Source organism: Primulina tabacum, chromosome 3 (assembly GCF_025594145.1).
Source record: "Primulina tabacum isolate GXHZ01 chromosome 3, ASM2559414v2, whole genome shotgun sequence".
In the NCBI taxonomy this organism is placed as follows: Eukaryota; Viridiplantae; Streptophyta; class Magnoliopsida; order Lamiales; family Gesneriaceae; genus Primulina; species Primulina tabacum.
In genome coordinates this window covers 24,057,791-24,129,879 of record NC_134552.1, presented here as the reverse complement: position 1 = coordinate 24,129,879, position 72,089 = coordinate 24,057,791, and the positions used below count along the sequence as shown (strand labels likewise).

The 72,089-nt window shown below is 36.6% G+C and overlaps 1 protein-coding gene across 1 annotated transcript in view; it reads right to left on the bottom strand.

The window, feature by feature from the left end:
* Positions 1 to 71,367: 71,367 nt before the first annotated feature.
* LOC142538606 (uncharacterized) overlaps positions 71,368 to 72,089 on the bottom strand; it is a 13,009-nt gene continuing 12,287 nt past the window's right edge. The window contains exon 6 of the mRNA XM_075643918.1: positions 71,368 to 71,375. Coding sequence (XP_075500033.1) covers positions 71,368 to 71,375 — 8 coding nt within the window. The remainder of the gene's footprint in view (positions 71,376 to 72,089) is intronic.

Sequence of the window (72,089 nt, the reverse complement as noted above, 5' to 3'; positions counted from 1 at the left end):
AGTTTAACTGATTGATATTGACCAACAAGATTCCGAGAATCAGTTTGTCACCAAACTGAACTCAAAAATTCGATAAGACCAATATTAATTGAGAGTGTTTATTCAACCCCCCCTTCTAAACACTCTTGACACGTCAATCGATCCTATCAAGTGGTATCAGAGCGGTTGAATCTTGTTCTTGAATTCTTCTGATCTATAAATCTGCTAGCATGACTTCATTCAATAAAATTCCTATGTTCTCAAGAGAGGATTTCGATGACCGGAAAATCAGAATGCAGGCTCACTTAGCTGCACAAGATGATGACATGTGGTATGTCATAACAGATGGACCCATGAAGATTCTAAAAGCAAATACAACAATTGCCATAACTGAAGGGGCACCACAGAGAATTCAAAAGCCCAGAGAAGAGTGGACAACTGAGGACAAAAGAAAAGCCAATCTTGACAATGTGGCCAAAGATACTCTATACAAAACACTGGACAAAGCAACATTCAACAAAATAAAGATGTGCAAAACAACAAAAGAAATTTGGGAAAAGTTGATTCAGTTATATGAAGGAAATGACCAAACAAAAGAAAATAAACTCTCTGTTGCTGTTCAGAAATTTGACAATATCAAAATGAAGGTTGGAGAATCAATGAATGAGTATGATGAAAGGGTGAGCAGTATTGTAAATGAATTAAATGCACTCGAAAAGGTGTATACTAACAAAGAGGTTTCACTAAAAGTGATGAGAGGTTTTCCAAAGGAATGGGATGTCAAAACTATGGCTATGAGAGAATCTAAAGACTTGAACCAGACCGAACTTCATGAACTATTTGCTGATTTAAAGGCTTATGAATTTGAATTGCAGAGCAGAGAAGGAGAACCATTTACTCCTACAGCTACAACTGCTCTAGCAGCTGTAAGAACTGAATCAACCAATTCAGTCGAGAAATCTGCCGATCAATTAAGCAATGATGCTATGTCATTATTCATCAAAAAGTTTGGGAGGTTCATGAGAAAGAACCAAGGAAACTTTCAGAAGCAATACCAGAGAAACAATTCCAAAGAAGAAATAAATGCTTGCTACAATTGTGGCAAAACAGGTCATTATATTGCTGACTGTCCTAAACCTAAAAAGGACAGTCAAGGATCAACTGACAGAAGAAAGAAATCACATGAGCATAAGAGAAGATCCAGAGATGATAAGAAAACCTACAAAAAGAAACATGAGGTTCTATTAGCTGAAGAGAACAAATCAAAATGGGCAGAAACTGATAGTGACGAATCAGAACCAGAAAGCTCATATAGCTCAATTGATGAAGAGGAAGTCAAATGTCTAATGGCCAATGATACAGAAGCAGAATCTACAAGTCAACAGGTATTTGATTTTAGTTCAACTGATTTTACACGAGAAGAACTCATTTTAACATTGCATGAAATGGTAAATGAGTACCAGAAACTTGCATCATCATTTGAGGAAATAAAGTCAAAGCAAAATGATCCCATGGACAATAAAACCAAAACTGATGAATCAGTTGATGGGTTGAGTCTAAAAAGGGAAATTGCTGAGTTAAAAGCAGAGAGAAAGAAAGATCAGTCAATGACCCAGAAATTGATCCTTGAAAATTCAAAACAGACTGAACTCATTCAATCTTGGAATAAGTCGTCTACTGCACTGAATGAGATGCAGAATTCACAAAAATCAGTTTCTGATAAAACTGGTTTAGGGTTCAGTAATCAAGGAGAAACGTTTTCAAATGATACTCAACCAAAGCTGACAATGAACAAAGGGAAGTACATTCACTTTGTCAAATCAGCAGTGGTACAAGAGCAAATTGAGCCCAGTAAACTGATTGAACAACCTACTGAGAAGTTGAACAAGGCTAGAAGATATGGGATTGGCTATAGCCAAAAGCTTTCAACTGATTCACAAAGCGGGTCATCAAAAAGATTTCACAAAAACTATTCGAATGGCTATGTAAATTACTATAACTGCAAGCCAGTTCAGAAGAGATACAGATTGAACAATCAGTTGAATAAGACTAAAACACATACTGTATCAATTGTACACTACTCACCAAGCACACAAAAGCCGAGAAAAACCATTTGGAATACAGCTACTGGAAAGTCAGTTAGACTAATCCAAGTATGGGTTCCAAAGGGACTAATAAGTTTTGGACCCAAATAGATATGGGTACCAAATCATATTATGTGTGTGCTTGCAGGTAACAGGTACAGATAAAAATTCAATATGGTATTTGGACAGCGGTTGCTCACGACATATGACAGGAGATGCAAGTATGCTATCTCAACTGACCAAATATAGTGGTCCAAACATCAGTTTCGGAGATAATTCCAAAGGTAAAACCTGGGTAAGGGTAAGCTTATCCATGGTAACTTTACTATTAAAGATGTTTTATTAGTAGAGAATCTGAAGTATAACTTGATTAGCATCAGTCAGTTATCCGACAATGGATTCTCGGTACAATTTGATAAAAACTCATGCTCAGTTAAAACATCAACTGATGAAATCATACTAACTGGCAAACGATGTGGAAACACATATAAAGTCAGTTGGAATGAACAGCCTCATGTACCAGTCTGCTTTATTGCTTCAAAATCATCTCAAAACTGGTTGTGGCATAAAATGTTAAATCATTTAAACTTTAAATCCATTGCCTATCTGAGTAAACATGAACTTGTAACTGGTTTGCCCAAAATAAATTTTTCAAAAGAAAAACTTTGCTCAGCATGTCAGTATGGAAAACAAGTACGATCTTCTTTCAAAAACAAGGGCTGTAAGTCTTCATCCCGATGCTTAGAACTATTGCACATGGATCTCTTCGGTCCAATACCAGTCATGAGCTTAGGGGGAATGAAATACACCTTGGTGGTCGTAGATGATTTTTCAAGATTTACTTGGGTTATCTTTCTAAAATCCAAAGACCATACGGCTGCACCACTGATTAAACTCTTTAAAAGACTTTTAAATGAAAAATCAGTTGGGATTAATCGAATCAGATTTGATCGAGGAACTAAATTCATCAATCAAACACTTTCAAGCTTTCTAGAAAATGCTGGAATCAAGCATGAGCTCTCAGCAGCAAGAACTACTCAGCAAAACGGTGTAGCTGAGAGAAGAAATCGAACCCTTAAAGAAGCTGCTAGAACAATGCTTGCTGATTCTGGTATTTCTCAAAGATTTTGGGCAGAGGCAGTAAACACTGCATGTTATACTCAGAACAGATCAATGATTAATAAGAATCATATGAAAACACCATAAGAGATCTGGCATGGAAGAAAAAGTATAATCACTTATTTCAAAATATTCGGCTGTAGATGTTTTATTCATGATAATAGTAAAAATTACTTAAAAGCATTCGATGCCAAATCTGCAGAAGGAATATTCCTTGGATATTCATTAGTTAGTATAGCTTATAGAGTCTTTAATAAGAAAACTTTAAATGTTGAAGAATCTGCGCATATTGATTTTGATGAAACTGCACTAACTGATAAGCCAACTGATCAAGTTGAGCTAGCTGATCGATTTTCAGATATCAGTTTGGAAGATGATGACAAAGATGAAAATCATAATAATCAAAACATCCTTCAAACACCAGAACCAGAGATATTGGATCAATTAAATGAGCAGGAAGTCAATGCTGACAATTAGTTATTATAAGAAAATGACGTTGGAGAAGCTGAAGCGTCTCAAGTTAATCAATGCGTCTTTCACATTTACCAAGTACTTTAAGTTATCAGTTGTTCATTGTCAACTGACACCGGTTTGAATTCTATTGATAGTTGTTTAAATAGTCCCAGTTCATGATCAACTTATGACAGTTAGTCTCTCATCAGTTCATTTGTTTACATATCACAGCTGATGAAATATATCATTTGCAGAAAAACAGAGTTAAAACCAGATAAATATTTCATTACTTATAAATGTTGGTCTAGATTACATCATCATACTTCTCCTCCACAACAATTATCCAAAATTTCAGCCAAATAGATAGAGAAGAAGGAGCAGTCATGAGAAAGCTGTGAGAATGAGCTATGCGCCTCAGGATCTTCAATTCCTTGCGGAGCATCAGCTGATACATGTGACCGTCCTTGAAGACGTCCACCCACACAGCAATATTCAAGTGCTTTCGCACTTGATTCAGTTCTGCCACCAATTCAGGAGTGGTGGCCTCCCCAGAGTTGTATAAGAGCTCAAGCTCCTGCAATCGCTCCCAGTAATGCAGACTTTCATAGAAGACTTCGTCTTCTATCTCAGTCTTCCTGGCCTGCACATAAAAGGGAGAAAGACTTGAGTCACCCGTATCAGACATTTTTTATCTTGAATATTTTGGATGATATGTCTAAAACTAATTGAGCCATTTCTATTTATAGCAGAATATCAAGAAAGCTGAAGAGTCGTCAACGTTTCAGCAAAACCAATAACCTCTCTGACTCTTAAAATTATTTTGTAGCATTACTTTAATTATTATATGCACCAATTTAGGGGGAATGTCAGTTTTTAAGACGTTAACTGAGAAGACAATCGTTTGTGAATTCTCAACTGACTTGAATCAGTTTCCCAACTGATCGTTCAGCTTGAAAATTTTACAAATCTTCTCACATAAGTTAACCAATTAAAAACTTATTATATTCCAAATCAAATGAGGTGACTAAATTTTTATGACGTGGCATATTTTAAAATCGCTCATTATTATATACACACGATTACAGCACACGTGCACACATTTTTATTCAAAATTTTTCCCGGGCTGACACGTGTCCAGATTTGAACAGTCACGAACAAAAGCATTTTGCCCGCTTCACTTCAGTTCTATTCTTCACAATTACAATCAGTTTGTAAGAGTATACAAATTTCAGAACTTATTCTCTTCAATTTGCAGATCACTACACTTTCCGAAATGGCAAACCAGATCCCAGCCCATATCTTGAATGCGATGGTCATCGATTTTAACTCGGTTCTATCGATTCAAGAAGCAGACGTTAAGAATGTATTTCTAAAGCTTGAGTCGGCAGGTCTCAGGATGTTCTTGGGACAATCTTCTCAGAAGATATACCTCAAGGAGGTCAATGAATTCTATCGGAAGGGATTTATCACTGCTAATGACACTATCTCTGTGACTATCAATGATCAGTTGCTACTCCTTTCTGAAGAAGCTTTCGGAGAAATCTTCTCTTTGCCAACTGATGGTTATGTCAGCTTTTCTGAAGTAAAAACTCATGACATTGGAGAAATGCAGTCTCGACTATCTGCTGATGGACGAAAAATCAAGGTTTCCGATCCAAAGAAGGAACTGAAACCAGAAATTCTGTTGTTAGCTGATATTGTGGCAAAGGAAATATTAGCAAAAACCGGTTCTTATGCTGCTCTTACACTCGAAAAATTCCAGGTAATGACCATAATCATGGGTGAAAAGAAAGCAAATTGGAGATATATTCTTTTTAACATCTTGAAGAATATGCTCAAGTCATCCAAACAGTCATGTGGCTTCGCCATCCAAATCAGTTATCTGTTAAAACTGAAGGGTTTGGTAGCTGAAAATGCTGAAACATCATCAAAATTCAAGGTATTTACTGCCAAAAACACCTTGCCATCAAAAACCAAAATAGAGGTTGAGCCATCACCAGTCAAGAAGGTCAAAACAGCAAAAAGGAAACTGATTCTCAGTGAATCAGATTCAGAGAAAACTCCTTCCCCTAAGCTTGTCAAGAGACCAAGGACTCAAAGAACCAAACCAATAACCACAGTGGAAGTCATTCCACCTGAGAAAATTATTCAATCAGCTGCTCAACAGCCCATTCAGGCTATCCCTTTACAAGTAGTCTCACCTGATGATTCAGTTACCAAAGCAAAGACACCAGCTAAGGTAAGAGCTCCCTTGACTCTTGTAAATCGCCCTACCATCCTGCCTAGAGCCAGATCTAAAGGTGTAATATTAAGGGAACCAGTGCACTCCACACATTCTGGAATGGATCTTCCTCACATTCTCTCAACTGACAAAGGAAAAGGCAAGCTGGTTGAAGAACCCCGGCCATCCAATGTCATTCAAACACACATTGACCTAGTTTGGGAACAGGTCAATGCATTTGCCACATCACAATTAAAATCTTTTGATTGTTGGAAAAGTTTCAGAACAGAAATCTTTGCCAAAGAACTGAAGCATAGATCTCAACTGAAAACGTTCATCAAGCTAGAAGTAATTGTGATGAAAGTAGTCAAAGCTGCTACAATTCCACAGGCATTAGAAAGGCAGAAATATTTCTTTAATCAGATTCGCGTCAAAAAGCTAACAAGAATGGTAGCAAAGCTGAAGTCCAACTACAATCCCACAAGTCCAACTACATACAATGATAGAGCTGTGTTCACTCAACTGGACACAGATCTTAGTAGTCTGCAGAGTGAAATCAGATTTTGGGAAGAAGATCAGGAACTAGTTCTTCATGACAAACCCCCCAACTCAAATATTGAAAAAGATTTATCCTCCTCTCCACAAAAAGAACCATCTCCACAACAGGCAACTGAAAAGCCAGTTCAGGGAATACCTCAATCCTCTCAGACAGAACATCAGCTATATTCTGAAGCAGAACTATCCTTGGCAAACATTGATGAAATCATTCAAGCTGTTACCTTGGAAGCTCAGCTAGAGGAAATACAATATGACTCAATTACCCATTCAGCTGAACAACCAGAGCAAGACATTAAGATATCATCTGAAGCACTAGCTGAGTCACTTATTTCTGAAAAATTTATATCTGCTCAAACTGAAGATCAAACTGAAGTGCCAAACCAAACTTCAGAAAAAGAAATAACTGAATCGGAAAAAGCTCAAACTGAAGCACCAGTTCAGCCAGAAACTTCTGCTGAACAAGATATTCAAACTGATGAACAAGCAAAACCCTCAGAACAAGAAACTGCTGAACATGTAGAAGGTCAGTTGCTCACTGAATCAAAGGAGCAAGAACAAATTTCAGTTAATTCTCCACAGGAGGCCCCTATGTATGAACCATCCATCTCCATCATTCAGCCAGACAGTCCATTTCTTGATCAAAACCAACGTTCATCATCTCAAATTCAAGAAAACATTCCAGCTCAGCCTATGGCTCCTATGGCTGGAATTATGGAAACTAATCAAGCATTAGTTCTTTTTGGACAAACATCGAAGCATTCAGAAACTCCCAGCCAGCGACCTCCAATTCAATCCACAGAAATGGATGTTGTTCTTGAAGAAATCCAGAACATACAGTACAATATGCAGCAGATGCTTGCTGAAATCAAGAAAATTCAATTCGAACAACTGTCTCATACTGTCAAATTAGATTCTTCGACTGAATTTGACTCGGCGAAACTAAACGCTCTTCAAGCCAACATGGACTCTCTTAGCAGAACTGTGCATGAAATAAAGAAGGGGCTAGTTAACTCACTCTTTACAACTCAGGATGTAATCAGTTAGAGAGTTGAGCGACTGGAAACCTCTGTTTCAAATAAAATAGAATTGCTACAGACCTCCCTCACAACTGTTGCCACAAGTATCTCATCAGATGTAAAAATTCTTTCCATTGACGTTCGAAAGTTATCAGACAAAATGGAGTTGTTTGACAAAAAGGGGAAGAATAGCAGCTGAAGAAGAATTAATCAGATTATTAGAATCAACTGATATAATATTCTCAGGTTTTATGTTATCTACAAGGAATCCAGTTATTTTATGATTCAGTTGCGTAATCTATTATCTACAAAGAGCTCAGTTATTCGATCTTAAATCTCTTGGTTTTGTCAAACACCATAAAGGGGGAAATTGTTGGAAACTAGATTCTGGAGTTTGACAAAATATGAATCAATTGAATAACAAAATATGAATCAACTGATACGCGCAAGCAAATTCGGCAACTGAACTTATCAACTGAAATCAGCTGATACAATGATACAGAGTAAACTGATCAGTTGGAACTGATCAGTTAAAACATTCAGCCGAATGCCTCAAAGTCTCTCAACTGAAGATGTCTCGGGAAAGAACAAAGAATACATAACAGATTACAAGAGCACCGCACAACAACCAAGACTACTTAAAACAACGCATTCCGGACAAAGCAATTAAAACGCGAATTACAATAAATGAAGCAAACAATATCGAAGGAATAATCAAGTGGAAACCAACGGATACAAAGATTCAAATTTATCTCAAGATTACCGTTGGAAAAAAAGAGTATAAATATGGCAGAAGAAAAAGAAGAAGTGACGATACATCATTCAAAACTTGCTATTACTCTGTCAAAATCTCAGCTCACTCTTACTTGATTTATTCGTAGCAATCAAGGCTACAAGTTGAGCAAACTAGCACTCTGTAATATTTGTTAATTCAATAGAGCTAAGATCAGTTACGCACATAGATCATTTTGTAATACTAAGAGTTTCAATTTAGGCAGTGGGTAAGTCCTAACTGAAGTGGGTCTGTACAAGTGTTGTATTGGATCAAAGTCTTTTAGTGGAAATCCTATCCTTGTGATAGAAGGGGTGACGTAGGAGTAATTGAATTCTCCGAACATCCAGAAACAATCCTTGTGTATTTTATTTCAGTTCTGTATTCTATTTGTTAGTCAGTTACCTTCCGCAACTACCTCAGTTTAACTGATTGATATTGACCAATAAGATTCCGAGAATCAGTTTGTCACCAAACTGAACTCAAAAATTCGATAAGACCAATATTAATTGAGAGTGTTTATTCAACCCCCCCTTCTAAACACTCTTGACACGTCAATCGATCCTATCAATAATAATTAGATACAAGAATATAATAATATTAAGTTTAGATAAATATTAACTTTTTCATTTAATTTAAAACAATTCAATGGATAAATATGAAATCAGCTATATATAACTGAACTCTCCCCAATTCAGAAACCATCCGAGAGAGAGAAGGAAACGAAAGAAGGGAGAAGAAGGTAAGGGAAGAAGAGGAAGAAAAAAATAGAAGAAAATCCATAAACCTTTCCGAAAAATTCCAATAAATCACCAACAATTCACCTTATATCGTAAAGCAATATAGCATTGGAGGTGACGAAAAAGGATCGATCAAAAACAAGAAAATCAAACCAAGATATTCCGAGAAACGGAAACAGAATCCCGTTCCAAGCAAGGTAATCTACGCTCATATTTCTTATAGCTACACACCAAACTAGAGATTGAATTGAACACAAAAGTTGTACCTCTTGTTGCATAGATAAGGTACATAACGTTCGTCATCCCAAAATATTGCCGGAACTAACATTTTCGGATTGCCGGAGTACCTTAGTTCTCCATAAGACGATATTTAAATCTGGTATTGATCGGCTAGGAATTTGAAAATAATTTCAACATAAAAATTAAAGATCTTGCAAAGTTACATATGCTGGAAAAACCTGACCGCGCGTGGCCGCTGGAAGGCCAGTCACACGTGAGGTACACGCGCCGCCGCATCGGCGTTTTTCCGGTGGCCGAACCTTCCTGGTGATATTTCCGACTTTTTGGCAAACTTTCGTAATGTTTAGATATATCTTATAATTAATATGAATTTTGCAAACTTAAATAAAAATCAACCGGGTTAAACTTTGAAAAAAATATAATATGGAAATGATCAGCTATTTATTTAAAACTCTAACATATAAATATAATTCATAATATATTTTTAGGACTTGCTTCAACAAATTTGGATTACTAATCAAGCCTAAACTATAAGTTATCAGGTGAGAAATTACTATTCATTCTTCTATTAAAACCTTTGGCATTTGGCCTGGAAATTTCAATAGCATTTATTTAATGTTCAATTCATTTCGATTACTGATATATTTTCTTGCATATTTGTGAATGGATTGATATACCATTAGTGAATGGAGTCATGGACAATGGATTTCGGTCCGGAAATTGAGTCCACTGGACAACTTGGCTTCGGCCCAGAATGTGAGTCCAATGAACAACAGGTCAAATGTCCCGGGTATATGGTTCATCTGAACAACGTGCACCGAATATTTCGGTTCGGAGAATGGTTCACTCGGCTATTAAAAGGATCTTATAAGTGCTCAATTAGAGCCACCAATGTTAATTTATGAAATAATTGCATTTATCTCTTATTCGCAGTAATTTCATAGCATTCATAACATCTAATTTAATATGCTTATTACTTTATGCATAATTATGTTGAAGCGCTATTTTAACTTATTTAAAAGATACGTATTAATTTAAACTCACTAAGTCTTCAAAGACTTAACCCTCTGTTTCTCTTCGTCTATTTTAATTTCCAGACACAGGAACCCCAGAATTGGAACAGGAGGAAAATAACTGAAGCTGAAATAAGAGCATTTGAAAGTCGTGATGATCTGTTTATAAATAAATGTTAAACTTCCGCTGTAAAATAATTGTACATATTTGAAATAAGAATGTAAATATTTGTGTATAATCTTTTAATGATAGTAGAAAATATTTAAATTTTTATCTACAATATTTTTTAATAATAAAGGTAAAAATAAAGATAGCAGTTCATTAAATAAATATTGTAGAAAATGTGGCACTCAAAAAGGGAATAATTATGAATTCCTAAACCGGGCGTCACACAGCAGACTCGTTTTTTTAGATCAAAAAATCGTTTAAACATCACAGTTTGAGAAGTGACACAAAAATGATCTTAACTCACTCATTTCTTGTCCAAAAATCACGAATTTACTGTCAAATCAAAGGTATCAAAAAGTAACTTTTCCAGAAAAGCGGCCACAAAAGTACAGTACACGAAATGACAGCAACATCTGGTTTTGAGATCTAAAAACTTTCAATAATCATTCCAAACGTTTTTGCTCAAAATTTTGCATAACAAACATGGATTTTTACACACAATAAACACCAAAAAATATACTATGACAAGATCGATGCAAAAACGAAAGAATATACATGACTTTGATGATTTTAAACTCACAACACGATGATACCGAAGCGAATAGATGCGAGGATCGATCCAGGACGACTTGTGGCACGTTTTCTTGAAGAAAAATGGGCGAGGGATTGCTGGAAAATTTTAGGGGAAGGGAAAGAGTTTTGGCTGCTGAAAGAACACCTAAAACCCTAGCTATCTCCTTCAAAAATGAAGGCAAGGTGTTGTGTGAATTGTGTGTGCTGATGGTGTGTGTAAAAATGTGTAAGTGTGTGTGAGTGTGTCTAACATGTGTGTGTGTGATTAATCAGGGGTAATTAGGGGCTAATTGGGTTAACAAAATAAATAATAACCAATTACATGCTGTATGCTTTATATTTTTAAAACAGTTTTTCACATGCTGGATGCTTTATATTTTTAAAACAGTAATGGTTCATGTTGGTTTTACTTTTCATAATTTTAACTGTAGTTATTGTATTCAGCAGTGGATGATGTTACAAAATTCATTTTTCAAATTTTATTGAATTACGTAGGCATGGTTTCGGCCATTTCATTTTTAAAAAAATTTCAATAGAATTTTAAAATGAGCAGACGTCGCAGTTGGTATCAGAGCAAGGGTCATGTACAGGGTTGTGCCACCGCCAACTTCTGCAGCTTAGTCTTCAAGCCTCAAGACTGTAAGTTTGCATGATTTTAAATGTTTTGAAAGTTTTAATGCTATCACGTGCATGTTAATTTTTGATAAATTTATATAAGGAAATATGAATCAAAAGCTACGACGACCTTTAGTTGTATAAAAACGTATAATTTGGGATTTTAAGTATTTATGGAAATGTAAGATTGGTTATGAGAATTGTTTTGGGTTTAATAAGCTTAAAATTATTAAACTTTATGTTACGAGAAACCTATAAAATGGAATTAGGAACGCCAAGAACTTATGGGTAATTGTGAAATTTTCGAAATTAAGTACAATTTGGATGATTTTCGAGGAAATTAAGAATCAATTTTGAAATTTATAATAAATTTTGGGACTAATTTAGCAATAAGTGAGAATTGAATGGTTTAAAGGATTAGAATTTTTGATGATTTAGGCTTGAAGGGATATTTAGAACCTTGAAACATTTGAGTTATAATGTTATAAGGAATGGTATTCGAGGGCATTGTAGGATGAATCAATATTGGTCTGGAAAATCTAAGTGTTAATGGAATAATGCTGTGGAAAATTAAAAATTTAGAGTGATAACGATTAAAGATAAAGTTGATCAATTAGTTAAGTTATAAGAGTAGACAATAAGTTAACTTATTTTTGGAAGCTTAAGGTTTGATGTAGTATAAGTTTTAATCATGATCTTAAGAGTAAAAATTATACCTGTGTTAGGGTTAAAATCTTTCTAGAAAGTTGGGCATGACTGATGGTTAGGTTACTTGATACACACATGTAATAAATGAGGTAGACACCTTGTCTTGAGGAACTTTTGGAAAATCATTAAAAAACTTGGGAATAAGTGAATGTGTGTGTTGGAATTATGTTATCTAATACTGTTTAGGTTGCGTAAGCTTGAATTTCATGTTTTTGGGATGGGTGTTCATACGAAAATATTGCATGAAATAAAAACAAAAGGAAATTAGTTGTGTTTAACAAATGTTGCCAATGAACGAATACTATCGAGTGGAAATCTAAAATCTTGATATAGAGATTCTAGAATTCTGTGGATTTTAAGTGAAGTTGAATTATTAGACTAAGTTTATCGCTAACAGGGGTTCATTTATTAAGTTTTATACACTAGTATTAATTATGCATTAAAGATACGTAAGAATGCGACATTCGTTTCAATAAGAAAAGTCTAAAGATCTTAAGCCTCAACTAGATTGTAATTGGTAAGAAAATAGTTTAAGCATTTAATTATTGCTAGAATGGTTTTATTTTTTAGGTAGAAAGTCGATATTGTATATTTGGGTTTTATGGATTAACGTTACTCGAGTTTTAAGATTTGCAAAAATTTAATATTTAGGATGTACTTATAAATATTTAAGTTATGTAAGTTTGGTGCTATAAGATAAATATTTGATTTAAGGATCTTAGGCTAATATTATTATAGAGTTGAGTTAATGACTAACTTTTAAGTGTATTACCAGGGATATATAGAAGTCGATCAATAAATTTTGTTGCTGAGGTTTCTTAAGTCGAATTGCATAAATGATAATGTAATAGGTTGATGAACATTATGGGTATTGTATAAACAAAGTAAAGTGCGATAAGTTTGAACATCCACCTCTAGTATGAAGAATTGCGAGAAAGGTCTAATTCATGGTCATATTAGAATAGAACTAAGTCGTCGTAGGCCGTTTTAAGTTGGGATTTCGCAAATGAGAATTTCAGTAGGAATTTTAATTAGGATTGAGTAGACGTAAGGACAGTTTAACACTTATTTTATCAGAGTAGCGCAGCGGAAGCGTGGATTATTGGGATACTAGAATTAAGAGTAAATTTTTGATTATCGAGGATAAGAAAATTTCGCGGTTGAAATGCAATTTAAGGGGGATAGATTGTAATGTCCCGGAAATTTGAAGATCCACGTAAACTACATGCATGCAAGTTCTTAAATTTCTTTGTATTTTATTAAATTGTTTTAATGCATTAAATGCATGTTTATTTCATGAATTTTTTTTAATTCAGGTTTTATTTAAAGTTTAAAGCATTCGGATTTTAAGTTGCATTTTGCGCTCGAACGAGGAACGGAGACCAGGGATGAAACGTCCACTACTCGTTTTGCGGAAAAAGTACTAGAATTTTTTTTCTGTCCTCTCATTAATCAACCGAATGTAGAAATATATATATATACATATACTTTAAAATACCTTGCACCATTTTAAAAATAAAAAATTCAACCATACTTTAAATACAAAGGAAATAGTTTTAAAACATAAAATCGTCATACATTTGCAAATCCTAACTTAGAAATAAAGTTAAAACTAACAACATCTCAAAAACCACTCAAAAGCATAATAAAAGTCGTAAATATCCTTAACATAAACTTTTAAATCAAAAGTGCGGAAAAACTATCATTGGTCTTCGGGTTATATGCACCTTCAGTCAAGTCATATCAACCATCTAGACCTCCACTACCATCAACATCATACTCACCTGAATCGATTATACCTAGTGAGTGTAAAGACTCAACACACCATATTATTAATATCAAATAATATGTATACAACTCACATGCAACAGTGAAAATACTTTTACTTAAAATAACAATTCATAATCATGCATAAACTCAAACATTTACATATCATCATAAACATATTCATATTCATCATAAATGTTTACATCGTTAATTGTGACTTTCATATTCGTATTAGGGGTCGATAGATCCATCTACATGTAACCACAGTACTGGGCAGCGGGGACATTAGCGACACTCTCACCCGTCAACTGAGCCTTGGCCTTACGTATTCACATATCATCATATTCATATTAGTGACAATTACTTCACTTCCTTCAACATTTCATATTTCATCATTTTATAAAATTCATGCATATAATAATTGTTTTTCTTTTAAACCAATCATGCAAAATATCTTTTAAATTAACGTTTCATCATAAAATTCAATGAACATTTAAAATAATCATTTTAACATATAAAACAACATTCAGGACACTGCCATGATGTTTAATATTTTATAGGTGTCAAATGACCGTTTTACCACTGGACGTAAAATTTCAGGATTTTGACTTTTTCTTATTTTTGTTGACCCTAGGCCATCCCAAATAGCTATTTAAGTTTAAATAAATTTTATGATATTTTTATTTAACTTAAATTCGAGGCTTTTTATTTATTCTTTAGTTATTCATTCACGGAGCGTTTAATTCTCGAATTAATCCAAACTTTTATATAAAATTTTAAAATTTAAAACATAAACTTTTTATTACCTATTCTACCCTTCCCATGGATCACACCCGTGGACCAACGGTTTCAGTCCTAACCATGAAACCCTAAAAATCGCACCATAAACCAAACCCTTGAGCCCTCTCCCTTTTCCCTCGAGTCGCACCTGAGCCACCCCGATCCAGCCCCTTCCCGGAACACTCATGCACCCTATTGACCAGCCATGACCCCATGACCTAACACCTAGCCCGCTGCAATCCCTTGCCCGAAGACAAGGAGCTGCGCGAGGCTCTCATCCATGCGCCCAAGACTCCTAAACCCATTAGGACTCATAGCCCAGGCCACCACCCGAGCCCTCACCATCTGGGCCAACCTTGGACTCTCTGTGACCTAGCCTAGACCAGCCCTAACCACCCTGTCCGAGCCATAACCCATCGAGCACAGCTGCACCCTCGCGCTAAGGCTCGAGAGAAGTCCTAGCTTGCTAGGACTCCATCCCAGCTGCTATGCTCAAGTCCTAACAACCGAACCCCTTTTCCTCAAGTAATGCGAAAATCTTTCCAGCTGGTTTCCTAGCGTGTGCAGCCTATCACCGTGTATCCTAGGACCCCTAAAATTGTGTATAAACAACCCATATTGATCCTTAATCATGGCAGCCCCTTCACGCAACATAACTCAATCTTTTGGAACAAAAATCACACAATAATCCCATGGTTATTCATAAAAACGAAATAAATTAAAAAGAAAACATGTTTTTCACGCAAACAATAATAAATACATATTAGTGTGTGATAGATGAGAAAAAAGAAGAATTATGGCGTGTCTTTGCGTATATTACGCTCGAAAATATTTTGACGAAGCGAAGAACGACGATGAAAACCCTTGTCTGAATTTTCCTCAATAAAACCGATGCTTCCATTTCAAAAACCGTGTGTGCCATTTTTTGTTTGAAGGGAAGAGAAGGGTCGGGAAAATCCCCTACTCTAGGCATAATTAAAATGATCTCAGGAGACTCCACTGATTGTGACTTTAATCGGGCTCGGAAAGCATGGAGTCGATGAGAAAGTTTAGGGGTGGACAAGGCTACGAGGGAAGATGAACCGGTCATCAGTTTTGGTCCCTAGGATTTACGAGGAGTCAGTTTACCTCATAATGATGATTTGGTCATCCAGACCAAAATTTCTAATTATGATGCAAGGTGGGAGTTTGTTGATTTAGGCAGCTTAGTCAATGTTTTATTTCAAGAGCCCTAGAACAGATGGAATTGAAGGATTATAGTCTGGAGCCATCTGAGACTACTATTTTTGGTTTCGTTTGTCACATAGTATACCCCATGGGGGAGATTGTCCTTGTGAGGCCCGGGGCCGAAGAGGGCGGGGGGTGATCGCTGGTGTAATGAGGTAGCACGGACAATGAGCGGCTCCTGGCAGGCTTCTAGGTGGAGGGAACATGAATGAACCGATCCCACACCGGAATGAGAGGGATTCCGAGACTGTTCCATGTAATGGACTGTATAGTTGAAGAGGGCTTAAAATATTTGATTGGTACTACTCATATCACGAAGGTGCATCTTCTTTTCGGTAGCTCATCACATAAGAACTCCAAAGTTAAGCGTGCTTGACTTGGGGCAATTTTGGGATGGGTGACCTCCTGGGAAGTTTCTCAAGATGCGTGTGAGTGAGGACATAAGCAAGCTGGAAAGACTCGTCTTGGTACAGTGAGGACAGTCGTCGAATCTGGTGCGTTACAGTTGGTATCAGAGCCGACCTCTCTTAGTACGGTGTGGTTCAGGGACGAACCAAGCGGAAGCTGGTGGGCATGTGAGGCCCGGGGCCGACGAGGGCGGGGGGTGATTCGCCGGTGTAATGAGGTAGCACGGACAATGAGCGGCTCCTGGCAGGCTTCTAGGTGGAGGGAACATGAATGAACCGATCCCACACCGGAATGAGAGGGATTCCGAGACTGTTCAATGTAATGGACTGTACAGTTGAAGAGGGCTTAAAAGATTTGATTGGTACTACTCATATCACGAAGGTGCATCTTTTTTTCGGTAGCTCATCACATAAGAACTCCAAAGTTAAGCGTGCTTGACTAAGGGCAATTTTGGGATGGGTGACCTCCTGGGATGTTTCCCAAGGTGCGTGTGAGTGAGGACATAAGCACGCTGGAAAGACTCGGCTTGGTACAGTGAGGATAGTCGTCGAATCTGGGACGTTACAGTCCTACCCTTAACAATCGGGACAGGAGACCTCACGAAAACAACTATGACCACCTTCATTGTGGTTCTGTGCCCTCAGGGTTGTTGTCTCAACTTTGAAAGGGGATTGATTAAGGTTCCTGAATGCGCAAAGAAGTTTCAAAATTATTTTCTAGCAAGAAAATCGAGCACCCTAAACTATAGTGTGTACCAAATACAATAAAAACACAAAATGACATTCATATAGTGTTTTAGAAAATTAACTATCAATATTAAAAGATTGATGATGGCTCCAGCTAAATTGTAAACAATTTAGCTCTTCAATGGCAAGACAAATCTTCAAGCTTCCAATGAGCACTCCTTATTCAAAAATTAAGCCCACCACCAACAAGAAAAATCTACCTTACACTTGCACTCGAAAATGTAAGGCATTTTTCTTTGAGAAGACTAAGCTTTCCTCAACAAATTGAAGAAGCAAAATTGAAGGAAAAGTGATAAAGTGCATGAGCATGCCATGCATTGTTTAATGAAAAATTTGCCTCCAACCCTTCACCTCCCTTGCATGCTTTTTACTTGGGCTTGTAACAATTACAAAGCCCATGGACTTTTATTTAAATGTCTCAAACGCATTTGAGACCATTTAAAGTTTACTTGATTTTACTCAAGCCCACTAGTTTAATAATTATTTCTAATTGGGCTCTACAAAGCCCAATGTTGTTTAATTAATTCAACGCTTGAATTAATTTAATTATTTGGACTCTACTAGGTCCACTAGTGTTTAATTAATTCAAAACTTGAATTAATTTAATTTAGTCCATAATAATGTTTATGAAAATTACAATTTTCAAATACATTATTTGTTTGAGCCGTCTTTTAATTTAGGAACACTTCCTCAAATTAAAATTCACAGTCCACTTATAGAAGTCATACTTCTAATTTTCTTTTAGGCCGTTCAACATATTGAACTATTTTACTTCTCAACGGGATCTAAAAGTTAGCACTTGTATGGCACTCAATGGTTCATTCATACAACTAGCCGTGGGTTCACATCAATGTGATTCGAGATTAAACATGTCCTTATATGAGCATACCCCAATTGCTCCATTCTTAATTATCAACTCCTTGATAATAAGAACGTCAGAACTCAAGTCTGATTGTACCCAACCAATAATGTTAAAGGCCTAGCAGCATCGCTTACATGATTCCCTAGGTATCAAATGATTGTGCCTGCAAGAACCATTCAATTATTGTTAGCGTACAGTACGATCCCTTCATCTCATATATCCCGAGCGATTCGACAACTATTGGTATATCTAGAGCAGTCAAAGAATCGATACTATGTGTCATGTCGTAGTTGCATCGATAATGTAATCTATGAAACCCCTTATATAATTACCACCATACTCTGATCAGAGATTTCATGCTACATATACATAAGATCACGTAGGATATCCATACCCAAAGGTAAGCGATGAATCCCCGACTACAATGCATCGACTCCTATATGTTTCAACAAAACACCCAATCTTGCTACCTGATGGCCCCATGAGAGTCGGAAAACAAGTGAAAGTGCAATGCTAGCATATATAATCTCAATGTTGTCCCGAGTCATAAGGACTAATGGTGTACAACCATAAACTAGGATGTTTCCACTCGATAAGTGAGAACCACTTGGAAAGTCTTTTATGGAGGGTTGTTCAGTGCACTCTACAAGGAGCACCTATCTGCATGTTCAGACATCACAATGTCCCCTACCAATGAAACTTGGTACTCACATTGCAGATACTAGTCTCGAACTCGAGCGGCTTATATCCTTCTTAGCTGCGGCTGAATCGACTAGGAACTGTTTAGAATATACAATATTGCAAATATGAGTTTAATGGTACTCTTCATATGAGCATCTCATATTATTTCTACTATTTGTATATTTAAGGACTTTATCTATGCAACTAGTATGGGTATAGAGATAAAGATGTGCCAAAACAATAATTTCAAATATTATTAAAATAAAGATTGTTTATACATAGAGTTTCAACATGAACCCTCGGCCAACACTTGGCTCGACGGGCACCTAATCTAACAAACTTACCATAAAAATATCAAGTTCTCCGTTAAAAACCAAGTAGGAGAGGTACGGGGAGATCAATCATATTCTCGCAAGTGTTATGCTGAAACTATTCGAGTGGAGAAGAAAAGAGCAAGAAAGAGTGGGGTATGAGGAGAAAGTTGGCAGAGAGGGAGAATTACACTTGATTGAGGAGATGCTAGAAGTAGTGGAGGAAGAGCAAGAGAAAGTAAATCGGTTCCTGGTCATCTTGCGAAAATCACTAAAATGGTCAAGGATTTGGAACACTCTATAAGGGCCAAGCTGGTAGTCTGTTTACAGCAAAATGCCGACATCTTTGTTTGGTCCCCTTCTGAGCTTATTAGTATGCCATCCCATGTTACTGAGCATAAAATGAACACCTTTTTGGGTTCCCCACTTGTGATACAAAAGAAAAGACACTTTGGGACAGAGAAATACATGGTGTAAGATTAGCAAGTGCAAGAGTTGTTGAAAGATGGGCAAGTCCGGGAAGTTCAATTTCCCACTTGGCTATCAAATGTGGTCTTGGTCTAAAAAGCCACTGGCATGTGGAGAATGTGTGTAGATTTCAGGGACCTGAATAAATATTGCCTTTAGTACTGCCCGTTGCCCCAAAATGATCAATTGGTGGACTCCACTTCAAGGTATGAGTTGTTGTATTTCATGGATGCTTATCAGGGATACCACCAAATTCCCTTGTCTTGGAACTATAAAAAAAGGCCAGTTTCATAACCACATGTGGTACTTTTTGTTATACATTTATGCCATTCGGTTTGAAGAATACATGAGCGACTTATCAGCGGTTGATGTATAAGATCTTTGAGAAGCAGGCTGGGAGAAAAATCAAAGTATACATGGATGATATCCTTGTCAAGGACAAGGAAAAATATTGTTTCATCCTAGATCTCAAGGAAACCTTCTCAACCCTCAGAAAGTATGGGATGAAGTCCTTGTCCTCTAAGTGTACATTCGGTGTCAAAAGTTGTAAATTTCTTGGTTTTATGCTCACCGAGAGGGGGATCGAAGTTAACCCGGAGAAAGTTCAAGCCATCTTAGAAATGACTTCCCTAAAGTCCATCAAAGAAGTGCAAAATAATGTAGGTGGGATTGCTGCTCTCTACCGCTTCATATTAAGGTGGGTACATCACAATTATCTATTTTCTCAAGCACTAAGAAAAGCTCAAAGATTTTGGATGGGATGATAAGCCTGAACAAGCCTTCCAAAACATAACAATCGCCTAGCCAGGCTGGCCATCTTGGTAAAACCTGAGGTAGGAGAAAAAATTTGGATTTATTTATCTGCCACCGAACATGCTATTGGTTTGGTCCTCATCCGAGAAGAGGGTATTGATCAGAAGCCTACTTACTATGTAAGCCAGGCCCTCAGAGGACCCCAGCTATATACTGAGCTCGAGAAGATAACCTTGGCTCTGGTCATTACTGCGAGGAAATTCAAACCCTAATTTCTGTCTCATCCTATTATTGTCCTCATAAACAGCTTGCTGGGGAAAATAATGACCAATCAATATATATCAGGGAGATTTATAAAATGAACAATAAAATTCGGGGAATATGATATTACATATCATTTAAGGACTGCAATCAACGCTTAAGCCCTATCAAACTTTCTGACAAAGATGACTCAGCTCGGATAAGAAGTATGGAGAAAATTTTTGGATGGTGCAGCTAGCAAGGAAAGGAGTGGGACTGTAGTTGTTCTCATTTTCGCAAGTGGGGAGAAAATAAAATTTGCGGTGAGATTAGATTTATGGGCTTCAAATAATGAAGCCGAGTATGAATTTATTATAATTGTAGAGAAACCAGCTCTGGAAGCAGGGGTCACTCGAGTCATCAACTAAAAAGATTCACAGTTGGTTACTCAAAAAGTTAAGGTTCTTATGAATTTCGAGAAAAGAAACTAGTGAGGTACTAGCGAGTTATTCAAGAGTTATCAAAAAATTTTACTGATTTGAGTGTGAGCTGATCTCGAGGGAAGAAAATACAGAGGTCGATTCACTTGCCAAAACACATGATAGGTGAGCGAACGAGGTGTTTTTCATCACACCAAGTTAGTATCTCTGATAGAGATTGAGCCAATGGCCCTCCAAGAAAACACATGAATAACACCTTTGCTCAAGTATATTTTTAAAATTCAGCTACACGAGGACCCGAGATAGGCTCATAAAATTAAGAGACAATCTCCTATTTTCAGTGTCACTAATGAGGCATTGAATCGATGGTCGTTTTAGGGCCAATGTTTAAATACTTGATTTGGGAAGAGGCCTTGTATGTTGTAACGTCCAAAATGTCAACCCACGTAAACCACATCTATGAAAATGATTTAAAATGCTAAATTGTTTTATTTAATTTATTTTAAATTCTTACTTGATGTATATTACATTATTGAAGGTCTGATTGCATGATTAAATGATTAGATTGAATGATTTAATGAGAATTGAAGATTTTATCCGAATATTCGATAATAGGCTGAGAAAAGGATACCGGGGAAAGCCAAGATAAAATATTTTCAATAAATAATTTCATGGCTTAATAATATGATTAAATTTTCCTAAAAATAGTAGAGTCCAAATTATTTTATGAGACGAGCACGATTTTATTCTGGAAGCCGGTTTAGGGCAAACGAGGGACTTTTAAAGGAACAAAAGTATTATTTTTGAAAACTAATTTTTTATAAACTAATATTCTTCAATTAAATAGGTGTTATTGAGCCTAATTTACCTAAAATTTTTAGTCGCAAATGCTCCTTAACTCAAAGGCCCAAAACCAAAGCCTATTAACATGCAAATTTTAAATCTATAAAACAGAAACCTAGGGTCTTCCTAAGCCTCACATCAGCCGAAATTCACACACAACGCACACCATATTTTCAAGATTACGAGGAGGAAAAGCAGGGAGTCCTAGTTGCCCGTTCGTCTTTCTTCGCACCCCACGCCAACGATCGTATATTTGAGCATTTTAAAAAGCAAAGACACGCTTCTAAACTTCTTTGACGCAACATTCAAATCATCTTATGTTGTTTTAACTATTTTTGTATGAAAAATATTCAAGCATGAACCATGTAACGGTAGAACAAATATTTTCAATTTTTGATGATTCTAGGCTTGTTTGAAAAACATTATGGTTCCTAAGGACACACTTCCAATAGGTGGTGTTTATGGGACGAGAAAAGAGTCGTTAATGGACGATATGTGGGCTGAAACTGAGCTTGGAAAGCGAAGCAACCAACCTAGGGTTTTCTAGGGCTTCTTGTTGGGGGGAGGCTACAACTTGAAAGAACTCACCCGGGCTTGGTCAGGGGCCTAGACTGGACGTGACCCAATGCCAGGAAGAGACCTAGCTTTGCTGGACTCAGCGACTACAGCGAAGGGAGAGTACACACACAAAAGGACTCTCACCCGTTCATGCGGCAGGTGGATTATTCAAGGGGGTGTGTGGCTCAGGTGGTGGTGGTATAGGCTGGTACAGTAGGGTCTAGGGATGGTGGCATGGGGTCAAGGCTCAAGCTGCTGCAGCTTGGTCCATTGTGGCTCGATGAAAGAGGGCCGCCACTAGGGGTTGTTGACCAGGGACTTCTCGAGTGGGCTGGGGCTGGTGCGTTGGTCCAGTGGTTGTCCAGGTGGGGTCTAGAAGGGCTAGGGTCAGGTCTGGTCAAGGTTGGCTCGATGGTGGCTCGTGGTTTGGGTTAGGTTGAGAGTCCTAGAGAGCTTATGATTCGAACATGGCTTGGTGAAGAGAGCGGCTCGAACCGTGGGTCCACGAGGGTCGATTCTTTGTTTTCGAGGGTAATATACGTAGGAAAAGTCTACGTTTAATGTTTGAGAAGAAAATATTGAGTTTTAAATTAATTCGGGATTCAAACGCTTCACGGTTTAGCAATTAAGGAATTAAATAAAAAAAACCCGAGTTTACGTCAAATAAAAAAATTAGAAGTCAAATTTAAGCTTAAATAATTATTTAGGATATTCCTGAGTCAATAAAAGTGAGAAAAAAAATCAAAATCGAGGATTTTTGTGTCCAGGGGCAAACGGTCAATTTACACCTGGGTATTACAAAAAGGTTTGGTAGTGTCCCGAAAAATCATGACGCGTGCTAAATGATATTTTAAAATGTTTACGATGAAAAAATGAGATTTTATGATTTATGATAAAACATTGCAATTTATACTGTTAAATGATATTTTACGAATTTGGAAAAGACTCGAAATTTTATGATTAAAAAGAAAAGAAAAATATTTTGAAGGATGTGAATTGACTGTGATAAAAAGGATATGATATATGATTATTGAGAATATCGCGAGGGAGAAGGCCTAGAGGGAGCCTATTTAACGGAGAAGGCCGCAGAGGGAGCCCAACGATCGTGTTTCCATTTACGTCGGTGCCTAGTGCCTGTCCCCATCCGCAATGGTGAGATAATACTGATCAATCGACCCCATGATACAGTGCTCAGTTGTCAGGTTAGAGTGTCGTTGATGTCCCCGTCGCCCAGTACTGTGGTTACACGTAGATGAATCTATGGACCTTCAGCTGATACGAAAGTCACAATTAACGATCTGAATTCAACGAAAAGAGAAAGCGTATACGTATATGATGGAAAGAAAATTGTTAATAATGAAAGGAAAATGTTTGAGTTTATGCATGTTCATGAAATGTTATTTTAAGTAAAAATATTTTGATTGTTGCATGTGATTGTGTATATATTACTTGTTATCAAGATTATGTTTTGCTGAGTCAATAGACTCACTATGTGTGATCGATACAGGTGAGCATGATGGTGATGTGGTTGAGGGACATGATTGTTGATCTTGCTGGACTGAAAGTGCACATAACCCGAGGACCAGCGCTAGTTTTTCCGCATTTATGATTTAAAGTTTACGTTAAATATTTTAATATTTTTATGATGCTTTTTAAGTGGTTTTGGAGTGGTGTTAAAGTTAGCTCTATTTCTAAATATTGTTAAGTTAGGTTTGGTAACGATTGATGATTTTATGTTTCGAATTATTTTCCTTTGGGTTTTCAAATATAGTTGGTTGTTTTATTTTTAAAACGGTGAAAATTTATTTTAATATATATATGTATATTTATTAGTGCATTTAGATGAAATTATTAGATAGAAAAGAAAAAAATTCTTGTATTTTTAAGAAAAACGAGTAGTGGACGTTTCAGTTGGTATCAATGTAGTTGTGCCACCGTCAGTGCCGTGAAGCTCATTCGTCAAGACTCAATTTGTAAGTTTAATTGCTTTACATAATTTTTATGATGATACCTGCATGATTACATGAATTATATATTTACGTTACATGTCTTATAGATTTTTGAGACTATATGTTTTATATGCATAAAGTTGCTCAAAAATGGATTAGTATATGCTGCATGATTAGAAAACCTAGATTTAAATGCATATTGGTTACGTTTAGAATTTGGAAAAAGTTCAGATATAATGTCTCCTAGACGTGCACATAGTATGGATAGACAATCTGAGAATGTTGAGGATCATCAGGGGAATGCACCCCCACCTCCTAATGGGGATGATGCTATTTGTGCACTAGAGGGCATGGCACGATTCTTTGAGCAGCAATTTCAGCATGCTCCGAGGCCACAATATGATGTATACAATCAGTTTCGGAGGCTCGGTCCGAAGGAATTTTATGGCACCACTTACCCATTTGCTGCTGAGGGTAGGATTTGATCACTTGAGGTGCACTTTCGCTATCTGAATATGCGAGATGCTGACTGCGTGAGGTGTTCTACTTATATGTTTAGAGATGATGCTTCTCTTTGGTGGAAAGGAGCAGCACATGGTATTAATATCACCACACTTACTTGGGAGCAATTCAAGAATATTTTCTATGAGAAATACTTTACTGCTGACGTCCAAGGATGCTTGAAGAGAGAATTCATGACTCTTCGTCAGGGAGACACTACTGTGGCTGAGTTTGTTAGGAGGTTTGATAGGGGTTGTCACTTTGTGCTCCTCATTTCTCGGGAAGCTGCTGAGAAATTTAGGCACTTTTTGAATGGTCTACGACCTACTATACACTGTGATGTGATGATGATGCGACCCATGGATTATGCAGCTGCCATTGTTTATGCTTTCCAAGCCGAGCAAGCATTGAAATTTATCGATTTTGAGATGCAATGCAAAATGCCGCAACACAAGCAGAATTCCCTGTTAGAGTAGGTGCCCGGCAAGCCAACTTGTGGCTCGAGCTTTATTGACTCTAATGTAAAACAATCTTTATTTTAATAATATTTTATGATTTTATTCGAATATGGCATTATACTTTATCTGTATACCCATGCAAGCTGCATAGATAAAGTCCTTGAATATAAAATAGGTACCATGAGGTCTGCGTCGCAACGTAAGATCATGAAACTCATTAGGAAGCGTACCGTATATTCTAAACAGGTTTCTATTCGATTCAGCCACCTAAAATGAGGATAAAGGTCGCTGGAGCTCCAGACTAGCGTCTGTGACGTAAACACCATTTTTCACTGGTAAGGGCATAGAGATGTCCATTCACACAGATTTGAGATCATATGATGATGCACTGGATAACCCTCCCACAGACTGTCCAAGTGGTTCTCACTTATCGAGTGAAATAGTCCGCGGTTATGGTTGTACACCATTAGTCCTTTGACCCGGGACAATGTTGAGGCTATACAGACTAGCATGCACTTTGATCCATTTACCGACTCCATCGAGAATCATCAGGTGGCAAGGTTGGGTGTAGTTTCGAATACGTAGGAGCAAATGAATTGTAGTCGGGGATTCACCGTTCGCATACGGGTGAAGATATCCTATGTGATTTGATGAGTTAATAGTGCAAGAAGTTTCTGGCCAGAGCAAGAAATGTGCTTTAGGGAAATGTGTTTTCCTAGTTGCATATACCATGCCACTCTTAGTATTCAAAGATAAATCACATCAATATTCAATTCAAATGCAACTCTCGATATACCTATGGTAGCAGATTCGATCGAGATATATGTGTTGAAGGACCATACTGTACGCTAACCATGACTAAAGGTTTTTGCAGGCAATATCAGTGATACCTAGAGGATCATGGGGCGATGCTACTAGACGCTCTTACCAAGATTCGATGGGTGCAATCAGAAATGAGTTCTGACAATCTTGATCAAGGAGTTGATGAAAAGAATGGGGTTAACTAGGGTAAACCTGAATAAGAATAAATGTAATTTTGAATCACATGGAGATGTGAACCCACAGCTAGCTGTATCCCTGAACCATCGAGAGTCACACAAGTATTGGATTCTGTGTTTCCGTTGAGATAGTCAAATTTCAAGGAGTTGTAATTTGGCGACTATTGTTTGATGGAGATCAAACAGGAAGCTTATAAAGGAGTTTATGAGTTGATTCCATAGGATGGAAGAAATGGAAGTTAGCATGATTGCTAAACAAGGAAGGAGAGTGGAACTGCCTGTTTTTGTGCAGGAGTTCACTAAAACTGGCAGCTGCCAAATATGGTAACTACCATATATGGTAATTTCTAAATTTGGTGAGTGAAAATTTTGATATTCGAAATTTTTGATTTTCTTTATATGAACAAGATTTGTATCCTTGGTAAATCGACGCTTTCGGATCGTCGATCGGGGTTATAATGAGTTCAGAATAATTTTTTTAGTGAATTTGGAATTTACTAATTAAATGATTGCGCTACTAGTGGTGATTACTAAAATGCACAAATTCCCTTAAATATTCTAGAGGAGTCTAGAATTTTAAATTAACCAATGAGCTAGTTTATGAATTAAATAAATGTTATTTAATTTAATATACATGTATATATTTTGTATGATGATATAAAATATGTGTAAATGATGTTATTATATCATGTATTGTTAAAGGTTAATAAATATATTATATATTAATTATATGGGAGTTTAAACATAATGAAATTATTAGAGTCCTTGTGAGAGAGAGACTCCTAATTAGATTAGGAGTCATACTCTATAAATACACCATTAGGGCTCATTACTGGATGATGAATTATTCTTCACACAAAACACAAGAAAATCCCTTCCTTTTCTCCCTTGAAAATCACGGCCAACACAGAGAAAATAGTGGGAAGGAATTTTGGCAAATTGATTTGTTTAATTGTTGGTTAAAATCCATAATTAATTGATAATTATTGGTTAATAATCAATTAGCACAAAATCTTGATTAAGAATCATGAGAGCCACGGCCATCTCACAAATTTTGGTGAAGAAATTTCGGCCCTTTGGTATCCTTCCACCGCCGCACTGCCGTCGCTGCACCGTCTCCGGGTTTTTAGAAATTCAGAGGCTACAGTCTCAACACACAAATCGTTTGTGATTTCTAGTGCAATCCAAGCAAGGAACAAAGTTTCTGATCGTGGACCTAATTAGGCGATCAAATTTGAAGAGCCGTTCGTAAGGATTTACAAGAAGGGCTATATCCGCCTTTACATGGGAATAGTTTGGAGTCCAGCGTTAATAACGCAAAAAGGTATAATCCTAAACGCCCTATGAATGTTTTTTAACACACGACGCCCAAGAACAAAAATTTTTAACTTCCGTTGCGTCTTGGGTGTGAGAATACGATGCATTAACATTCTCAGCCAAATAACAAGCCATATATGGGACCTCCTAGACCTCAAGGACTACAAAAGCCACAAGGCCAAGTGAAGAAGTCGGGACCACCAAAGCAACCACAACTTGGGGCACCAAAATATGAGGATAGGCCAATATGCAAGGAATATAATCGTTTACAGTATGGCAAGTGCATGTGGGGGACCTACAAGTGCTTCATATGCAAGGAAGGACATAAAGCTGCTGATTGCCCGAAGAAGAAAGCACCAACAGTAGGAAGAGCTTATGTTATGCATGCCGAGGAAGTTGAGGAAGAGCCAGACATGACCCTAATCACTCTTAACCTAGTTATTTAACATTTTTATATTGCCTTTAGTGCATGAAATTTTAAATTGGTTATTAGAATTGATTTGAGATTAAGAATAACCTAGTGGAAAAATAAGGTGCATGCTCTACCTTAGTTGGAATTAAGACATGACAATGGAAACCATAGAAAGTGGACTTGAATTATGAGCTTTATTTATTTAAGTAAGACAATTGTTTCTAAATGAAAGTTTTAGGGCTTAAAATTTAGAAAAATCAAAGCTTTGGGCATGATTGGATATTTTCGAAAATTTGAGGGAATAAAAGGAAATTTCTGAAATTTTAAGGACCGAAAATGATTTTTCCGAAAATAAAGGGAACAAAAATGCAAATTCCAAAATCTAAGGGGCCAAAATAGGAATTTTCAAAATACTTGGGGACTAAAATGTAAATTTCGAAAAAAAATGAAGGGTTAAAATGAAATTATTCGAAAATATAAGGGGGGAAATTGTGAATTTTCCTAGAAATAATAGGGTCCAATCACTAATCTTCATAAAAATTTTGAGAAAATAATGATAGAAATCTGTTAAGCTTCAACATAAATTGATTTAAAATATTTTTCGTCGCAGGAAGGATATTCATTCTAGGTGTAGCTACCTTTGCATTGCTAGATTCGGGAGATACACACTCATTCATATTCGAGACTTTCGTCAAGCGACTGAATATTATACCTGAGAATATGAGATTGGGTTTCAAAATTTCTATTCCTTCCGGGGATCAAATGGTCACTACGAGCATTGTGAAGAATCTGGAGCTTCGGTTACAGAGAGATGTAGTTCGGGCAGATCTCATTGTACTCCCTATGCCTGAATTCGACATTATACTTGGCATGGATTAATTATCAGTGAATGGAGTTTCGATAGATTTTTGGCAGAGGACAATGTCTATTCGACCGCCTACTGGGAAATCTTTTGTCTTTGAGGCGACAAGGAACAAGCAAATGCCGCACATTATCTTTTGTATGTGCGCGAGGAAATATATGAGACGAGGATGCAAAGATTTTCAAGCATGCATCACTACACAACATGCCCCTATCAGTCAGAAGCTAGAGGATATTGATATCATCATATACTTTCCTAGTGTGTTTCCTGAGGACTTTTCGGGCATTTCACCTGATCGTGAGGTGAAATTTTCTATTGAGTTGATGCCGGGAACTATACCCATTTCTAAGGCACCTTATTTTCTAGCACCTGCCGAAATGAAAGAACTAAAAGATCCAAATCAAGAAATGCTAGACAAGGGTCTTTTTCGCCGTAGTTGTTCTCCGTGGGGCGCACCGTTATTGCTTCTGAAGAAGAAGAATGGTAGTATGTGACTCTGCATTGATTATATAGAGCTGAATAGAGTCACTATCAAGAATAAATATCCTCTACAAAGAATTGGAGATTTATTTGATCAATTACAAGGAGAATCGGTATACTCAAAGATAGATCTTCGTTTTGGATACCATGAGTTGAAAGTGAAGGAGTCCGATGTTCATAAGACTGCTTTTAGGACTCTTTATGGGCATTATGACTTTATGGTCATACTACTTGGGTTTACTAATGCGCCAGCAATCTTCATGGATCTCCTGTATCGCGTATTTCAGTCGTATCTGGATAAATTTGTTATAGTCTTCATCGATGATATTTTTATACATTCGAAGACTAAAGAGGAGCATAGTCAACACTTGAGGACAACACTGCAAGTATTGCAAGATAAGAAATTATATGCAAAGTATAGTAAATGAGAGTTTTGGCATGAGAGTGTGGCGTTCTTAGGCCACATTATTTCTAGAGATGGGGTGGAGGTTGATCCAAGCCAAGTGGAAGCAATGAAAGAATGGCCTATACCAAAGAGCATTACTGAAATCCGTAGTTTCTTGGGACTAGTCGGCTATTATCGAAAGTTTATTCTAGAACTCTCATCTGTAGAGGTAACAATGACCACCTTGACAAAGAAGAATGCAAAGTTATATGGGGATCTGAATGCCAAGGGAGTTGTCATAAGTTAAAGCAACCTTTGATTTCAGTGCCAGTCTTATCAATGTCGTCGGGACAAGGAGAGTATGTTCTTTAGACCGACGCTTCGAAACTTGGTTTGGGTGCAATTCTGATGCAAGACGACCGAGTTATAGCCTATGCGTCTAGACAGTTGAAAGTCCACGAGAAAAATTACCCCACTACTGATCTTGAGATTGCAACATTGGTATTTGCATTGAAGATTTGGAGACATTATTTGTATGGGGAGAAGTGCAAGATTTTCACCGACCATAAAAATTTGAAATACTTTTTCACAGAAAAAGAGTTGAATATGAGGCAACGAAAATGGCTAGAGTTGGTAAAAGACTATGACTGTGACATTATCTGCCATCCGAGAAAAGTTAATGTAGTAGCAGATGTATTGAGTAGGAAGACTTCACTTATTACTCCATTATCACTTTAGAAACCTCTGCAGTTCGAGATACAACTATTTGAGCTACAATGTATGCTAGGGGCGAGTCCCCTAATCTTGCCACCATGACAGTAGAATCGACTTTTAGAGATAGAATCCGCGAGGGACAGTTTTCTGATGAGCAATTACAAAAGTGGATAGTGAGAGATGAAGCCAAGGGCTGGAAGCTGTATTCTGAGGTGGATGGTATAGTACGATATCGAGATCGACTTTGGGTTCTTAGTGGTGACTCTTTGAGGGTGGTCATTATGAAGGAAACCCATGACACACCGTATTTCATTCATCCTGGAAGCACGAAGATGTACAATGATCTTCAATTATTGTATTGGTGGCCGGGCATGAAGCGAGATATCCTACATTTTGTGTCCGACTGTTTTACATGTCAACAAGTTAAAGCCGAGCATCAGAGGCCAGCAGGAAAACTTAAGAAATTTCTTATTCCCTAATGGAAATGGGGAATATCACCATGGATTTTGTTGTGGGATTACCAAGGACTATCAAGGGGTTTAATGCTATATGAGTGATAGTTGACCGTCTTAAGAAACCAGCGCATTTTCTACCTATCAAGACGATATTAACTATGACACATTATGCCGAATTGTATATTCAAGAGATAGTTCGTCTGCATAAGGTTATCGTATCTATTGTTTCTTACAGAGATCCAAGATTTACATAATCTTTTTTCTGGAAGAGTCTGCATGTAGCGATGAGGATTAAATTATTATTTAGTACAACATTCCATCCTCAAACCGACGGTCAGTCCGAGAGAGTGATTCAAATATTGGAGGATCTACTTCGAGCTTGTGTCATTTATTTTCAAGGAAGTTTGGAACCGAAGTTGTCACTAGTGGAGTTTACCTATAATAATAGCTATCAATCATCTATAGGTGAAACGTCTGCTTAATCGTTTTCATAAAAAGTACTAGAAATTTTTTTTTTAAAAGCTCTCAAGATTTCGGCCATTACATATACATATCTAAATACTTTGAAAACACCTTGCACCATTTTAAAATAAAACATGCAACTAATAATTGAAAATCCAAAGGAAGTAGTCAAAACTTGAAATCGTTAATCGTTTTACCAAACCTAAAAAGCAATAAATGTTGAAAAGTGTAGCCCATACTAAACCTCTCAAAACCTCTGAAGATTAATGAAATTCATAAACTTTAAATGCGGAAAATAGAAACGCTGGTCCTCGGGTTATGAGCACCTCCAGTGCAGTCAAATCAGGCATCCAAGCCTTCCTCAACATTATGATCATACACACCTGCATCAATCACACCTAGTGAGTCTAAATACTCAACACATCATATTCTTGATAACTAGTAACACTTAATACAGTTCCCATGCAACAGTAAAAATTACTTGTGCTTAAAATAAAATTTTTCATAATAATGTATAAACTTTAATTTAAACATTTTCAAACCACAAACATGTCCATATCGTATTCAACGTATACATATTCCAGTTCATATTCGTGTTTTGTTGAATTCAGATCGTTGATTGTGACTTTCGTGTTCGTATACGTGTTGGGCGATGGATCCATCTACATGTAACCACAGTAATGAGCGGCGGTGACAACAGTGACGCTCTCACCGATCAACTGGGCCTTGGCCTTATGTATTAACATATAATCGTATTCGTGTTCATATCCGTATCCAAGGAAATACGATCGTCGGGCTCCCACTAGGACCATAACCCTCACGATATCTCCAACATATCATCGTATTAGTCACAATCCCTTCACGTCCTTCAATATTTTGTTTTTCTATCACTTAATAAAAATATGCTTAATAATATCATTTTATTTTGAAACCAAGCATGCAACATATACTTTAAATGTCTAATTTACACCGTAAAAATTAATGAACATTTAAAAATCATAAATTAACATATAAAAATTCATAAACATGTGAAATAATCATATTGACATATAAAACAACAATTAGAGCACTACCATGACGTTTACTAATTTTCAGGTGTAAAAAGACCGTTCTACCCCTACACGTACAATTTTTCATTTTTTGACATTTTCTTAATTCCATTGTCTCAAACATGTCCCAAAGAATTATTTAAGCTTAAATTAAAATTGCCATAATTTTATTTAGCTTAAAATCTAGGCTTTTTATTTAATTCGTAATTAGTCGTTTTGAAGACGTTTTAATCCCGAAAAATCCCAAACTTTAATATAAAATTCCTAATTTCAAAAATTAGTCTCTTTATATTATTTTAGCCCTTGTGAACCATGACTCGACCCCCGTGAGCCGTTTTTCAATTATTTTTCACATGAAAACCCTAACTTGACCTATATGTTTTGATCCCGAGCCATGGTTCGATTTTCACGAACCACGCCCGAGCCATGCTCAACCAAACACTGACCATCACCCTTAGGCACACTACTGGACCCTAGGCAACCAAGGAAACCAACCCTAACTCAAAAACGAAGCCCCAATTACAGCTATGAGCATGGCCGAGAACTCCCTTAGGTGTAGGACTCTTCATGCTTTCTTAGGACTTAGCCAACCGGCCTAGCCCCTGAACCAACATATTGTGCACTCACCTATGACCCTGAGGATGCACCATAGCCCAGCCCTTGAACCCCATGCCGAGCCCTTGACACCCTGCACCCCTGCGTAACCTGCGCGCGACTTGGATGGCTCTCGGGTAGGAAACCTTCTTGGCAAGGACTCCTCCCAGCCCACTTACTCGAGCCCTAGCTTGGCTAGGACCCTTTCTTAGACCCCTCACAAGACTCTAGCCCTGTCCTCGTCCAGCTTAACCAAGTCAAGCCACCAACTCAAGAACCCGATCACCTATGATACATGTTTTCGAACATAGTTCCAGCTTACGTGTTTTCGTTTGAGCAGGGTATTTGGTGATGAACTAGGACTCTAATATTCATGATAAACAGTACTTGATTGAGTCCTAATCATGGCAGCTCCTTACACAATACATAAACATGATTTTGGTAATCAAAAACTCAAATTAAAACCCATGAACATGTAGTTTTGAAAATTCTGTTTGTGTGACATGTTTTTCCTTAAAAAGTATGCTTGCACAAATATTATGGTGTGATGATGTTTAAAAGAAAGAAATATGTGTGCCTTTGCGTATTTAACGCAAGAAAAACCGTTGACGATCGCGAAGAACGGGGCGAGACCTTGGCTTGAACTTTCCCTTGGAATTTCAACTTCTTCTTCTTCTTTTCTCTATCAAATTGTTGGTGTATGTATCGTGTATTCGGTGATGGAATTCTAAAAATTGAGGCGTTTCATTTTTTTTTGTAGAGAGTGTAGGGTTTGGGGTGGTTTACATATATTATATACAAATTAAATCCCTAAATAAGGCTTAAGCCTTTTAAGCTAACAAATTAGGCCCATTATTCTTAATTAGGATTTAATTAAATTTATAAATTTAATAGCCGGGTTGTCAAAAAGTTCGTATTTTTATTGAAAAATTAACTCCGATAAAATTTAAGTCCCGGCGTATAAAACCACCTCAAACTCCTTATTTTCAAAAATATGAAAAACCATTAATCATATTTTAAACACTTGAAAACAATTATTTAATAAAAACATTTTACGTTTTTTCAGCCGTCGGTCTCCGTTCTTCGATCGAAACTTGAATATCCCTTAAAAATTCAGTATCATACAAAATGACAATTAAATCCAATTTACATGAATCTATGTATGTGACATAATAAATTAAGCAATTAAATACTCATTTTTCATATTCCCTATATTTGCATGCAGTTGGATTACGTCGTCTTAATTTTGGACCTTACAATTCCTCCCCCCTAAATAAAATTTCGTCCTCGAAATTAGAACTTATCGAAAAATTCTGGATAGCGACTCCTCAAGTCCCTCTCGGTTTTCGAGGTAGCTTCTTTTTCTGAGTGATTCAACCACTTGACCTTGACCATTGGAATGACTTTGTTTCGGAGTCTTCTTACTTGCCTTCCCAAGATTTGGGCAGGTCTTTCCTCTAAGTCATATTTGGAATTAATTGAAGTGGTTCATAATTTAGTACATGTGATGTATTCGACATGTACTTCCGCAGCATCAAAATATGGAACACATTGTGAACTCTAGAAAGCATTGGTGGCAACGCTACTCTATAAGCTAGTGTCCCAATCCTCTCTTGTATCTCAAATGGACCAATAAATCTCGGACTAAGCTTGCCTTTCTTGCCAAAGCGCAAAACACCTTTCATAGGTGCTATTTTCACAAATACATGGTCGCCCACTGCAAACTCTAAGTCCCTTCGTCTCTTGTCTGCATAACTTTTCTGTCGACTTTGTGCAGTTCTCATTCTCTCACGGATTTTGGCTACAAGCTCGGTAGTCTCTTCAATCACATCCAGACCAATTTCTCTTCTTTCCCCAACCTCGTCCCAATGAATAGAAGATCCACATTTCCTTCCAAAAAGTGCCCCAAAAGGAGCCGTTTCGATTGATGATTGGTAGCTATTATTGTAGGTGACCTCCACCAGAGGTTATTTTGGTTCCCAACTGCCTTGGAAATCAATAACACATGCTCGAAGTAGATCTTCCAAAATTTGTGTAACTCTTTCGAACTGACCATCGGTCTGAGGATGAAATGTTGTACTGAATAATAAATTGATCCCCATCGCTGCATGTAGACTCTTCCAAAAAGATGGCGTGAATCTCGGATCTCTGTCAGAAACAATAGATACAGGAATCCCATGCAGACGATCTATCTCTCGAATATATAACTCTGCATACTGAATCATGTTGAAGGTCGTCTTGATAGGTAGAAAATCCGCTGATTTCGTAAGACGATCGAATATCACCCATATAACATTGAATCCCTTAATAGTCTTTGGCAATCCCACAATAAAGTTCATAGTGATGTTTTCCTATTTCCACTCGGGAATATGAAGTGGCTTCAATTTTCCCGCTGGTCTTTGATGCTCTGCTTTAACTTGCTGACAAGTCAAACACTCGGATACAAATCTCAAAATGTCCCTCTTCATGCCTGGCCACCAATATAATAACTGAAAATCTTTGTACATCTTTGTATTTCCCAGATGAATGGAATAAATTGAGTCATGAGCTTCCTTCATGATAAGATCTCTCAAAGAATCGTCACTAGGAACCCGTGAACGATCTCGATAACGAACTATACCATCCACCTCTGAATATAACTTCCGGCCCTTGGCTTCATCTCTTGCTCTCCACTTTTGTAACTACTCATCAGTAGACTGCCCATTGCGAATTCTGTCCCTCAAAGTCGACTGCACTGATAATGTGGCAAGATTAGAGGCCTCATCCGTAGCATAGACTGTAAGCTCAAACCGCTGTATCTCGGACTGCAACGATCTTTGGAGTGATAATTGAGTGATAACTGCTGCTTTTTTACTCAATGCATCTGCCACAACATTAGCTTTCCCCGGATGATAGATAATTTCACAGTCGTAGTTCTTTATTAACTCAAGCCATCTTCGTTGTCTCATATTCAATTCCTTTTGGGTGAAGAAGTATTTCTGACTTTTATGATCGGTGAATATTTTGCACTTCTCCCCATAAAGGTTGTGTCTCCAAATCTTCAATGCAAAAACTACTGCTGCAAGCTCAAGATCATGAGTAGGGTAATTTTTCTCGTGAATTTTCAACTGTCTCGACGCATAGGCTATAATTCGGTCATTTTGCATCAGAACTGCATCTAAACCAAGTTTAAAAGCGTCAGTATAAAGAACATATTCTTCTTGCCCCGATGGCATAGATAACACTGGCGCTGATATTAAGGCTTGCTTCAACTTGTCAAAACTATCTTTGCACTCGGATCACCAAATAAACTTTGCATTTTTCTTAGTCAAGGATGTCAATGGTACTGCAATAGATGAAAATCCCTTGATGAATTTGCGATAATAGCCAGCTAGTCCCAAGAAACTACTAATCTCGGTAACGCTCTTCGGTACTGGCCACTCTTTCACTACCTCAACTTTATTTGGATCGTCTTCCACTCCCCTACTAGAAATGATGTGGCCTAAAAATGCCACTCTATCAAGCCAAAACTCACATTTGCTGAATTTTGCATAAAGCTTTCTATCTTGCAGTATTTGTAGTGCTGTCCTCAAATGACGACTATGCTCCTCTATGTTCTTAGAATAGATCAATATATCATCAATAAAGACTTTAATAAACTTATCTAGATACGGCTAAAATACGCGATTCATGAGATCCATGAAGATCACTGGCGCATTGGTCAACCCAAATAGCATGACCATAAACTCGTAGTGCCCATATCTCGTACGAAATGTTGTCTTGTGAACATCCGACTCTTTAACTTTCAACCGATGGTATCCAGAACGAAGATCAATCTTAGAAAATATCTATGCTCCTTGCAACTGATCAAATAAATCTTCAATTCTTGGAAGTGGATACTTATTCTTGATAGTGACCCTATTAAGCTCTCGATAATCAGAGCACAGACGCATACTACCATCTTTCTTCTTCACAAATAATACCGGTGCATCCCATGGAGAATAACTAGGGCGAATAAAACCCTTGTCTAGCAATTTTTGGATTTGATCTTTTATTTCCTTCATTTTAGCAGGTGCTAGACGATAAGGCGCTTTAGATATAGGAACAGTGCCCGGCATTAGATCAATAGAGAATTCTACTTCACGATCGGGTGGAATACCAGAAACGTCTACGGGAAAGACGCTAGGAAAATCTCTGACAATATCAACATCCTCCAATTTCTAACTGATAGGGGCATGTGCAGTAGTGACACATGCTAGAAAAGCTTGGCATCCATGCTTAATAAGCTTCCTCGCACATAGACAAGAGATAATGTGCGGTATTTGCTTGTTTCTCGCCGCCTCAAAGAAAAAAGATTTACCACTAGGCGGTCGAATAGACACTGTTCTCTGATGAAAATCAATCGAAGCTCCATTCGCTGATAACCAATCCATCCCAAGTATAATATCAAATTCGGGCATAGGAAACACAATAAGATCTGCCCGAACCCCATCTTTGAATGAACGAAGCTCCAGATTTTTGACAATTTCAGACATGAGCATTTGATTACCGGAAGGAATAGAAATTTGAAACACAAACCCATATCTTGAGGAGTAATATTCAGTCTTCTAATGAAGGTTTCAGATATGAAAGAATGTGTAGCTCTTGAATCTAGCAAAGCAAAGGTAGTACCCCTTGAATGATAATCCTCCCTGCGGCGAAAACGTCTTTTAAATCTTTTCGTGTTGAAGCTTAAAGAATTTATATCATTCATTTCCCAAAGTTACGTGAAGATTGCGTGCTGAACTTGAGTATTTCTAGAAAAATTGCAATTTAACCCTTCAATTTTTTTCCGAAATTTGCATTTTAGTCCCCAATTTTCGAATTATTGCGATTTAACCCTAATATTTTTCGAAAATTCTAATTTTAATCCTTTAAGTTTCAAGAATTGGGTTTGTGGTCCATAAGAAGTCTAAATTACACTTAGGTCCTTTATATTTCGATTAATTACTTTTTTGGTCCCTTAATTATCGAAAATTACATTTTAGGCCCTTAAAATTTCGAAAATTGCATATTGACCCCTTTATAAATTTTGAAACCCCAAAAAAATTTTAATTATAATTTTTCTTTAATTTTGGCCCTAAAACTTTTACTGAAATATTACATCCTTCACATAAACTAAGGCATAAAATTTCAATACCAATTTCTATGGTTTCAAAATCATATCTTAAATTCCAACCAAGGTAGAACATGCAATCTAATTTTCACTAGGTTAGGTCTTGTTCCCAATTCCATGCTAATAACCAATTTAACAATTCATGCAATAACAAGCAATATAAAAATGTCAAATGAATAGGTTACCCGTGATAAGTGTAGTGTCTGCCTCCTCCTCAGCTTCCTCGGCATTCATCACATATGCTCTCCGAACAGTAGGTGCTTTCTTCTTCGGGCAATCTGCAGCTTATGCCCTTCTTTCTTACAGATAAAGCATTTATAAGATCCCCACATGCACTTGCCAAAATGAAAGCGATTTCACTCCTTGCAAGGTTGTTTATTAGTAGGCTTCGGTGCTGCAGGATTTTGTGGCTTTTGCGGTGTTTACTTCTTGACTATCCCTTGGGGCTTTTGAGGCACTTGAGGTCTAGGAGGACCCGCATATGGCTTCTTATTTGGCTGATTATTATTCTGATGTTGCTGCCTTTTGCGCTGTAACTCAAACTCGATGTCTTTCAAGGATTTCTCAGACTGGAATGCATAAGTGGTAGCAGTAGCATAATCCAAAGGATGCATCATCATAAATTATTCCGTATAGTGGGTCGTAGACCATCCATGAAGTGTTTCAGCTTCTCTTCAGTATCCCTGGCAATAAGGGGTACAAAGTTACAACCCCTATCAAATCTCTTCACAAATTCAGCAATAGCAGCGTCTCTCTGACGGAGAGTCATAAATTCCCTCTTTAATCGCCCTATAACATCAGCAGTAAAATATTTTTCGTAGAATATCGTTTTGAATTGAGCCTAAGTAAGTGTAGCAATGTTAACACCATGCTCGGCTCCTTCCCACCATGAAGAAGCATCATCCCTGAACAGATAAGTAGTACACCTCACACAGTCAGCATCTCCCATATCCAGATAGCGAAAGTATACCTCAAGTGAATGAATCCAACCCTCAACAGCAAAAGGATCGGTAGTGCCAGAAAATTCCTTGGCCCTAGCCTCCGAAACTAATCATATATATCATGCTTTGGTCTAGGTGCCTGCTGTGTCTGCTGCTACTGCATCTGCTGCAACTGTTGCTGTTGTAACTGTTGCTGCTGTATCTGCTTCTCGAAGAGACGAGCCATCCCCTCTAAAGCACGAGTAGCAGCATCCCCTGGAGGAGGTGGTGGGGTTGCATTCCCTTGACGGTTCACACTGTTCTCTGCTTGTTTCATTAACAATGGCATGTATAGGAGGTATTTTATATGAACGTTTTACAAATTCTAACGTAACCATCATGCATTTAAATCTAAGTTTTCTAATTATGTGACATATCCTTATTCATTTAGCAATTTAAGCTTGAAAAGCATATATACTCAAAAAGCTAGTAAAACATGTATCATAAACATATCATTCATGTTATCATGCAGGTAACATCAAAACAAATCATATAAAGCATGTAAGACTTACAAATTGAGGCTTAACGACTTATCTTCCCGGCGGTGATGGTGGCACAACTCTTTATAGAACCATTGCTTTGATACCAACTGAAACGTTTTCTTAATCGTTTTCTTAAAAAGTACTAGAAATTTTTTTAAAAAAAAGTTCTCAAGATTTCGGCCATTACATATACATATATAAATACTTTGAAAATACCTTGCACCATTTTAAAATAAAACATCCAACTAATAATTGAAGATCCAAAGGTAAAAAACAATAAATGTTAAAAGTGTAGCCTATACTAAACCTCTCAAAATCTCTCAAACATAAATAAATAGTCGTAAAATCGTTAATGTAATTCATAAACTTTAAATGCGAAAAATAGCAATGCTGGTTCTCGGGTTATGTGCACCTTCAGTCCAGTGAAATCAGGCATCCAAGCCTCCCTCAACATTATTATCATACCCACCTGCATCAATTACACCTAGTGAGTCTAAAGACAAAACACATCATATTCTTGATAACAAGTAATACGTAATACAGTTCACATGCAACAGTGAAAATTACTTGTCCATACCATCCTCAACATATACATATTCAAATTCATAATCGTGTTTTGTTAAATTCAAATTGTTGATTGTGACTTTCGTGTTCGTATACATGTTGGGCGATGGATCCATCTACATATAACTATTGTACTGGGCGACGAGGACACCAGTGACACTCTCACCGGTCAACTGGGCCTTGGCGATACGTATTAACATATCATCGTATTCGTGTTCATATCCGTATCCAAGGAAAAACGATCGTCGGACTCCCACTAGGACCATAACCCTCACGATATCTCCAACATATCATCGTATTAGTCACAATCCCTTCACGTCCTTCAAAATTTCGTGTTTCCATCACTTAATAAAAATATGCATAATAATATCATTTTATTTTGAAACCAAGCATGCAACATAGCTTTTAAATATCCAATTTAAACCGTAAAAATTCATCAACATTTAAAAGACATAATTTAACATATAAAAATTCATAAACATGTGAAATAATCATGTTGACATATAAAACAGCAATTAGAGCACTGCCATGACGTTTATTAATTTTCAGGTGTAAAAAGACTGTTTTACCCCTGGACATACAATTTTTCGTTTTTGACATTTCCTTAATTTCACTGTCTCAAACATGTCCCAAATAATTATTTAAGCTTAAATTAAAATTCCCATAATTTTATTTAGCTTAAAAACTAGGCTTTTTAATTAATTCGTAGTTAGTCATTTTGAAAGCGTTTTAATCCCGAAAAATCACAAGCTTCAATAAAAAATTCCTAATTCAAATCTTAGTCTTTTTATATTATTTTAGCCCTTGTGAACCATGACTCGACCCCCGTGAGCCGTGTTACAATTATTTTTCACATCAAAACCCTAACTTGACCTATATGTTTCGACCCCGAGCCATGGTTCGATTTTCACGAACCACGCCCGAGCCATGCTGGACCAAACACTGAGCATCACCCTTAGGCACCATACTAAACCCTAGGAAACCAAGGAAATCGACCCTAACTCAAAAACCAAGCCCCAACCACAGCTGTGAGCATGACCGAGAATTCCCTTAGGTGTAGGACTCTTCATGCTTTCTTAGGACTTAGCCAACCGACCTAACCCCTGAACCAACAAATTGTTCACTCACCAATGACCCTAAGGACGCACCCTAGCCCAGCCCTTGACTCCCTGAACGCCTGCGTAACCTGCGCGTGACTTGGAATGCTCTCGGGTAGAAAACCTTCTTTGCAAGGACTCCTCCCAGCCCACTTACTCGAGCCCTAGCTTCGGTAGAAGCCCTTCTCAGACCCCTCAGGAGACTCTAGCCCATGCCTGGTCCAGCCTAACCAAGCAAAGCCACCAACTCAAGAACCTAATCATCTATGATGCATGTTTTCGAACATAGTTCCAGCTTACGTGTTTTCGTTTGTACAGGGTATCTGGTGATGAACTAGGAATCTAATATTCATGAAAAACAGTACTTGATTGAGTCGTAATCATGGCAGCTCCTTACACAATACATAAACATGATTTTGGTAATCAAAACTCAAGTTTAGAACCCATGAACATGTAGTTTCGAAAATTCTGTTTGTGTGCCATGTTTTTCCTTAAAAATTATGCTTGCACAAATATTATGATGTGATGATGTTTGAAAGAAAGAAATATGCGTGCCTTTGCGTATTTAACACACGGAAAAAACTTTGACGATCGCGAAGAACGGGGCGAGACCTTGGCTTGAACTTTCCCTTGGAATTTTGACTTATTCTCTTTTTTTTCTTTACCAAATTGTTGGTGTGTGTGTCGTGTATTCGTTGATAGAATTCTGAAAATTGAGGCATGTCTGTTTTTTTGTAATGAGTGTAGGGTTTGGGGTGGTTTACATATATTATATACTAATTAAATTCCTAAATAAGGCTTAGGCCTATTAAGCTAACAAATTAGGCCCATTAGTCTTAATTGGGATTTAATTAAAATACTACAATACTTTTGTCAACATAAGTTCGTATTTTTGTTGAAAAACTAACACCGATAAAATTTACGTCCCGGCATATAAAACAACCTCAAACTCCTTATTTTCAAAAATATGAAAAACCATTAATCATATTTTAAACACTTGAAAACAATTATTTAATAAAAACATTTTACGTTTTTTCAGCCCACGGCCTCCGTTCTTCGATCGCAACTTGAATATTCCTTTAAAATACAGTTTTATACATAATGGCAATTAAATCCTATTTACATGAATTCATGCATGTCACATAATCAATTAAGCAATTAAATCAATTAATTACTCAATTTTCATATTCCCTAGATTTGAATGCAGTTGGATTACGTCGCCTTAATTTTGGACCTTACAATAGGGATGACTCCGTGTGAGGCACTTTATTTGAGGAAATGTAGATCACCCATACATTGGGACAAAGTTGGTGAAAAAGGAGAATTTGGTCCGGACTTGATCAAGCAAACAATGGATCTAGTAGTCAAAATTCGAGATAGAATGAAGACTGCACAAAGCCAACAGAAAAGTTATGCTGACAAGCGACGAAGAGAGCTAGAGTTTGCAGTAGGCGACCATGTTTTTGAGAAAATAGCAACTATGAAGGGTGTTATGAGATTTGGCAAGAAAGTCAAACTTAGTTCAAGATTCATAGGGCCTTTGAGATTTCGGAGAGGATTGGGACACTAGCCTATAGAGTGGCATTGCCACCGATGCTATCCGGAGCACACAATGTGTTCCACATATCTATGCACTGAAAGTAGTACATGTCAAACCCTTCATATGTACTAAATCATGAGCCTCTTCAATTGACTCCAAACATAACTTATGAGGAAAGACCCATACAAATCTTGGCTAGGCAAGAAAGAAGACTCTGAAACAAAGTTATACCAATGATCAAGGTCAAGTGGGTAAATCACTCGGAGGAATAAGCTACTTGGGCAACCGGGAGGGACATGAGGAGTCGCTACCCGGAGTTATTCGGTAAGTTCTAATTTCAAGGACGAAATTTTATTTAAGGGGGGAGGAATTGGAAGGTCTAAAATTAAGATGACATAATCAAACTGTATGAAAATATAGGGAAAATGAAAAATAGCTAATTAAATTGTTTTAATTGAATAAATTGAATATGATGTGCATGGTTACATGCATAAAATGTGCTTTATACACGAATGGACGAAAACTGCATTTTTAAAGGTTATTCGAGATGCGATCGAAGTTGATGCTAAATGATATTTTTGAAAATAAGGTTGATGTTAAATGATATTTTTGAAATGTATTTTGAGGTGATTTTTTACGACGAGTCGTAATTTTTTACGATATTTGATTTTTGACGAAAATATAAACTTTTTGAAAACTCAGCTAATATTTTCACGAACTTTCCTAAACAAAATATTTTAAATATGCACAAATGGGCTTGATGGGCCTAGTAAGTCATGCTAATGGGCCCAAGCTTTCACACTTGTGTATTTATCAAATAAATAAGCTTAAAAGCCTTAAAACTAAACCACATACACACGCCCAACACACACACACAACACACACAAGACTCATAGTAGCCAACAAACATACGCACACACGAGATTTTGAGTAGGAAATCCTTAGTTCTTGCAAGGAAAAATCAGCCTAGGTTTCTACGTCGCCATTCTTCGCATTGCTAACACGTTTTCATGCGTAAATTATGCAACGGCACGCCATAAATCTCCTCTTTTTCATCTATCACACCAGACTACGTGTTTGAATTATGTTTTCATTCAAAACATGTTTACCTTATGATTTTTTTTTGTTTGTATGCCTTGACATGTGAATAACTTATGATTTCATGATTTAAAACGCATGATATTATTGCATGAAGGGGGTACCATCATAGGGACACCAAAATGGTCAAGTTTAGGAGGGTTTAAGGGCCTAGACAAGAACACACCACGACTGCAAAATTGAGGAACAAGGCTTGAACGAATTATTGCTGGTATGGTTATCAAGGGTTTAGTCAGGGCTTGACCAAGGCTGGGTCTTAACATTGTTGGGTGTGAGAAGGACGCACGATATCTAGGGAAGAGTCCAAGTGATCTAGGATTCTTCCCAAGCCAACAAAGAAATAACTGCGGGTGTAGGGGGATTGCGACCGGGCCAAGGGGTCCATGCTAGGTCTAGGGGAGGTCTAGTGAGGGTCACTAGGGTCTAGGCTCGAGTGGTGGCTCGGGCGAGGAGTCCTAGTGTGATAGGGTTCATATGCACAAAGATGAAGGAACTCGCACATGCTCTTCTCTTCGTGTAGGAGGTTGCAGCGTGCTAGGAGCTTGTTCAAGTGGTCAAGGCCGGTCAGTAGGGTCCTAGGGAGGTCTTGTCAGCGGTTGGATCAAGGTGGCTTGGGCATGGCTCGATGAACCCGAGAGTTGGCTCGAGGTTAATGGCTAGGGTTCGGTTTTATTGAGTTAATAGGATAATGGTCGAACCATGGTCCACGAGGGTCGATTCATGTTTCATGAGGAAAATTTAGGAATAAAAAGTCCATGTTTAAAATTTAGAAATTTAATATTAAAGTTTGAATCAATTCGGGATTAAAAAGCTCTACGAATTAATAATTGTGAAAATAAATCAAAGCCATGAATTTAAGCTAAATAAAAATATAAGAAAATTTAATTTAAGCTTAAAGATTTGGGATGGTCTAGTGTCCACAAAAGTAAGAAGAAATAAAAATCGAGAAATTTTACGTTTGAGGGTAAAATGGTCATTTTACAAATGAAAAATAGTAAGTCTTGGCAGTGCCCTGAATGCCTAAATTATGTTAATATGTTTATTTTAAATGTTTACGGAATTTTGTGATGAAACGTTAATATTAAAAGATATGTTGCATTCTTGGTTTAAAAGAAAAATGATTTTTATATAAATGCTTGAATTTTTATAAGTGATGAAAATACGCAAAGTTGAAGGAGATGAAGTAATTCTGACTAATATGACGATTATGATGATACGATGATTATGATGATATGATGATATGTAAGGCCAAGGCTCAGTTGATGGGTGAGAGTGTCGCTGATGTCCCCGCCGCCCAGTACTATGGTTACATGTAGATGGATTTATCGACCTTCAGCTGATATGAAATTCACAATTAAAAATCTGAATTCAATGAAAACGAAAACATATACGTATATGATGAAAAGTAAAATGTTTATGATCAAAGGAAAATCTTTAAGTTTATGCATGTTCATGAAATGTTATTTTACGTAAAATTATTTTCACTGTTGCATGTGATTGTATATATGTTACTTGTTACCAAGATTATGGTTTGCTGAGTCAATAGTCTCAGTAGGTGTGATTGATGCAGGTGAGCATGATAGTAATGGAGTTTAGGGACTTGATGGTTGATCTTGCTGGACTGAAGGTGCACATAACCCGAGCACTAGCGCTAGTTTCTACGCATTTTTGATTTAAAGTTTATGTTAAAGATTTAGAGATTTTTATGATGCTTTTTGAGTTGTTTTGGTGAGGCTGTTAGAACTAGCTCTGTTTCGAAATATTGCTAAGTTAGTTTTGGTAACGATTGACGATTTTATGTTTCGAATTATTTCCTTTGAGTTTTCGAATATAGTTGGTTGTTTTATTTTTAAAATTGTGCAAATGTATTTTAAAATACATATATATATATATGTATTAGTGAATTCAGCCGAAATTTTTAGATAGAAAAGAAAAATTAATTTTATTATTTTTTAAAAAAACGAGCAGTGGACGTTTTATACAGCTAGTAACTTTCAAGGTTCAAACTTCACCAAAAATGATAAATGATTGAAAGCTGTATGAATTGACGATTTTTGATTAAATTATGCTTACAAATTTATGCTAGCTTATTTTGTATAAAGGTAAGATTTTAATGCATGTGTTTGTATATGTATTATTTTTTACTCATGTTTAGAACGTGCTGAGTCATTAGACTTACTAGGTTTGAATGTTGTACGTGAGGATGAGATTGAGGGAGGCGCTGACGCTTGAATGGATCGAGTCCGACAGCACACTACCGAGAGGCATTTTTTTCCGCATTAACTTGACCGTCAAAGTTTAAAGATTATATTAATGATTTAATTAGAGATTTTTATGATTTATTTTGAAGTTAGAGTTGATCATGTTAAATGGTGTACGTAGGATTTTGTTAACTGACGAGTTAGGGATTTTATGCACTTTAAATTTTTAGATGTTAAAATTTTTTTGGATGTTGGAATGTTAAGTCATTTTAAATATGAATTGGAATTTTATGTTTAAAAAAAATAGTAGGATTCTAAGGTTTAAAATTAGTGAAAGTTTCTGTTGGTATCAGAGCCAAGGATCCTTAAAGGGTTGTGTCACTGCCACTCCTAGAAGCTCAAGAAATTAAGCCTCAAGTCCGTGAGTTTTTACTGCTTTAGATTTTATATGTTGAACTTTAAACTCTTTTATGATACATGATATAGATGTTAGATGCATGTTGGTTACGTGGTATGGACGATTTGTATAAAGATGCCTCCTAGACGGGTTCTTCATAGTGATAATGAGGATAAGCAGGAGGAGGAGATTCTACAGCCTCCACCTTATCAGGATGCTAGTGCCCGTGTACTAGCCGGTATGACTTGTTTACTAGAGCAGCCACATGGGAAACGGTGAGAGGGTCCGACGTGAAGCTGTCAACGAGGATTTTTCTAGCACTACTGATCCATTCGTGGCTGAGGGATGGATTAAATCTCTAGAGGTGATATTTAAGTATATGGATATGGCGGATGCTGGCCGAGTTCGTTGTACCATCTATCTGCAGAGAGTCAATGCTTCCTAATGGTGGGAGGGAGCGGAGCAAGGGGTGAATCTAGCGACTCTATCTTCGGAGGAATTCAAGAGGATATTCTATGATAAATATTTCACCACCGACGTTTGTTCGAGGTTGAAGAGAGAGATTATGAGTCTCCGCCAGGGGGACTTTACTATTGCTAAGTTTGTGCATAAGTTTGATAGGGGCTGTCCTTTTGTGCCCTTGATTGCCAATGATGCTGCGGAGAAGCTATGACATTTCTTGGATGGATTGAGGCCGTCGATCCGTCGAGATGTGATGCTGACTGTTCATGTTGACTATACTAGTGCCGTTGCTAAATCTTTTTGAGCCGAGCAAACTCTGAAGGATATTGACTAGGAGATGTAGTGAAAGAGGAACCGTGCTCAGCAATCAAGTCAGTAGAACAAGAAGTTGTTTACGGGACCACCGAAGCAGCCACGAGAGTACAAACCACAAGGACAATCACCTAAAGAAAACATCCCGAAGACTGCTGAGAAGCTACTTTGCAAAGATCTCCATCACTACATCAAGTGCATGTGGGGCACCTACAAGTGCTTCAAGTGCGGAGGAATGGGGCATAAGGCTGTTTATTGCCCAAAGCTTAAACAGCCCATGACTTGAAGGGCTTATGTGATGCATGCTGAGCAAGCGAAGCCAGATACTACGATTATTACAGGTACTCCGACTATTCTTTCTTTCCTGAGATAAAAGTATGGATGCTAGAATTAAATCGAGATGCACTGAACTTGATGATTTATAATTTCATGTTTCAAATTCTAAGGTATTAGGCATAGGAATTTTGCAATAATTAGCTATGTGGATCAAAGTTTAGAAGATTGAAAACTTAAGGGACTTAATAGCAATTTTTGAAAATCATTTAGGAAAATTTAATATAATTCGAAAATCTTTAAGGGGTTAAAATGGCAAAATTAAAAATTCTCTAGGAAGCAATTGCAAATTTTCGAAATTTAAGGGGTCACTTGGCACTTTTCAAAATTTAAGAGGTCACTTTGCAATTTCGAAATTTAAGAGGTTAAAATACTAAAATGGGAAACTAAAAAGGGCCTAAATGATATGAAATTTCTAAATTTTATGGCCTTAATCGATTATAATGCAAATATTATCAGGACAAATTTTGTTAGCATGCGTAGCTATTTTTTACACTTTGCTAGATTCTAGAGGTACGCACTCTTTCACATCTGAATCCTTCATGAAGCAATTGGGAATCTTACTAGTGGACGAAGAGTCAGGATTCAGAGTTAGAGAGCTTTTTAGAGAACATATGTTCTCTACAAGCATGGTTAAGGATGTGGAACCCAAGTTGCAAAAGAATGTTATACGGGCGGACCTTATTGAGCCGAGCAATCTCTGAAGGATATTGACTAGGAGATGTAGTGAAAAAGAAACCATGCCCAGCAATCAAGTCAAGAGAACAAGAAGTTGTTTACGGGACCACCGAATCGGCCACGAGAGTACAAACCACAAGGACAACCACCTAAAAAAAAGTCCCGAAGACTGCTGAGAAGCCACTTTGCAAAGATCTCCATCACTACAGCAAGTGCATGTGGGGCACCTATAAGTGATTCAAGTGCGAAGGAATGAGGCATAACGCTGGTGATTGCCCAAAGCTTAAACAACCCACGACTTGAAGGGCTTATGTGATGCATGCTGAGCAAGCGGAGCCAGATACTACGATTATTACAAGTAATCCGACTATTCTTTCTTGCTTGAGACAAAAGTATTAATGCTAGAATTAATCGAGATGCACTGAACTTGATGATTTATAATTTCATGTTTCACATTCTAAGGTATTAGTGATAAAGATAAAAAATTGTATATTAATTAAATGTTTTATAATATAAATTTATAGTTTTTGTTTTATTAAATGTTTAAATATTATATGTTTTATAATAAATTTTATAAAATGTATGTTATTGTGTAATTATAAGTTCTTACTATTTTTACAGGTTTGATAAAACAAGAATAACCTTGGCGTTGCAAATGGGATTAAGATGATTCTTGGACATGTAGAAAGTTGTGTTAATATCTACAATATTGGTGGCAAGAATGAGATAAAAATCTTCTCACAAGTGAGATCAAATTAAGCAACAAATAAAGTTACCAAAGAAGTGGCAGTTTTACCATGCTCTAGCATTTTGACCATATCTCTCAAATTACCTGGTCAAATGGTTAAAAAAATACCACAATGCAAACAACTCAATTATCTACATATTGTGTTTTATGTGGAGAAAAAAAATCGGATGGGAGGATTTTCAAAAGTGATATGTATTAAAATATAATTTCTTGAAACACTAATGAAGACTTATGTGTAAAAAAAATAATATTTTATTTGTGGTTGTCTCCCCAAATTTGGCTATAAATAGGGGTGCATTGTAATGAATTGAGATATCCCTCATTTTATGAATAAACCTTTGAGTTCATAATATTTCTCTCTTTTTTATTCTTTTATTTCTTCATTTAAATATAATTAGCATGTTAATTTCATATTCAAAGGTTTACAGTTTGAATAATGAGTAGCTAACTTCCTAAAGTTGAGATAAAAAGGTGAAACTCTTGGCATGAAAAAAGATTATTAAAAGGCAAGAATCTATATTTTATATTATTTAATCATTATTTTTTGTTTATGTTATATTTATTTCTTGAAGTATTATTATACCCTACTTTTAAGTTGGAGTTTTGATTTATTGTTGCTATATGTTACACTAAATTCTTGGAACCATTTAAATGTTAGTTTGATATTACCAACCATTTAAAGTGGATGCCTTGATTTATTATATATGAATATATCATAATATTAAATTCTTGGAACCATTTAAATGTTAGTTTGGTTTTAATGGTTGGTAAAACCAAACAAACATTTAAATGTTAGTTTGGTTTTACCAACCATTTAAATTGGATTCCTTGATTTATTATATATGAATATATCATAGTATTAATTTATTGGTATCATTTAAATGTTTGTTTGGTTTTACCAACCATTTAAAGCGGGAACCTTGATTTAGTGTTTACAAATATATATATAGCACAATAAATACTTGACAACATTTATAAATTTTGGTATATATACTTATAAGGTAATAACATATAACATAATATAAATATGATTATTTAATATATTGGAACCATTTTATTAAGTGGATTTCAAAAATGTTCATTAGTGTTAACTTTATTAAAATACCAAGAGTGGATCCTTTAATCTCAACTACTTAAATTAAAATTTGAACAATTAAAATTTATCAATTAAAGATTCAAACAATTAAAAGAAAAAAAACAAAAAACAAAAACAAAAACAAAAAGACATTGTAGTGGACTTGTAATTACCATAGCTTCCCTGTGGATACAATATCGGACTCACCGAATTATACTACTTGTGGACAACCTGCCCCTGGGAATGCAACAATCAAAGTCGCAACAAGTTTTTGGCGCCATTGCCGGGGAATTATAATTTAATTTCAAGTTTTTTAATTTTCTTTATAGTTTATTTTTCTTTATTTGAAATTTTATTGCTTTTGTGCGTTTTTAATTTTTTGCATTTGCATGAGCATTTTGTTGTTAGAGTAGGTGCCCGGCAAGCCAACTTATGGCTTGAGCTTTATTGACTCTAATGTAAAACAATCTTTATTTTAATAATATTTTACGATTTTATTCGTTTATGGCATTATACTTTATCTGTATACCCATGCAAGCTGTATAGATAAAGTCCTTGAATATACAATAGGTACCATGAGGTCTCCGTCTCAATGTAAGATCATGAAACTCATTAGGAAGCGTACCATATATTCTAAATAGGTTCCTAGTCGATTCAGCCGCCTAAAACAAGGATAAAGGTCGCTCGAGCTCGAGACTAGCATCTGTGGAGTAAACACCATGTTTCATTGGTAAGGGCATAGAGATGTCCATTCACACAGATGGGTGATCATATGATGATGCACTGAACAACCCTCCCTCGGACTGTCCAAGTGATTCTCACTTATCGAGTGGAATAGTCCGCAGTTATGGTTGTACACCATTAGTCCTTTGACCCGGGACAATGTAAGGGCTATATGTACTAGCATGCACTTTGATCTGTTTACCGACTCCATCGAGTGTCATCAGGGGGCGAGGTTGGGTGTAGTTTCGAAATACGTAGGAGCAAATACATTGTAGTCGGGGATTCACCGTTTACGTACGAGTAAAGATATCCTATGTGGTCTGATGAGTCAATAGTACAAGGAATCTCTGGCCGGAGTAAGATATGTGCAGTTTGGAAAGGTGTTTCCTTGGTTGCGCATACCATGACACTATTACTCAAAGATAAATCACATCGCTTTCGAATTCATATGCAACTCTCGATATACCAATGGTTGCAGATTCGATCGGGATATTTGTGTTGAAGGGACCGTACTGTACGCTAACCATGACTAAAGGTTCTTGCAGGCACTATCAGTGATACCTAGGAGATCATGGGGCGATGCTACTAGACGCTCTTACCATGATCTGATAGGTGCAATCATAAATGAGTTCTGACATTCTTGATCAAGGAGTTGATGAAAAGAATGGGGTTAACTAGGGTAAACCCGAATAAGAATAAATGTTATTCTGAATCACATGGAGATGTGAACCCACGGCTAGCTGTATCCCTAAACCATTGAGGGTCACACAAGTATCGGATTCTGTGTTCCCGTTGAGATAGTCAAATTTCAAAGAGTTGGAATTTGGCGACTATAGTTTGATGGAGATCAAACAGGAAGCTTATAAAGGAGTTTATGAGCTGATTCCATACGATAGAAGAAGTGGAAGTTAGCATGATTGCAAAATAAGGAAGGAGAGTAGAACTGCTTGTTTTGTGAAGGAGTTCACTAAAACTGGCAGCTGCCAATATTGGTAACAGCCATATATATGGTAAGTTCTAAATTTGGTAAATGAAAATTTTGATCTTCGAAATTTTCAATTTTCATTATATGAACAAGATTTGTATCCTTGGTACATCGGCGCTCTCGGATCGTCGATCGGGTTATAATGAGTTCGGAATCATTTTTTTTTAGTGAATTTGGAATTTATTAATTAAATGATTGTGCTAGTAGTGGTGACTACTAACATGCACAAATTCTCATATATGTTCTAGAGGAGTCTAGAATTAAATTAACCAAGTAGTTAATTTATAAATTAAATAATGGTTATTTAATTTAATTAATATACATATATATTTTATATGGTGATATAAAATATTTGTATATGGTATTATTATATCATGTATTATTAAAAGTTAATAAATACATTATATAATAATTATATGAGAGTTTTAATATAATGAAGTTATTAGAGTTCTTGTGGGAGAGGGACTCCTAATTGGATTAGGAGTCTCACTATATATATATACACCACAAGGACTCTTAACAACTAACCTAATTTTGCACACAAAAGGAAAAGAAAAACTCTCATCCCTAGAAAGAAAACACACGGCCACCAAAGAAAAAAAATTTGTTGGTTTATGGTTTTTTCTTCCATCGTCACACCTTCTCCGTCTTTTGGAAATTCGGAGATTACAATCTCAACGCAAGAATTGTTTGGAATTACTAGTGCAATCCAAACAAGGAATTCAGTTTCTGATCGTGAACCCAATTAGACGATAAAAGGAGAATAGCCGCTCATAGGGATTTACAAGAAGGGCTATATCCGTCTCAAACCGGAATAGTATGGAGTCCAGCGTTAAGAACGCAAAGGTATAATTCTAAAACACCCTATGAAATTTTTAAACACACGACGCCCAATAACAAAATTTTTAAACTTCCGCTGCGTCTTGGGTGCGAGAATACGATGTCCCAACAGTGGTATCAGAGCTGGTAATTCTCAAACGTGTGTTTTAATTAAATTGTGTTGTGTTTAGTATTTCTAACCGCGTAAGAATTTTATAAAAAAAGCCCCGAAAAATTATTTTTGAAAAATCTGTCTTTGAAAAAAAAATAAAAAAAAAAAATTTTTTGGGTCTGCCCGGAACTGTTCCGGGCAGACTGGCGCGCAGGCGCCGCACGGCGCGCGCGCAGGCGCCGCATGTCACGCGCTCAGGTGCCGCACGGCAGGCGCGCGCTAGGCGCCGTACGGCGGGCGGCGCGGGCGGGTGCTCGGGAACGTCTCAGGCACCGTGCTGGGTCGTGGGCTTGAATTGTTCGGGCCCAGGGGCGATTTTCTGATTTTTTTAAAATTTTGGGTTAAATTTATATTTTATGAAAATACGGACGATTTTACCCCTACAATAATTTTTATAAAATCAATTTACTACAAAATAAATAATTGAAATATGATTTTACTTATTTATGGTAAAAGGTGTTTTACAAGAAATTTAATTATTTGAAATTAAATAAAAGTCTTTATTTAATTTGATAGTTATGACGGTTAGTGATAATTTACGAGATACACGATTTATTGATGATATGTGATATTATCGGATTTATATAATATATGATATTATATATTAAAAGGATGATCGAGAGCCATGACCAATTTGCAAGGTGTATGTTAGGTTTTTACATGTTGTACTTTTTAATTATTTGATAATTATAAAGTGGGCTTGGTTTATGGCCCGTTCATACCCCTGAAATTTGTATCCCAATGTGCCATGGATATTTAATGTAAATATTAGAATTAGTGGGAGATCAAGATTTGAAGACGGTGGGCTCGAGATCCTCGAAATGAGTTTTGAAGATCGAAGACATGTAAATTTTGGAAGCTTATGTAATATTTGCATTTGCATCCCTACATTTCCCTAGGCTATGGACATGGATCCGTATGTGGCTCGTACGGATCAATTAGCTCTTTGTTATCGATCATCCTTTATTATTATTTATGATGTATGTGATATATTCTAAATAATATGTATGTGCATTATTATTAATATAATGACAAGAGTTGCATGAATTCGGCAATCATACAAACAATCATGGCACGAGTTTTTAAAATTAATGATGAGACAAATTTTTAAAATTAATACCCATTAAAAGGATAATTAAAAGAAAGTTTAATAATTCCTTGCCTTCCATCAACGGTGGTTGCATGATGAACGCTACCCACGGTCAGTGTCTGGCTCATATTATTGGGGTGGCCTGGACGCCGAAAAGCTGTGACTTCCACTGACATATTTGATGTGAACTACGTGGAACTCCCATGACTTCGGCTCATATTATTGGGGGATCTCATGGCGACCGTCCATTAAGGTTCAACATTGATGGGCCGGGCTCGACACGTGAAGAGAAAGGGGATCATATTATTGGACCCTCTTCAAATGTGAGGCAAAATTACGTAAGGGTTGCAAGGAGTTGCAATTGGGCTCTACCTTTTGGAAGTTATGATTGGCTGATATTATTCGGGGTCATAATTTCGCAATTGGGCCTTCCGTACTCACTAAGGAAATTGGATTTCCCGTTCGTCACCAGAGGGTGGTGAATATGTTAAAATAGTGGGAGGCAATTCGTAAAAACAAAAGACCATATTTTACGTATTACAAAATATTTTAAAATAATCGGTAACGTTTATTCTGTTTCCATATCAGTATATTTACGATTTCGTCACGTAATCCATTTCTATCATTAAAACAAGCTAACCGAACACTAATTTTCAAGATTGGCTGGGAAAATTGTTCTAAATTCGGAGAGAATAGCATACACACTAATGTCAATCTTGCTGAACTGACAAAGCATGCAAGATGGTGGGACCATAGTATGCAAAGCTAAAGTGTAATATGCTCACTTCTATGTCAAATGAACTATAGAGATAGTTTGAGGAAATGTTGAATGCTGTTGACATTCAAATACACATGCAAGAGTTGCATAGTGCATTAAACTCGTACAATGATGCACACTACTTTCAAGGAGCTCATGACCACACGTATGCAAGATGGGGCTCTTGCCCATGAGCATGGTGTATGTATGATTGAGCCTATTGAGAAGGTGGTGGGCCTGAAATTTGACAAAGCCGGATAATTTAGAACATGTATGTTTCACTACTAGAAGCCTGGACATAAGAAATTATCTGGGCCAGAAATGTTTTGGCAATGATAAGTGAATGTCCAAGTAAACACGATTTCAACGACAACCAAAAGAAAACAAGATAGTCTAAACCAAACACATTTGTGGCACGTTAGGCTAGGTCATATTTCCCAAAGAAAGATGCAAAAGCTAGTGGGAGAGGGCATGTTTGACTCGTCAGACATAAACTCTCTAGAGACGTGTGAGTCCTGTCTGAAAGGAAAAATGACCAAGGCCCCTTTCCTAGGGAAAGTGGCCAAGGCCCCTTTCCATACAGATATGTGTGGCCCACTAATTGTTAGCACGAGATTTGGCCTTTTCTTTACTTTACCGATGACCATTCGAGGTTTGGGTATGTGTATTTAATGAAATACAAGTCTGAAGCCTTTGAAAAGTTCAAAGAATTCAGAGCAGAAGTAGAGAAACAATTAAGAAAGAGTATTAAAACACTACGATTAGATCGAGGTGGAGAATACTGGAGTACTGAGTTTCAAGACTACCTTAAAGAGAATGAGATTCTCTCACAGTGGACTCCGCCTGCTACACCCTAGTTGAGGTGTGTCAAAATGTCGTAATCGGTCACTGATGGACATTGTACGATTTATGACGGGATTCAGTGAGTTTCCGCCATCCCTGTGAGGATATGCGCTTGAAACAGCGGCAAGATTGTTGAATCAAGTCCATACAAAGGTAGTGGATAAAACTCCATATGAGATATGAATGGGAAAGCTGCCCAAATATTCTTACCTAAGAATATGGGGATGCCCTGCTTACGTGAAGTAGACAGTGGGAGACAAATTCGATAGTAGAGCCAATTTGTGCTACTTTGTAGGATATCCAAAGAACTATATTTGATATTACTTCTATTATCCCAGTAAAACAAAGGTGTTTGTTTCAAGGAATGCCACCTTCTTAGAGAAAGGGTTTCTATTAGATAAAAAAGACAGGATGATAGAACTCGATGAGATTCGAGAACCACCCACTACACAAGTAGTAGAATCCACACCCCAACAGCCAATCAAAGAAACACAAGCTCTTAGAAGATCCGAAAGGATCTCGAGGCCGCCTAATAGGTTGAGCCTGCTTCTTGAAGAGGGCCAAGGTGAGCCGATTCCTGGATGTGATCCAAGAAATTTCAAGGAAGCATTGTCTGATGCCGATTCATCTAAATGGCTTGAAGCCATGCAGTCCGAAATGGACTCCATATATTCGAACCAAGTATGGTCCTTAGTAGATCCACCTGAGGGAATTGTTCACATAGGATGCAAATGGATTTACAAAAGAAAATTTGGAGCGGATGGGAAGGTGGTGATCTTCAAAGCTAGATTGGTAGCAAAAGGATATACTCAAAGGCAAGGTGTTGACTATGAGGAAACCTTTTCTCCAGTCGCAATGTTCAAGTCCATTAGGATACTGCTAGCCATAGCAGCATTGTATGACTATGAAATATGACAAATGGATGTGAAGACAGCGTTCCTTAATGGGGAGATTAAGGAAGAGATTTACATGTCTCAACCTGAAGGATTCACATCAGTAGGAAGTGAGCATAAAGTATGCAAACTTCAGAGATCCATTTATGGACTCAAACAGACATCAAGGAGCTGGAACCTCAGATTTGACAACACTATCAAAGAGTTTGATTTTGTCAAAAATCCCGAGGAACCTTGTGTATACCAGAAAGTTAGTGGGAGTGCAGTGACATTCCTATTGCTTTATGTTGATGACATACTACTCATTGATTACAATGTAGGGATGTTGCAGTCAACTAAAGTATGGTTAGTTGGTAAGTTCTCCATGAAGGATATGGGTGAAGCATCATATGTATTAGGAATACAGATCTATAGGGATAGATCAAAGAGAATGCTAGGGCTCACCCAATCCACATATATCGATACCATACTGAGGAGATTCTCTATGGAGGAGTCCATGAGAGGATATCTCCCAATGACTCATGGTGTGAATCTATCCAAGTATATGTGCCCCAAGACTAATGAAGAGATAGAAACCATGAGCCGCATTCCATATGCCTCTGCCATAGGCAGTATTATGTATGGTATGATATCTACTCGACATGATGTGGCATATGCACTGAGTATTGCAAGCCGATATCAGTCGAATCCCGGTCCACTGCATTGGAAAGCAGTGAAGGACATTCTTATGTACTTGAGAAGAACTAAGAATTTGTTCTTGGTATACGTGAGTGGAGAACTAAAATTGGAAGGTTACACTTATTCTAGCTTCCAATCAGATGTGGATAATTTGAAATCGACCCCTGGATTTGTATTCATGCTCAATGGTGGTGCTGTCTCTTGGAAGAGTTCCAAGCAAGACACCACAGCGTATTCAACCACTGAGGCCGAATACATAGCTGCATCGGCTGCAGTGAAGGAGGGTGTTTGGATGAGGAATTTCATCCAAAGAGTTGGGTGTCATTCTCAAAACAGTTGATCCATTCCCGGTCTACTGTGACAACACCGGTGCCGTAGCGCAAGCGAAGGAAACGAGGTCTCATCAGCGATCCAAACAAATACTGAGGAAATTCCACATAATCCGGGACATTGTGGGAAGAGAAGACATATCAGTAGAGAGTCGACTCTGCAGATAACGTTGCTGATCCACTGACGAAGCCCATGCCAGGACCATTAGTCCTTTGACCCGGGACAATGTAAGGGCTATACGTACTAGCATGCACTTTGATCCGTTTACCGACTCCATCGAGGGTCATCAGGTGGCGAGGTTGGGTAGAGTTTCGAAATACGTAGGAGCAAATACATTGTAGTCGGGGATTCACTGTTTACCTATAGGTAAAGATATCCTATGTGGTGTGATGAGTCAATAGTGCAAGGAATCTCTGGCCGGAGTAAGACATGTGCAGTTTGGAAAGGTGTTTCCTTAGTTGCGCATACCATGACACAATTACTCAAAGATAAATCACATCGCTATCGAATTCATATGCAACTCTCGATATACCAATGGTTGCAGATTCGATCGGGATATATGTGTTGAAGGGACCGTACTGTACGCTAAACATGATGAAAGGTTCTTGCAGACACTATCAGTGATACCTAGGGGATCATGGGGCGATGCTACTAGACGCTCTTACCATGATCCGATGGGTGCAATCAGAAATGAGTTCTGACATTCTTGATCAAGAAGTTGATGAAAAGAATGGGGTTAAGTAGGGTAAACCCGAATAAGAATAAATGTTATTCTGAATAACATGGAGATGTGAACCCACGGCTAGTTGTATCCCTGAAGCATTGAGATAGTCAAATTTCAAAGAGTTGGAATTTGGCGACTATAGTTTGATGGAGATCAAACATGAAGCTTATAAAGGAGTTTATGAGCTGATTCCATAGGATGGAAGAATTGGAAGTTAGCATGATTGCTAAATAAGGAAGGAGAGTAGAACTGCTTGTTTTGTGAAAGAGTTCACTAAAACTGGCAGCTGCTAAATATGGTAACTGCCGTATATGGTAAGTTCTAAACTTGGTAAATGAAAATTTTGATCTTCGAAATTTTCAATTTTCATTATATGAACAAGATTTGTATCCTTGGTACATCGGCGCTCTCGGATCGTCGATCGGAGTTATAATGAGTTCGAAATCATTTTTTTTTGTGAATTTGGAATTTACTAATTAAATGATTGTGCTAGTAGTGGTGACTACTAACATGCACAAATTCTCATATATGTTCTAGAGAAGTTTAGAATTAAATTAACCAAGGAGTTAATTTATAAATTAAATAATGGTTATTTAATTTAATTAATATACATATATATTTTATATGGTGATATAAAATATGTGTATATGGTATTATTATATCATGTATTATTAAAAGTTAATAAATACATTATATAATAATTATATGAGAGTTTTAATATAATGAAGTTATTAGAGTCCTTGTGGGAGAGGGACTCCTAATTGGATTAGGAGTCTCACTCTATATATATACACCACAAGAACTCATAACAACTAACCTAATTTTGCACACAAAAGGAAAAGAAAAACTCTCCTCCCTAGAAAGAAAACACACGGCCACCAAAGAAAAAAAATTGGTTGGTTTATGGTTTTTTCTTCCATCGTCACACATTCTCCGTCTTTTGGAAATTCGGAGATTACAATTTCAACGCAAGAATTGTTTGGAATTACTAGTGCAATCCAAACAAGGAATTCAGTTTCTGATCGTGGACCCAATTAGACGATAAAAGGAGAAGAGTCGTTCGTAGGGATTTACAAGAAAGGCTATATCCGTCTCAAACCGGAATAGTTTGGAGTCCAGCGTTAAGAACGCAAATGTATAATTCTAAAACACCCTATGAATGTTTTTGAACTCACGACGCCCAAGAACAAAATTTTTAAACTTCTGCTGCGTTTTGGGTGCGAGAATACGATGTCCCAACATTGGTCACATACACTTAGTGGTCGATTCATACGAAATAACTCTTTATTTTTACAAAACATGGCGAAAGAACCCATCCAAGAAAATGAAGATGAAATTCAATCTCAACATGATCATGATAGACGAAGAACACTTATAGATCACATGAATCCTACACGTACTAGTCCACCTTCATGTCTAGTTTTTCACCCTGATGCATCTCATTTCAATTTTAAGCCTGGTATTATCCAAATTTTACTCAAATTTCAGGGCTTAGTTTCTGAAAATCCATACATGCATTTACGAGAGTTTGAAGAAGTGTGCAATACAATAATGATCTAAATTGTAGCATGAACACCATTCGACTTAAGCTTTTTCTTTTTTCTTTAAATGATAAAGCTAAAACTTGTCTACAAAATCTTAGATCGGGATCCATTTGAACTTGGGATGAATTGCAACAACAATTTTTGAAAAAGTTTTTTCCATCTCATAGAACAAATTATTTCAAAAGGCAAATAATCACTTTCACTCAAAAACAAGGAAAAACTTTTTATCAGTGTTGGGATAGATACAAAGAATTTCTTAATCTTTGTCCACATCAAGGTTTTGAAATTTGGAGAGTTGTTTCTCAATTTTATGAAGGCTTAACACCTAAATATAGGCAAATGGTTGAATTTATGTGTAATGGAACATTTGAAAATAAAGATCCAAATGAGGCAATTGAGTATCTCGATTCATTAGCTGAAAATGCTTAAAATTGGGACATTATAGGTACAATCGAACCATCAAACAAGATTCAATCACCCACATCGGGTGGAGGTATATACACCTTTAAAGATGAACATGATCTCCAAGCTAGATTTACCTCTTTGGCAAGAAAAGTTGAGGCACTTGAATTGAAAAAGAATGGTCAATTAAAATCTGTTCAAGAAATTGCGTGTCACATCTGTGATACAAGTGATCATTCCACAAAATATTGTCCCACTTTGCCCTCTTTTAAAGAATGTCTCCATGAACAAGCCAATGTTTTGAACAATTTCAAAAGGCCAAATTTTGAATCATTTTCTCAAAATTACAATCCAAGTTGGCGAAATCATCCAAATTTTAGTTGGAGGGATGATAATGCTGCACAATTTTCACAACCACATTTCAAAAATCAACAAAATTTTCAAAATTATGCACCTTATGTTCCTCCACCTAAAAGAAATTTGGAAGATATATTGAATTCTTTCATTTCAAAGCAAGAGTCTATCAATACTCAAACTGCTCAAACCATGACAAATTTGAAAGATACTCTTGCCAAATTTGCATCTGCACTTAATGTTCATCAAAAAGGTAAATTTCATTCACAACCACAGCCTAATCCCAAGGATCATCATTCACAAACTGGAACTTCTGGAATTCAACCGATGAATCAGGTAAAATCTATTTTTACCCTTCGAAGTGGTAAGGTTGTGGAAAAATCCATTCTTGAACCTTGTGAAGATGATGATAAATCAACTCCAAAGGGTAATGAAGCGGAACCCATAACTTGCGAAGGGGAGGTTCAACAGACAGTGTCACCACCATTCCCTCATGCATTAAAAAATACAAAAAAATCAAATTTGAATTCTGATATATATGATATTTTTAAACAAGTAAAAGTTAATATTCCTTTATTAGATGCAATAAAGCAGGTACCATCATATGACAAATTTTTGAAAGACTTTTGCACTGTGAAAAGAAAACTGAATATGAAAAAGAAAGCATTTTTAGCCGAACAAGTAAGTGCAATCATTCAAAATAATAATACTTTGAAATACAAAGACCCTGGATGTCCTACTATTTCATGTATTATTGGAGAATGAAAGATTAAAAAAGCCTTGCTTGATCTTGGAGCTAGTGTGAATTTACTTCTATATTTAGTTTTTCAAGAACTCAATCTAGGCTGGTTTTAACATACTTCGGTAACACTTTTACTTCAAATAGATCTGTTAATGTGCCAAGAGGTATGGTAGAAGACGTGTTGGTCCAAGTTGATAACTTTGTATATCTTGTCGATTTCATAGTTTTAGATACACAACGTATCGAAGCTTGTAATTCAATTCCTGTAATTTTGGGTCGTCCATTTTTAGCAACTTCTAATGTTCTTATAAATTGCAGGAATGGAATAATGAAGTTTTCATTTGGTAACATGACCTTGGAGCTTAATGTTTTTAATCTTTGTAAGTAACCACATGACAAAGGAGATGAAAGTGAAGATGAAAATTTTATTGAAACTCTTGTGGAAGAAAACATTCAAGAAGGGAGTACTCGTGACCAATTAGATATTTTTTAAATTGAAACTGTTAAAGAAAATATTGAAATTGATCTTGATCATTTTATCAGGTATCACTCGCTACCAGGATCAAATAAAGAATTTGAGGCAAAATATGAGAACAAAGACAAACCACCCATATTGGAGTTAAAATCCTTGCCAGAAGAATTGAAATATGCATTTCTTGGAGAAGATGAAATATATCCGGTGGTAATTTCTTGCAAACTTGCAAGTGATCAAGAAGATAAATTAGTTGATATGCTTAAAAGACATAAAAATGCAATTGGTTGGACACTAAAATATCTCAAGGGCATTAATCCACTAATTTGCACTCAAAAAATTCATTTAGAAGAAAATGCTAAAACATCTCAACAACCACAAAGGAGATTAAATCCATACATGAAAGATGTTGTGAAAACTGAAGTTCTCAAACTACTTGATGTTGGGATTATCTACCATATTTCTGATAGTAAGTGGGTAAGCCCAACACAAGTAGTTCCAAAAAAATCTAGCATCCCAGTGATAAAAAATGAAAAAGGTTAATTGTTAACAAGTCGAGTCCCATCTAGTTGGCGGATGTGTATTGATTATAGAAAATTAAATGACACCACTAGAAAATATCATTTTCCATTACCATTTATGGATCAAATTTTAGAAAGAGTAGCAGGTCATCCCTACTTCTGTTTTCTTGATGGATATTCAGGCTATTATCAAATTCTCATTGCACTTGAAGATCAAGATAAAACTATAATCACATGTCCTTTTGGAACATTTGCATTTAGAAGGATGCCATTCGGATTATGCAATGCCCCAGCAACATTTCAAAGATGTATGCTAAGCATTTTTAGCGACATGGTTGAAAAATGTTTGGAGATTTTCATGGATGATTTAACTGTTTTTGGGAATACATTTGATAATTGTCTGGAAAATTGGAAAAACTTTTAAAAAGATGCGAGAAAAAATGTCTTATTTTAAATTGGGAAAATGTCATTACATGATTACTTCTGGGATTGTTTTGGGACATGTTGTGTCATCTCATGGAATTGAAGTTGATAAAGCCAAAGTTGACGTCATTTCCAATTTACCCCCTCCAAAAACCATTAAAGAAATTCGCTCATTTTTAGGACATGATGGATTTTTTGGGAGGTTTATAAAGGACTTTAGTTCAATCTCTAAATCCATTTGTAATCTTTTAACAAAAGACACTGCATTTGAGTGGACTCAAGAATGTCAAAATGCTTTTGATAAAATCATTCGACATTTAACATCAGCTCCTATCATGCAACATCCTGATTGGTCTTTACCATTTGAAATCATGTGCGACGCGAGTGATTATGCAGTTGGTGCAGTATTGGGTCAAAGAAGAAAAGGTAAGCCTTATGTGATATATTATGCAAGTAGAACTTTAAACAATGCTCAAATGAGTTACTCCACAAATGAAAAAGAACTAATTGTTGTAATATTTGCATTAAATAATTTCGTTCTTATTTGATTGGATCAACGACTATTGTGTTTACTGATCCTTCTGCTATTAGATATTTGTTGACCAAACCGGATGCAAAGCCACGACTGATACGATAGATTTTGTTGCTCAAAGAATTTGACATTGTGAACAAAGATAAAAAAGAAACCAAGAATTTCGTAGCCGACCATTTATCGAGATTAGTAACAGGATCATCTTGTGAAATGACACCAATTAACGATAATTTTCCTGATGAACATCTATTTTCAGTTACTACTACACCTTTGTTTGCTAACATAGTAAATTTTCTTGTGACAGGAAAAATGCCACCGTAATGTAGTTCCCAAGATAAAAGAAAATTCTTGAATGAGGTAAAAAACTATTATTGGGATGACCCGTATCTGTTCAAGTATTGTCCGGATCAAATTTTTTGACGTTGCATACCCGACAATGAGGTAAGTAGTGTTATTAAAATTTAGTCATTCAGAAGCATGTGGAGGACATTTTTCTTCAAAAAAACGGCTGCAAAAATCTTGCAGTGTGGATTTTATTGGCCCACTTTGTTTAAAGACACCCACGAAATCTGCAAGATCTGTGAAAATTGTCAAAAATTGGGTGCGATTTAAAAAAAAAACATGATGCCTTTGAATCCTATCATTGAAATTGAAATCTTTGACTGTTGGGGAATTGATTTTATAGGACCTTTTCCACCGTCGTTTGGATACTTGTATATTTTAGTTACATTTGATTATGTTTCCAAATGGATAGAGGCAATTTCATGTCAAACAAATGATCATAAAATCGTCATCAAATTTTTGAAAGAAAATAGTTTTAGTAGATTTGGAATTCCTCGAGTCATGATAAGTGATGAGGGAACTCACTTTGTTATTAAACTATTTGCTTCATTAATGAAAAAATATGGTATTACTGACAAAGTAACTACTCCTTATCATCATCAAACAAATAGACAAGTTGAATTAGCTAATAGGGAGATAAAACAAATCTTGGAAAAAACTGTTAACCCAAATAAAAAATATTGGTTTCTGCGACTTAATGATGCACTTTGGACATATCGAACAGATTTTAAAACATCATTGAATATGTCTCCCTATAGGTTGGTTTACGGAAAACATTGCCATTTGCATGTGGATAACAGTAACCTTTTTAGGTTTCCTTAATCTTTTTATATTCCTGGTTAAATGGCGGATAACAGTACTCCGTGACTCTCATAGTCGGTTAAATTAGTTTCCCACAATTGCTGATGCAAAAAAAAAAATCATTTCTTTTCTTTTCATAATGGATGAAATTCTCTCAAAAATTTATAAATATTTTCCCTCTGTTTCTGAAAATGTTCTAAGAAAAATTTATGCAGGTAGGTGTAAAAGATTGAGATTGCTAATGCAAAAAGGAATTCCAGAAGATATTCGTCTCGTAATAGAAGCTAAAGTCCGATTAGGAAGAGAAGTTCCACAATCATTACATTCGGTATTTGCCTAGTTTAGGAAAAATCACTTATGCGAAAAAAACGAAGGGCCAAAAGGCTAGGGGTTTGTCATAAGTGTGCAAGATGGACTTGTGACAAATGATGCAGATCTTTGGGATGTGTTTCCAATAAAAGAAAAGATAAAATTAGTTTCATTAAGAATGGGCTGAGTAAGCAGTCTTTAGATAACATCTTATTGACTCTTGAGACGCATTCTAGTGGATATGTGCATATTCAGCTTCTCTGTTTATGGAAACAATTCCAAAATGAGCGTCATAGTATTGGGAATCCGACTAAAAAAGACTCTGTTTGCCAATTTATAAGAAAATTGGATGGGAAACATATCCTCGACTCATACAAGGCGTTGAAGCCGTTTCTGGACGTAAAACCAGAGGAAAATTGTGAGCCACAATCACACTACTGTTTATATGCATGTGTGTCATTATTGTTTTTACTGTTTATTCTGCTTCCAGCTGTGACCCATAGTTTTGTCATGATAACATATTACCCCTATAAAATCTCTCATCTTTCTCTCTTTTTTCGCAGACCAAAAAGAAAGTAAAAACATGGCAGGATCCTCTGCACAAACATTGAAAAATATTTGTGTATTTTGTGGGTCGAGTCCCGGAAAAATTGAAGTGTTTGTAGAAGCAGAGAATAATCTTGGAAAGGAATTGGCTGAGAGAAAAATTCACTTTGTATATGGGAGAGGTAATATTGGGTTAATGTGATCTGTTTCAACATCTGCTCATCTTGGAGGTAGTCAGGTTTTAGGTATTATTCCTACAGCTTTAGCTGAAGGAAATATTACAGGTGTTACGATTGGGTAGGAATTAAAAGTTTCTTCTATGTATGAAAGAATCACCCAAATGATTGAAAATTCTGATGCTTTTATCGCACTACCAGGTGGTTTTAGTACATTAGAAGAAAATTTTCACGCTGTTTCTTGGACACAACTTTATATCCTTAATAAACCTGTAGGCTTGTTGAATATTAATAATTATTATGACAGTTTGTTGACATTTCTTGATAAAGTTATGGAACAATATTTTATTTCAGAAGATTCACGACGCATGCTCATCTGTGCTTCGACTGCCGACCAATTAGTTGATGATTTGGAATCTTTTGTTCATAAGCCTGATCCGTGATAACAAAGATTAATTGGTCGCAATCAAGCAGTAAGAAAACAAATTTGATCATTGATTCAAAAGTCGTGGATTGGTTTGCGTTTGTTTTAGTTTGTTATCTTCAATAAAATTCCAGGTGATATCTCTATCATTATGTACTCTTTATTAATATTATTTTGACATTAGGAACAATGTCATAGTCTGATTAGGGGAAGAACAAACTTATAAATTTATTTTAAAAAAAATATATTAATTTTAAAATATTATTTTAAAATAAAACAATTTCTATTGTTTGTATCTTAGTAATTTTTGCAAAAATATCATTACGTTACATGTTTGAAAGATTTAAATTAGAAAATATATTAATCTATCTAAGGATATATAAATTTTTATTTGAAAAAAAATCAATTTTAATATTCTGATCACTATAAAAATATGATTTATGAAATCTTTTTGAATAATTAACCATTGTGATAAGATCAGGTATTAAATATACGGCCCAAGATATATCTTATAAGAGTGCCTAAAATTTTAAACTCACACATATTTTGTGAGTGAGTGGAGAGGATTGAGAAAACAGCTTGCGAGCCTTTATTGTTCATCGGAGAGGCTATCAATTGTTTAGATCTTGAGTTCTTATTTTTTTAAAAAATGATATTTCCTAAAAAAAAAAGAAAAGAAAAAGAAAAATGTTGAAGATCTATGTAATTTATAAGTTATATGCGACGACCCATTTATCTCTCATAAAAATTGAAAGGATCGGTTAGAAGGTGATAAGTGTTTAGAAGGGGGGGTTGAATAAACACTCACGGATTATATATTCTTTTCAAATATTGAGTTCAGTTAAGTGACAAACTGACACTCGGTATCTCGTCAGTCGATAACAATCAGTTTAACTGAAAAAATAGTTGCGGAAGTAAACTGATTGAGAGATAGAATAAATGACTGAAAATAATAACTGAAATAAAAAGAACACAGTTTGTTTCTGGATGTTTGGAGAAGAGAATAACTCCTACGCACCCTTTCTATCACGAAGATAGGATAGACACTAAAAGACTTTGATCGAATACAAGAGTTGTACTGACCCACTTCAGTTTGGACTTAACACTGCCAAAACTGAAACTCTTAGTTCACAAAAACTTTTACAGTGCGTGACTGAATTTAACACGACTGAATGAATCTAACAATGATTTCAAAGTTTTTATAAGATTGTAAATGTAGCCTTGATTGCTATTTATATATCTGATAAGAGTGAGCTTTTGATATTTGAATATGAGTAGTGATTTTAGCAGCGTAACAGCAAGCTTGAATAGAATAGTTGTTCGTCGTTATTTTCTCTGCTGCCCTCTTCACCTATTTATAGGCTTCTCTTCCAACGGTAACAATAAATATAACTTGAATTTTATACCCGTTGATTGCCACGTCAACATTCTCTGACATTCGTACATTGTAGATTCTGAAACGCGGCGTTCCACTCCGAGTTGTAGTCTGCTTTGTACTATTGTCGGTCGAATGTCATTTTCAACTGATGACATGTTGAAATAGCTTGTGTGTTTTCGTTTGATTATATCGTATGATCGATTTACGACTGATCAGTCAATTGACTTGAAAATTCAGTTACGCTGGTATCAATTGCCTTTAATATTATGCACATTAATCTTCAGTTAGGCAACTGATAGTTGATTTGCGAAGCCTGGTTACTTGATCAGTTAGTCCAATAAATACGATGCTTAGTTTGTCAAATCACTGAAATTTAGTTTCCAACAATTTCCCCCTTTTTGGTGATTGACAAAACTTGGAACTTAGTAAACTGATTAGCAGAAGTAGACAGAATACTTTAAAACCTTGTAGATAAAATAATTTTTCTAGTGTACAGATTCGTACAAAGAAAACAAATATCCTTCAACTAATAACTGACAACAGTTGTCTCTTCAGTTCTGATCCTCTCTTATTCCTTCATCAATCTAGCTGCTTCCCTTTTTTGTCAAGCACATCGACTTTTCGAGATAAAATTCGAACATCAGCTGCAATATATTTGACAGCAGACAATACAGTGGTTTGCAGCAAGTCGATTTTATTTGAAACAGATATCTCCATAGATTCAACACGTTTGCTGATTGAGTCTTGAGTTAGGGAGAGACTCTCAGCTAAGCCTCTGTTCTTTTTAAGTTCATCGATCGTAAAGGAGATAGAGGTCACAGCAGTTTGAATTGACTTCAATTTCCCTGAATTGAATTCACTTGAGGAGTTCAGCTTCAGAGAGTGAGCAAGTTGAGTGTGTTGAATTTCCTTAATTTCTTTCATTATCTTAAACATGTTGTTCTGAATGTCCTGAATCTCTTCAAGTACTAAGTCCATTTCCGAGGATGAATGAGGAGATACAGATCCAGATGGCCTTGGTTCTTGTTCGTTGGTAGTTTGATCAAAGATTACCAAAGTCCTGTCAGAAACTTTCGTTTCAGCATGTATCAGCTCTTGTGGATTCTGGGGAGGAGAAGAGATAGTAGGAGGATCCAATGAAGAAGATGGTTCTTCAGTTTGTTGAACTATTGGTACATCAGTTTGCATATTTTCAGTTGAAACTGAGTTTAGTTGAGCCTCTTCTGTAGAACTAAGAACTGCCTGTTTAGTTACAACCACCGACTGAACTGGATCATAAAGTACTTTAAATCAGCCATTTTGGCTTGTTCTTTAATTGCTTTAGTTTGAACATCTGCTGGTTTTTCACTTGATGCAACATCTTCAGCTGTTCTGACTGTTTCAAGCTGAGTGTCATACGTAACTGACTCGATGACCTCATCTAGATTTGCGAATGTCAATTCAGCTTCAGAGTAAAGCTGTGGATTATCATTAGGAGGTGCAGAAATTGGTGATGTTGGAGCAACTGAAGTCGAAGGAACAGTTGCTTTTTGAGAAGAAGTAGCAACGTCCTAAGGAGACTCTTGAACTGAATCTTCAGTTGAGAAGTCTTGAGTGGCTGCTAGGATGATTAACTCTTGATGCATTTCCCAATGTTTGATTTCCATTTGTAATCTGATAAGATCCGTTTCCAGTTGAGCATACACTGCTTTATCATTGAATGCGATTGGACTGGTCGGATCAAAGTTTTGCCGCAGCTTAGCAACTATCTTCTATAATCTTTGTACTCTCATAAGATCGAAGAAATACTTCTTCCTTTCAAGAACTTGAGTAATGGTCGATGCCTTTACTGTCTTCATCAACACTTTTTCAAGATCAATAAACCTCCTCAGTTTGGATTTCTTCTGAAGTTCTTTGGCAAAGACATGAGTCCTGAATCTGACCCATTCATCAATAATTTTGAGCTTCTCTGCTGAAAATTCATTAATCTCCTGCCAAACGAGATCAATGTGTGTCTGTATAGCATTTGTAGGTCTTGGCACTTCTTGAATCTTCTCTTTGCCCTTTGGATTAGTCAGGATATGTGGAATGCTTAATCCCGAAGTAGTTGAATCGATACCTTTTCTTATCACTACACCTTTTGGTCTGGCAAAAGATAAAGGACTATATCCGGAGATTTTGATCAGTGGAGTCGTAACTCCAACAAGCTTCTTCTTGTCACTAGATTCAGTGAATTTCTTCTGTAGCAGAATCTTGGATAGAGGTAACTGATACTCAGTTGGGGGTTCAGCTGGGATTGCTTTCAAAGGGACAGCCTGGTTGGGCTGTTGAGTTTCTGATACACTCACCCTATCAGTTGGGATAGTTCCAACTATTGCAGCAATCTTGCTATTCAAAGTCCGTGGTTTTTTTATGATCTTTGGAGATGGAGTCTTCTCAGATTCAGATTCAGTTACAATCAACTTGCGTTTGATTGTATTTTTCGTAACAGCTTTCTTCTTTTGGACAGATTTGGGAGCTTGTTCAGTCCCGATCTCCTTCTTGATCTTCAAGAATTGTTCAGGAGACATTTCCAACTTTGATTTTGGTGGCTGAATGTTTTTGGCGTAGAAGATTTTCAGTTTTGATGATCTCTTTGAATCATCAGCCACCAGTCCTTTGACTTTCATCAAATAACTCAGCTGCATTGCGAATCCTTTGGACTGCTTGGTTGATTGAAACATATTCTTCAAGATATTGAAGATAAGATGCTTCTAGTTCAGTCTTCGACAAGCCATTATAACAGTAATGGCCTGAAATTTCTCCAAGTTTAGTGCAGCAAATGATCCTGCCTTTGCTAATAGCCCCTTGGCTACAATATCAGCCATCAACTGAACATCTGGCTTCAGCTCCTTCTTTGGATCGGAAACTTTGATTTTTCGTCCAACAGCAGAAAGTAGAGTTTGCATCTTTTCGATATCAGATGTCTTAAGTTCAGCAAGGTTTTCTATCCCATCAGAAGGCAGCTGGAATGAGTCGCAGAAGAACTGTTCCTCGATAGTCAGCAACTGCCCATTCACAGTGGTGGTGATATATCCGTTCTGATCGATGAAGCCATTAGCATAGAGATTTTGAATCTCTTTGGTATAAATTTCTTGGGAAGATAAACCCAGAAATTTCTAGTTTAATGAAGATGTTCTTCACTGCATCATCAGGGACAGTCATAACTGAATCGAAGTCAATAGTCTTTGCGTTCATGATGTGAGCTGGAATCTGATTTGCCATTAGAACTGAATGATTTTCTGCGAAAAGGAAAGCTTGAATTTTCTTTTGCTCTTAGAATCTTAGGTAAGGGTTAAGAAAGAAAAACTGAAATGGAGCGGGCAAAGTACTTATGTACATGACTGTTCAAATTATTGGATATGTGTTAGTCCAGGAAATTTTGAATAAAAGACGTGTGTACATGTGGTAAAAGCGTGTGTTGAGAGGACATGGATTATATAGGTCCACGTTTCAACCTACTATTTGTTGAAAGACAACATTTAATGCCTTGATAATCAGTCACGTCACTTAATATAGAATATTTTTCGATTTATCAGTTAAGGTATCGAAGAAGATCAGTTAAATTAGCTCTTGACTGACCAATTGAGAACTTATTCAGTTCAGTTGAGAACCACTGACTATTTTCTTCTCAGTTTACTTTTTAAATCGTCATTCCCCCTCAATAAATGCATATATAAATTACGAGAAATTAAGCAAGGCGAATTAAAGTAAATCTTATGCTTAATCGTCTGCCGTAATGATTTCGTCCTTTCAGCTTCCTTAACCCTGAGCTATAAATAAGAATAACTCGGTTAGTTTCAATCATATTAGCAAATAATTATCCAAAACTTATAATGTCAGGTGCAAGTAGCTCAAAGACTCCTGATATGGCTGAAGCATTTATGGTCTCAGCTCTGGAGAAAAGAAAGACTGCTATGGAAGATGAGGTCTTCCACAAGATTCTCCGATACTGGGAAAAGCTTCAAGAACTCCAGTTCCTCCAGGAGTGTGGAATGGCTATCACCCCCAAACTGGTGGCAAAAATGAAGAAATATCGACAGCGCTTGCACGTTGATGATGAGGTGGACATCTTCGCAGATGAAGGTGTCTACCTACTAATGTTCCAGAAGGAAAGGAAGATCTTAGAACAAATTGCTGCATCAGATAGATTCCTTAAGACTTCCACCGGAGTTTTAACTAGTTGGTTGGCCAAGTGGAGGTCTGCTGTTGAGGAAGAATATTTCACTGTACTCCGTGCTTATTACTTTTAAATGAATAATATGTTTATCTAGTTTATCTTTGTCTTTTATCTTCCTACAAGAGTTAATCTCATCATTTGATAAGTAAATCACGAACTGAACATAATAGATGACACAAATTAATTAACTACTGATATATTAGCAGTAAAACTGATTAGGATAAATCAATAAATCCAAGTATATTGCGAAAGTAAAAAAACTTAGTCTCGGGCAATGGCTTGGTGAAGATGTCAGCTGCTTGTTGTTCAGTTGAGACATATTCCAGTCTTATGTCATTCTTCAAGGCATGATCTCTGATAAAGTGATGCCTGATATCTATGTGCTTGGTCCTAGAGTGAAGAACTGGGTTGTAGGTAATAGCAATCGTGCTTGTATTGTCACAAAATATGGGCGATTCTTTGGCAATAACTACATAGTCTTTCAGTTGTTGCTGAATCCAGAGCAGTTGAGCACAGCAACTCCCTGCAGCAAGATATTCTGCTTCAGTTGTGGAAGTTGCAATGGATGTCTGCTTCTTGCTGAACCAAGAGATTGGTCTATCTCCTAGAAATTAACATGATCCACTTGTACTTTTACGATCAAGCTTACATCCTGCAAAATCTGCATCTGAATATCCTACTTGATTGACAGAGGAGTCTTTAGAATACCATAACCCAACATTTTGAGTGCCTTTCAGATATTTTAAAATACGTTTGGCAGCTGAAAAATGTGATTTCTTAGGGTTTGCTTGAAATCTAGCACACATACAGACAACAAATACAATATCAGG